The 66,591-nt window shown below is 53.7% G+C and overlaps 6 protein-coding genes across 12 annotated transcripts in view; 2 read left to right on the top strand and 4 right to left on the bottom strand.

Annotated features, from left to right (window-relative positions):
• Nucleotides 1-1,861, top strand: part of DDA1 (DET1 and DDB1 associated 1) — a 10,057-nt gene extending 8,196 nt beyond the window's left edge. For both annotated transcript variants that reach the window (XM_086408550.1, XM_086408549.1), the window contains 2 exons: nt 124-185; nt 1,162-1,861. In XM_086408550.1, coding sequence (XP_086264676.1) covers nt 124-185; nt 1,162-1,272 — 173 coding nt within the window. In that variant the 3' untranslated portion in view covers nt 1,273-1,861. The remainder of the gene's footprint in view (nt 1-123; nt 186-1,161) is intronic.
• A 1,960-nt stretch (nt 1,862-3,821) lies between these two features.
• Nucleotides 3,822-14,705, bottom strand: ANO8 (anoctamin 8). Of its 3 annotated transcripts, XM_086408537.1 has the most exons (19): nt 14,390-14,659; nt 13,508-13,618; nt 13,271-13,403; nt 12,950-13,088; nt 12,773-12,869; nt 12,022-12,138; nt 11,806-11,933; nt 11,547-11,708; nt 10,921-11,073; nt 10,690-10,816; nt 10,511-10,566; nt 10,175-10,249; nt 9,845-9,976; nt 8,629-9,447; nt 7,983-8,174; nt 7,745-7,876; nt 7,551-7,661; nt 5,348-6,017; nt 3,822-4,514 (listed from the first exon to the last, which is right to left on the bottom strand). In XM_086408537.1, exons 1-19 carry the CDS (start codon nt 14,493-14,495, stop codon nt 4,135-4,137), a joined length of 3,840 nt encoding a protein of 1,279 aa, XP_086264663.1. In that variant the 5' UTR covers nt 14,496-14,659; the 3' UTR covers nt 3,822-4,134. The 3 variants fall into 3 exon arrangements, with proteins under 3 accessions (XP_086264663.1, XP_086264661.1, XP_086264662.1); XM_086408535.1 differs by lacking the exon at nt 9,845-9,976 and having other exon boundaries at nt 14,390-14,705; XM_086408536.1 differs by lacking the exons at nt 9,845-9,976; nt 12,950-13,088; nt 13,508-13,618; nt 14,390-14,659 and having other exon boundaries at nt 12,773-12,949; nt 13,271-13,406.
• An 86-nt stretch (nt 14,706-14,791) lies between these two features.
• On the top strand, nt 14,792-21,477 carry GTPBP3 (GTP binding protein 3, mitochondrial). 4 transcript variants are annotated; one of them, XM_086408542.1, is made up of 10 exons: nt 14,792-14,924; nt 17,196-17,867; nt 17,987-18,319; nt 18,620-18,873; nt 18,985-19,071; nt 19,160-19,362; nt 19,529-19,835; nt 19,996-20,161; nt 20,387-20,665; nt 20,842-21,477. In XM_086408542.1, exons 3-10 carry the CDS (start codon nt 18,024-18,026, stop codon nt 21,062-21,064), a joined length of 1,815 nt encoding a protein of 604 aa, XP_086264668.1. In that variant the 5' UTR covers nt 14,792-14,924; nt 17,196-17,867; nt 17,987-18,023; the 3' UTR covers nt 21,065-21,477. The 4 variants fall into 4 exon arrangements, 3 of the variants coding, with proteins under 3 accessions (XP_086264668.1, XP_086264669.1, XP_086264670.1); XR_015166521.1 differs by lacking the exons at nt 14,792-14,924; nt 17,196-17,867 and having other exon boundaries at nt 18,211-18,319; nt 19,529-19,601; nt 19,692-19,835; nt 20,485-20,665; XM_086408543.1 differs by lacking the exons at nt 14,792-14,924; nt 17,196-17,867 and having other exon boundaries at nt 18,211-18,319; nt 19,529-19,601; nt 19,692-19,835.
• Nucleotides 21,478-27,318: 5,841 nt separating this feature from the next.
• Nucleotides 27,319-46,258, bottom strand: PLVAP (plasmalemma vesicle associated protein). The gene is made up of 6 exons (XM_086413591.1): nt 45,800-46,258; nt 36,124-36,220; nt 35,292-36,004; nt 33,319-33,379; nt 33,106-33,187; nt 27,319-27,981 (listed from the first exon to the last, which is right to left on the bottom strand). The coding sequence occupies exons 1-6, from the start codon at nt 46,166-46,168 to the stop codon at nt 27,975-27,977; spliced, it is 1,329 nt and encodes a 442-aa protein (XP_086269717.1). The 5' UTR covers nt 46,169-46,258; the 3' UTR covers nt 27,319-27,974.
• Nucleotides 46,259-50,547: 4,289 nt separating this feature from the next.
• Nucleotides 50,548-56,955, bottom strand: CCDC194 (coiled-coil domain containing 194). The gene is made up of 4 exons (XM_086408533.1): nt 56,476-56,955; nt 54,882-54,978; nt 54,361-54,493; nt 50,548-53,902 (listed from the first exon to the last, which is right to left on the bottom strand). Exons 1-4 carry the CDS (start codon nt 56,815-56,817, stop codon nt 53,752-53,754), a joined length of 723 nt encoding a protein of 240 aa, XP_086264659.1. The 5' UTR covers nt 56,818-56,955; the 3' UTR covers nt 50,548-53,751.
• Nucleotides 56,956-60,599: 3,644 nt separating this feature from the next.
• LOC147368147 (bone marrow stromal antigen 2-like) lies at nt 60,600-63,936 on the bottom strand. Its single transcript, XM_086408534.1, has 5 exons — nt 63,027-63,936; nt 62,036-62,090; nt 61,720-61,780; nt 61,328-61,446; nt 60,600-60,936 (listed from the first exon to the last, which is right to left on the bottom strand). The coding sequence occupies exons 1-4, from the start codon at nt 63,315-63,317 to the stop codon at nt 61,347-61,349; spliced, it is 507 nt and encodes a 168-aa protein (XP_086264660.1). The 5' UTR covers nt 63,318-63,936; the 3' UTR covers nt 60,600-60,936; nt 61,328-61,346.
• Nucleotides 63,937-66,591: the final 2,655 nt, after the last annotated feature.

Here is a 66,591-nt window from a genome sequence, read left to right as displayed (position 1 = left end):
CTGGGTTGGGCGTGTGACTTGAGTCCCAGAGAGTCCACCCAGACAGTCCAGAGGCCATGTAAGGGAAGGCGGTGCCAGCTGGGGTGGCCAGCTTCTCCCTACAGCTTTGTCTTTCCTCCTCAGTCATCGTGACAGAGAAAACAAACATTCTTTTGCGCTACCTACATCAGCAATGGGACAAAAAGGTAAAGCGCGTGGGGGTGGGTGCTGGGCCTCGGGGAGGGACGCAGTGCCCAACGGGGGCTGAGTTGGGGAAGAGCGCTGGTGGCTAGGGGACTGAGTGTTCAGGTTGGGCCGCGCGGGCTGGGTAGGAGTTTGCCAGATGATCCAGGAGAGGGAAGAATGCTCTAGAGGAGAGAAGGGCTGTTCCGAGGCCATGGGGCTCTGGTGCCTGGGGACAGGCAGGGGCTTGGTAAGCTGTGCTGAGAGGCCTGGCTCCCCAGAGGGTGTGGGGAGCACGGCCCCGGTGGCAGGTGGACGTGGGTGCTGTTACTTAATCTTCATTCAATGATGAAAGGCTCACGTGATTAAGAAATTCAGGCCCCACTGGGGTGTGTAGCTGAGGTGAAAAGTCATCTTCCCCACAAAGGGCCATCTTTCGGACAGGATTTTTTTTGCTGTCTTGAAAATCTGCCTGTGTAGTTTTGCCACATGGTCAGGTGGTCTTATTTCCTCTAATGCTGACCACTGGACAGTGACCTGCTCTGGGCTAGGTTGACGGGGACCCCATGATGCAGTGACTGCTCGGAACACCCCAGCCCCCGGGCTCCACAAGCCTTGCTCCGCACAAGCGAGGGAAGGAACTTTTCCCAAGTCAGCACACTTTCCCTTTCTATGGCAATTCGGGGGCCTCCCCAGGCGGCTCTTGAGTGCCCTTCACCCTCCGGCACAGCAGGTGGCATCTCTGTCTGAGAAATGGGCCACGTGGGGGTTCACTGAGACGTCGTGGTGACTCCATGATGCGCCTGTCATAGGCTGGGGTCCCCAGTGGCTCGGCAGGGCAGGTTCAGGGGACAGAAGGGTCTGCCCGGCCAGGGGCCCTGGATCAGCCCAGGCCCAGCTCAGGGAGGCACTGGAGCCCTGGAGCTGCAGAAGCAGCCTCAGACTTTAGGCACTCCCCCATGGGGAAGCTCACGGCCGCTCTGCTCCCCTGCCCCCCAGAATGCCGCCAAGAAGAGAGACCAGGAGCAAGTGGAGCTAGAGGGCGAGAGCTCGGCGCCGCCCCGCAAGGTCGCGCGGACCGACAGCCCGGACATGCACGAGGACACTTAAGACTCACGCCCCCCTCAGGCGCCTCCCATCTTGTCTGCTCCTTGCCCACCTGCCTTGTGTAAGCGACCCCGCCCCACCCCTTCGCCGGCCCGCCCATACCCCTTCCACACCACTTCCAACCTCATAGGAGCCAATGTATTTATTTTCCTTGAGTTTTTATTTATGCTGTAAAACGCACCAAGCGATGGTTACAGGGGACGCCAGACCCAGTAGTGTGATGTTGGTAGACGCTTTAAAACAAAAACAAAAACGTTGTTACTCACCTCCCCCTGTCCCCTCCCCTTCCTCCTCTTGCCCCCCAGTTCTCCTCTGGAAAACTGGAGCGTGTCTACAAGGGTCCAGAGCCGGGACCCCACTGCGGCCGGCCGGCAAGGGTGGGGGCCCTTCTCCCAGCGCCCACCTCCCGGTCCGGGCCTTAAAGACTTTGCCTTGTCTCGAGTTCCACCGGGACCTATTCTGTGCCCAGACCTTGCTCTGAGCTCGAGTAAGGGGGAGAAGTCAGCCCTTCTGGATCTTTCTCTTAAGTCATTTTATCATGGACTAGTGCGTGCTCCGTGTCCACCCCAATAAAAGGATCTTTCCTACCCGACCTTGCGTCTTTGCTCGGCGTGCCTCGGCACCAGAGGACAGAGTCCCTGAGAGTCGTCCCATCGTCACCAAGAGGAGCCAAGAGGGGCCTCCAGACACTGGGGCCCCAGAACCAGCTGGATCCTCTGTTGGGCCTGCGTGGCCATCTTGCTCAGAGTCAAGACCTGCCTGGACCCTCCCCTCGGCCTCACCCGCATCACAGTGTCCCCAAGGACCAGGACACCCTCCCCCATCCCCGCCGGAAGAACGGTCCATGCTGCCAAGGATGGAGCTGTGGTGGGCTCCATGCCCAGGACATCAGCGAGCAGGGCAACATGCCCACCCACCATCGTGGAAACAGGTGGCCTGGCCTCCCGCCTTGGCTCAGAAGGCGGCGTGTGGAGCGCCAAGGAAAGCCCAACCCCAGTGCCCTCGGGCAGCAGATTCCTTGGCCAGTCCTGGCCACCAGCTGGGCTGGGTTTGGGGCTGACCCCAGGGAGGTAGGGGGCATTCGGGCTCCAGGCAGAAGGTTCAAGGCCCTGAGCACCAGGGCACAGGGCCAGGGGAATGCCACTTCTAGCCCCCTCCCTTGAACGGGAGCCAGAGTGTTGGAGCTGATTGCTGGAGTGGTGGTGAGGGGTCGGGCTGTGGAGTGAGGGAGACAGCAGGCTGCAGGGGTTGCCTGTCCCAGGGTATCACCATGGAGATGGCAGCCTGAGTCAGACTGCTTGGTCCTGGGCCACCAGGGGTCTGCTGGGTGGAAGGTTCTAGGCTCAGCTGCCCAGCGGTGGGGCCCAGCTCTGGGTGTCTCTGCAGCAGTGTTCAGTTCTTCAGCAGTGGTCATAAAGCAGGTGCTTAGGAAAGGCAGGTTTGACCGTGGTCATGCCAGGGAGGGCCAAGTCCCTGGAGGCTCTCAGACCAGCTTGGAATCGCTAGTCTCAGGGGTTGGCCTGGCCCTGGGGAGGCGCGTGGTGTCACCAGCTGTTGGTGACTGAGTAGATGGCAGGAGTTCAGCTTCAAAGGCCACGGGGCCTGGGCAGGTCTTGTCCTTCAGCCTGTCCTTCCCCAAGGCTCACCCACACCTCCCTGGCCCCAGGGGGCTGGGTGCCATCTCCTGCCTGCGCTGTCCATGGTGTGGGTGGGGTCCCATGGCCTCTCCATGGTCTCCTCAGCTTAGGCCCCTCAGCTAGCCTCCACCCACTCCTCCTGCCTTTGGGGCCCTCCTTACTCTGCTCCCCGCAAACACCACACTCTGCCTTCCCACACCTCGTGCCTTTGCACAGGCTGCTCTCCTGCCTCTAGTGAACCCTGATGTCTTTTCTATGGCCTCCCAAAGTGCCCCTGCCTCACGCTGGCTCCACCAGCCCTGGGGCAGGGACTTTCTGACTCTGAGCCTCTGGATGTGGACCCCCTGAGGCTGGGAGAGGCCACGCCCATTCCTGATCACTCAGTGAAGGGTCCTGGCCACGGTGACAGCGGTGTGACAGCGGTCACACAGCAGGGCCGTGCCAGCCCTTCCGCGATGCTGCCCCCGAACACACCGTCCCCATAACATGGAGACTCAGGCACCAGGTGCCTTCAGATGCCCACACCCCGAGCGCCCCCTGTGGCCCTTGACTTCTCAGATGTCAGCCTGGGAGGCAGATCTGCCAGAAAGGGTGGCCTTGTACGACTGAGGCTGGCTCAGGACCCACACCTACGGCCTGACCTGCTGATTCCTGTCAGCACTTTTTGAGATTTCTTCCTTTGTCTAGGAGGCTGAAGATGGGGCCTGAGGCTCTGCAGCTTCTCCCAGGGGGACCCCTAGGCCTGGATTTCTGGAGTTTTCCATACGTTTGGCCTGGAGACCCAGTTCTTAGGCATTCCCCAAGGGTCTCAGGACAGAAGGGGAACCCACTCTGGGCCTACCAGTCCCCCAAAGAGCTGGCCCCAACCTTGTCATAAGGCCCCGGAAGTCCCCTTTCAGCAGCTCCGCCTTTGGGCACTGTTGAAATATACTTTTTATTGCATTTCTGCCGTTTTACAAAAATATGACAAAATAAATTAAAAACAAATAAATAATCGCCTATTCTGGGTGTGTTTTCTGTTGTTTTTGGGGGGTTTCTTTTTGTTTCCCCCTATCCTGGTCGAAAAGAAAACGGCAGATAGAGGGGCCCCAGGCCCCCGGCCCTGCCCCAGGAGGGGGCAGCCAATACTGGGGTACATCGGGCCCGGCCCAAGTGTTTTCTGGGTGGCGGCCGCCGCCCCGTCTGTGATTGATATTGCATATGAAAACAGGAAGGCAGGCGGGCGGAGCTAATGCCAGCCGCTGGGCCAGCACACGGCCTGAGGACTGGGACTGGAGCTGGGGCTGGGCGAGGGCGCGGGGGGCTGGGGGGGCACGGAGGTGGGAGGCGGCAGCGGCGGCGGGAGGCTGTAGAAGCTGGCATCCCCCGGCAGGGGCTGGGGGACAGGCGGGGGCCCGGCGAGAGCGCAGGGCGGGCAGTCAGTGGCAGCAGGGGCCTGGCGGGGAGCGGCGCCCTCGCCCCCGCAGCCCCACGGCCCATCCCACTGCCAGCAGCCCGCGGGGGGCGTCGGGGGCCGAGGCATTGGTGTTGGCGGCGGTGGCGGCAGCGCAGGGCTCCGGCTGCGGCGGGTGCGGAGGGCCGGGGCGCCAACGGGGGCCAGCGCTGTCCCTGCGGAGGCGAGAGGGGCCGTTCCGGGGAGATGCCGTCCCCGGCGCTGGGGACCCTGCCCGCGCTCCCTCTGGGCTTTCAGGCACATGGAGGGCCTTATTGCTTCTGATCAGTGACAAGGGGTGGGCTTCTTCGGATGCATCCCCGGCCTCTGGGCACTGGGCCCCTCCCCTTCACGGAGAGAGGGAAGTCTGAGGAAGTCCCGCTGACTTCCGACCTAAGTCCCTGGTGCTACAGCTGCCACCTCTTGGGCTCCCTGGGATGGGTCGCTGGACCCCGGGCATGAATGAGGTGGGAGGGGGGGCAGTGAGGCCTGTGACTCTGCTCCGCGGACACAGGGCTGCAGCCCTGAACTCCCCTAGTGGGCAGCCTGAGCCCCACCTCCAAGGAAGGCCTCCAGGAACAGCTTGGGCTGCAGGACGGGGGCTTGCATAGAGGCCTGGGGGTTCCGGTCCCCCAGAGTGAGCTGGGTGTGGGGTCTCATGGGGGCAGGAAAGGCTAGGCCAGGTGGTGAAGGGGGCTCCCTCATCTCTCCTGGCACCAGAGCATGGCAGGCGGGCACCCTGGGAAGGGATCTGGGGGACAAGGGACTTTGGCATCCCTCCCCCGGGGATGAGGAGGGTCAGGCACAGGGCTCCAGGCTCTCAAGGACCCGGAAAGACTGAGTAGGCTTTGATCAACAGGCTCCATGTACCACACACCCAGGTCCCCAACTGGTACTAGGAGACCGAGCCTCCCCTGTCCGCTTCAGCCCCTCTGCCCACGCCTGGACACCCCACCCCTACCCCCAAAGCCCAGCCCAGAGTCCCCACCCCCGAGTTAAAGCTTGTGACCTGAGCTTTCCTCTTCGGGCCGGGGTGTGTCCGGCTCCTCAGCTGCAGCCTCGTCCGCCAGCCCACTCCGCTGGGCTCGGCAACCGCCACCGCCGAGGGTCCCATCCTGCCGGGCCTGCCCGCCCGCCCCGTTGGACCCGGCCTCCGCCCGGGCCCCACCGAAGGGGAAAAGTTTGCCGGCGTGGAAGGCCTTGGGTGGAGAGTGGCTACGCTCTGGGTCCCGCCGGGTCTCAGGTGACTTGAGGAATTTGAAGCTAAGGAAGGCTGGCAGGCGGGTGTCGCTGCCAGTGGGCGACTGGGCAGGGGTTGGCCGGGTGGTGAGGTTGGCCCCTGTGCCGGCCGGCGAGGAGGACGAGGCCCCAGACGACAGGAACTTGCCCTGCAGCGGGATGATCTGCTTCAGCTTCATGACGTTGTTAGGTGCCAGCAGGGACCCCGGGCGCTTGGGTCGCTCCGGCCCGTGGCCACCTGCCCCACTGCCCTTGGCCTTGGCCGAGGTTTTCTCCGGGGCAGCAGGGTCCAACCCAGAGCCCTCAGCTCGCGCCTCCTCTCTGCCACTGGCGTCGCGCTCCCTCCGGGCATGGTGCTCGGCGTGGCGCTGCCGTTCCTCCTCCTCCCGCCTACGCCGCTGCTGCTGCTGGTAGCGGTGCTGGGCCTGGCGCTCGTGTCTCTGAGGGCAGAATGGAGCCATTACGGGCACTGGGAGGAGTGAGTGTGTGAGCAGCTGCCCACCCAGGCCCAGGCCCACGCTAGGGCTCTCCTGCAGAAGTGGGGAGAGATCCACACACTTCTTGGGTTCCAGCTGCATCCCTGGACCCACCCCAGGGCTCTCAGAGAACTGAGAAGAGAGCAAGCATTTACTGGCCACCAATTCTGTCCCCGGTCTCATGCCAGACGCTGTCTTAGAAATTGGGAGAGTTAAAACAAATATTGGGCCTCAGCAGTTCCCTGCTTTCTGGAGAACTGGGGAGAGACAGAGCTGTGACTGTCCAGTGGCCAGTAGCCACACACGGCATTGTTAATTAAAAAAAAAAAATTATTATTTTTGGGCCCCGCCACATGACTTGCAGGTATCTCAGTTCTCAGACCAGAGACTGAACCTGGGCCATGGCAGTGAATCCTAATCGCTAGACCAGCAGGGGACTCCCATGGTTTTGTCACTTTAAATAACTGAAATAAGGTAATTCCCTGGCAGTCCAGTGGTTAGGATTCTGTGCTCTCACCGCAGAGGGCCCGGCTTTGATGCCTGGTTGGGGAACTAAGATCCCATAAGCCACGAAGCATAGCCAATAAACAAACAACCAGGTAACTGAAGTAAAAGCTCGGTTTCTCAGTAGCACCAGGTCCCATTGCAAGCGCTCATTGGTCATCTGTAGTAACCGGCTACATGGGCAACCCAGAAGAGAACATTTCCATCACTATTTTTGGGGCTTTCCAGGTGGCGCAGCAGTAAACAATCTGCCTGTCAATGCAGGAGACTTCTCATAAGAGACTTGGGTTCGATCCCTGGGTTGGGAAGATCCCCTGGAGAAGGGAATGGCTACCCACTCTAGTATTCTTGCCTGGAGAATTCAATGAACAGAGGAGCTTTGTGGGCCCCAGCCCATGGTGTCACAAAGAGTTGGACACTGAGCAGCTGAGCACACACACATGGGGGGCTCCACTGGCTGGTGGCGATGAGCTCCCTGGCCCGCTCTGCAGCTTTCTGGGGAACGTGGCACAGGCTGGGCTTCTAGAAAGCATCGGCTGTGTCCCTGACCCCACACAGAACAATGCCCGGCACGCTGGCAGATGACAGTTCCTAAGTGCTGGCCTGGTGCGGGATGCCACCAGGACCCCAGAAGGGACCAGGTCCTTTTGAAATGCTAATTATTACCCTAGGCTTCCCTGGTGACTCAGATGGTGAAGAATCCGCCTGCAATGTAGGAGACCTGGGTTTGATCCCTGGGTCGGGAAGATCCCCTGGAGGAGGGCATGGCAACCCACTCCAGTATTCTTGCCTGGAGAATCTCATGGACAGAGGAGCCTGGTGGGCTACAGTCCATGGGGTCACCAAGAATCGGATACGACTAAGCAACAAACACTAACTGCACATCTACCCTCCTAAGGATGTGACTGCCCAGCCAGGTGACGCGTAGAGGCGACGCGGGGAGAAGCCCCTCGGAGCAGAGATGTAAAGCATGCCGGGCCCTGGCCCACGTACCTTGAAGGCCTCCCGGCGCTGGTACTCCAGCTTGGCCATCTCCTCGGCCACCCAGCCCGGGATGTCGGGGATGGCCACATGGATGAGGTACTTGAGGAGCAGAGCGAAGTGCTGAGGCGACAGAGGAGGAGGCTGCAGGCACGGGGACACCCCCCAACCACCGCCTGGGTCCCCCACCCGGCCACCGGTCCCACCTCGAGCACCACCACGGACACGATGGCTGCCTCGGGACTGAGCCAAGGGAAGAGGCGCTGCAGCTGCCCACACTGGCCAATTAGATAGCAATTGACCACGATTGCCAGGACGCCCATGACCTCCATCACCTTCTGCGGGGGTAGGGGGGACAAGGGGCTCAGGTGGGGTCTGGCCAGCCCCCCCAGCACCCGCTCCACCTCTGGGCATCCTGGCTCAGAGCCCTTGGCCCTTCCCCACCTGCCACTGGCCAATGCTTTCCACCCGCTGCCCAAAGGGCCGCTGCAGCCCCGTGCACAGCTTGAGGGCGTCACTGCGGATCTCAATGAGGTTGTTGATGAGGGCACAGAGGGCAGCCAGGGGGAAGGCAGACGAGAAAAGCACGACATAGCCAAACTGCACGAACATCTCCTGGTAGTCCTGGAATGTGTCCTGTGGGCAGGCACGCAGTGGGTGGGCCTAGGCTCTCCCCCAACTCAGGACACCTCTTCCCTCAGCCCACCTTCCTCTCATCAAGCCCGCCTCCCTCAGATTATCCTTCATGGACCCAAGCTCAGCAAGGTTAGCAAGTTTCTGACCACATAAGGGTGAGCCGCTCAGTTGTGTCCAACTCTTTGCAGTCCCATGGACTGTAGCCATGGGATTCCCTAGGCAAGAAGACTGGAGTGGGTTGCCATGCCCTCCTCCAGGGGATCTTCCTGATCCAGGGATTGAACCCGTCTCCTGCATCGCAGGCAGATTTTTTACCGTCTGAGCCACCAGGAAGGCCCTGATCACATAAAGGGGCCCATCATTCCTTCCTGTCGCTCCCACCCCACCTCCACCGTCAGACCGTGTGCACAGCCCGGCCGACGGCCCTGCCCCCACCCTCAGGTGCCCTCCTCACCTCGTATTTCTTCATGCAGCTCTCGAGCTCCGCCTGGGTGAGCTGAGATGAGTGTTCCTCCTCGGGTGGGTCGATCCAAGACGACCGGTTCTGCCGCCGCTGCTTCCGGGCTGAGTCGCCTGAGCCTGGCTCTGGATCCGGGCCCCCATCCGGCCCCTGGTCTCGGCCCTCGCCTCCAGCCCGGCGGAGCAGGACAGCCGGGGGAGTCTCCCGTTCGGGGCTGCTGGGAGCCCCCTCAGCCTCATCGTCCTCCTCGGCCAGTGTGAACACGCCCGGTTCCAGCCCCTTCTCCACCATGGTGGGGCTCCCCTCCTCCAGGAGGGCCTCCTGGCTTGGGCCCGGCCGACGCCGCCCAGCCCCCCGCTCGGCAAAGCTGACCTTCTTCAGTCGGAGCCCGCAGTCCAGGAGGCCGCCCTCCTCGCCTTCCTCGTCCTCATCCTCCTCCTCTTCGTCCTCCTCCTCCTCCTCTTCATCCTCCTCCTCTCTGCCCCCCCGGGGCCCGTCCCCCACCTCTCCTCCTTCCCCCGCCGGCCGCCGCTCCACCGCGGCCTCCTCTTCCTCCTCAGGTGCCCCGCAGCCCCCGCTGAGACACCTGCGGCCCCCACCACTGCTGCTGCCACCACCACCCTCTTCAGCCGGGGGTTCGAGGTGGCGGCGTGCGGGGCGCCGGAGGCTCAGAAGGCCAAGCAGGGCACGGGCCAGCTCCCAGGCCGCCCGCAGGCCAAGCTCTCCTCGGCCCAGCCGCCGATACAGGTGGGGCTGCAGAACCTCTCGAACATTCTGGAGGAACTGGCGGGTGATCAGCAGTGTGGCCAGCATCTGAGGGTAGGAAGGGGGTGGAGAGCGGCCTCGTGGGGGGCGGGCGGGGCCCTGGGCACTGGGACAGGCTGTGGGCACCCACCATCCCAAAGCACACATCCAGCCACAGCCTGAGCCCAGTCTGGATGTCCCCGGGCACAGAGGCAACCCCAAGCCACAGCTGGGCGGGCCACAGCGCTTCTAGCTGATCACCTGGGAAGGCCATGGCTTCCCATCATGCCACACCTCCCGGATCTCGGCTGGTGCCCAGGGCCTCCAGGGGCTCTTGACACCTGCACGCAGTCAGTGGAGCCCCATCCCTTCAGAGCATGCACCCTCGGCTAGGCGTGAGGCCCCCGGCACAGCCACACTGACCACCCTGGCAAGGCCCCGAGGGCTCGCCACCACCTGCCCGTACTTTGGCCCAGGCCTCAAGAAGGAGGCCCTGGAGGGAGAGGAGGAGCAGGCGGAACCGCAGGGCCACGAGCGGGACCAGCACCGCCCAAAGCTGCCGCTCGAGGCTCTGGGACAGGGACAGGACGATCAGGAGCTGTGGAGGGACCGACGGACAGGTGGACAGACAGATGGGGGGGGCATGACAGGCAGAGAGAGAACACACAGACAAATGGACAGAGAGGAGAGAAGGATGGAGGAGGAAGGGAGGGGCTGGAGAGCCCTTGGACCCCTTGGGCCGGTCTGGCCCCACAGCCAGCTGCCGTGGGGGCACTGCTTTAGGCCAGGCTCTCACCTCTTTCAGGCGTTCCATGTCCTTGAGGTAGAAGCCGATGTAGAAGAGGCTCAGGTATGAGTTGACGAACTGGAACTGTGCGAAGCAGGCAGGGGGGTGGTCACCCTGCCATGTCTGTCCCAAGGAACCCCCATGTGTCCCCTGTAGAACCCCTGCCTGGGGACTTCCCTGGTGGTCCAGTAGCTAGGACTTTGTGCTCCCAACGCAGGGGGCCTCAGTTCGATCCCTGGTCAGGGAACTAGATCACATGTGCCACAACTAAGACCCGGTGCAGCCAAATAAATAAATACTTAAAAAAATAAAAGAAGCCCTGCCGGCTTGCTGGCCACCACTCACCAGGACGACCTTGATGATGAGGTGCTTCTCATAGGCACTCTCCAGCCGATAGTTCTCTGGGGGCCAAGGAGACGAGTGAGAGTGTAGCCCAGGCCGTCATGGGCAGGAGGGACCCCAGAAGGCAGTGGGGCCCTTCCTGCTGGGGGCTGAGCAATGGGACCTCTGCTCACAGGGCATACCCATGTCGTTGAGCCAGACAGCCAGCTTCTTATAGCCCTCGGCACTTGCGCTGACCAGCAGGGCCAGCATGACTTTCGGCAGGAAGCGGGCAAGACGGGGCAGCCCCTTCACGCTCAGCACCAGCTCCTGCAGGAACAAAGGGGTTCAGAGGTTACCCCGGTCGCTGGGCTCGGCTCGGGGCCCACCTGAACAGGTTGGGGCCGAGGCCAGGGCTAGGAACTGGAGGTCACCTGGAGCTGGAAGCAGCCGAGCATGAGCAGGAACACGCAGGCTAGGCAGGTGAGGCACAAGGGAAGACTCACGAGCATCTGGAAGAGCAGCCGCTTCCAGGGCGGGTAGTAGAACTCCTCGGCCTGAGTCACGGGGCTGATGCGCCGCACGCCCTGGCAGAGGGTGGGGGCATGGCCCAACACAAGATCAGAGGGGCTGCCTCTGTCCCACACCCTTCCCAACCCTTCAAACTCCATGTCTATGATGCTTTGCTATCATGGTTTGTTGTAGTTCAGTTGCTAAGCCGTGTCTGACTTTGTGACCCCATGGACTGCGGCACGCCAGGCTTCTCAGTCCTTCACCTTCTCCTGGAGTTTGCTCAAACTCATGTCCATAAGGTGATGCCATCCAGCCATCTCATCCTTGCTATCAGGGTGTGTCCACTTAATGCACCCTCCCTAGTCTCTCAAATCCAACTTTCCACACCTCTCCCTTCGGGCATGCAGATCCCTTCACTTGGCAAACCTTCTCAGAAGCTGCAGCCCTACTTCACCTCCCACTTTGTTCTTGTAATGCACTTGCTCAGTATGTTTTCTCTTTTTTACCCCATTCTCGAAGTCCCTAAACTCAGACTGCCCCAACTGACCCTGAACTGGGGTCGTGGCTCCTCCACAGCTTCCCCGGGTGAGTCCAGTGTTCCCCACTTGTAGGCCAGCTCAGCCCCCCTCCGTTTCCACTCCTCCAAGAACAGCGTTGACCAGACCACGTTGAAGAGGGCAAAGACCACGCAGGATACATCCCGGCTTGTCTGAGGGTGACAGAGGAGGGCTGCAGTGTTGGCTGGCCCAGTCCAGGGAGGAAGTTGTCTGAGGTGTTCCACCCCCTGTCCAGTCCACACCCGGCACCTGATCAGCCTCTGTGAATGTGTACAGGACTGAGCCGAAGACCGCTGGGTACACCATTGCCGATGTGTAGAAACCCAGCCAGGCAAAGTACATGGCAATCTTCACACCAAAGTAGTCACAGATCTCATCTGCCGGGGACGAGGAGGGGGCGGTGCCAGTCAGCCCTGCCTGCCTCCTCGGACCCCCACCAACCCCCCACTCCAGCCAGGACCACACCTAGAGGCTGGTTTTCACACACAGCCTGCACCCATGACTTCATGAGACGGTTCAGGATGCGCTGCTCGTGGACTGGGAACACCTGCTGGATGATCCCGCGGGCCGCCAGTTCAGGGACTGTTGGGGAACAAGAATGGGTGACCCCACCCGTCTGCCTGTTCAGTCCTCCTCGGCTGAAACCCAACTTATAACTTTTTGCCTGCTCTTAAACTAGCAAACGCTTTTCCCAGGAGAAGAGTTCTGGGTGAAAGGAACATCATTCCTCAAAATCTGGGAGGTGCAGGGGCAGGTGGGGAAGGGTGCTCGAAACCTGGGAGGTGCGATCCCAGTGGGGAAACCCGTTTTTAAACAGAGCTGCTTGGTTTCAGCTCATTCCTCCAAACGTCTGAAGAATGGTGCAAAGCTGGCATTAGAAGGTTAACTTGCAGCGGCTGGTTTCCTGGGGGATACTGAGGCCCAGAGCTCACCACACAATGTGTGGAGTGCTGTCCATGGTCCTGCCCCAACCTTATCGCAGACCCAGAAAAGGGTTTCTCCTGGACCTGCCTCCAAGGAGACAAGCCCCACCCCTTGCTAAGGCCACACCCTTCAGCTTATTGATTGATCTCCAGGCCCCGCCCCACTCTTCGGGAGACTCTGATTGGTTTCATCTAGGCCCCGCCTTCCTAACCCTCCTACGTTGACAGCAGTCCTCTAAGAGCCCCAGCCAACTCCCCACATATGATTGGAAGCTTGGGACCACCTCACTCACTGATTGGCTGGTCCTCCAGAAAGCGCACATTGTGTAGTGCCTCGCCCTGCTTGGCACGAAGGTTCTGCAGCCAGAAGCGGATGATGCTCTGGCGCTCCTGCAGGGGACAGGGCGTGAGCACAGGGAGCAGCCGCCCACGGGCTAGGAATGTGCGCTGGGGGCCAGAGCCGGCCGCACCTGGGAGGTGAAGAAGCGCAGCTCACTCTCCACATTCTCGTAGATGAAGTCCTCCTCGCAGGAGAAGCCGCGGGTGCCCCCGCCAAACTCGGCCTTCACTGCTTTGCGCAGACCCAGCTCGTCGGCCCCTCTGAGTAGGCTGCGGGAAGGGCAGGGGAGGTGGGATCACGGGGAGACCCTGGCTCACCATCCTGGAACTAGGGATGGTGTACCTGGTGGACGTCTGGGACAAATGCAGGGTGGCTGGACCTCGCAGTTGGCGCTTGGAAGGGCGGGGAGCTGAGTAGCAGGGTCAGCGAGAGGCCAGGGACAGGGACTCGCCTCTCATATGTGGCAGTGACGAAGAAGGCGTACGCGCGTGTGTGGCGGTGGTGGCGGACTTGCACGATGAGCTCGGGGATGCCCACGCGGATGTGGTTCAGCAGCCATAGCAGCGTGTGGTCATCGGTCGTATCTGCCAAGGGGCACAGGGACCAATGGCTCTTGCCAGGAGTGACAGGGGAGCCCGGCTCGGGGGAATTCAGTGTAGGCCCTGGGCGGGTGAGCACAGACAAGTACCTGGGAAGGTCATCAACACGTCACAGTTTTCCGTGGGCACCGTCTTCATCCACGCTTTGTGGGACACCAGATACCGACCTACCTGCAGGAGCCGCTTCCCAAAAAGCTTATCTGGGGAGCAGGCAGCGCAGGCTGGGGTCAGGTCATTCTCAGATGGCCTAGCCTCCAGTCTTAGTCCCTCCAACCCTTGCCTCTGATCACACATTCGCCAGGGCTCCTTGGCACTCAGCTTGGCATTCAAGGCCCTGTGAGCTCTGGTCTTGGCTTGTTTCCTTCCCTCCACGTCCTTGTACCAGCCAGGCCCTTCTCCAGGAATGCCCTTCCCCCAGGTCCTCCCTTACAAATCTTACTCATTCTTGAGGCCCAGCTCCGCCTCCGAAACCACAATCGATGGGGTGCTCACTAACAGCTCTGAGCACCTCAGTACATTATGTCAGCGTCTCCTCATAGCTGGGTGCGGCTCTTACCCCCATTTCACAGGCGAGGAAACTGAGACCCAGAGCATTTAAGTTACCCAAGGTCACAGAGCCCAGCAGGGATTTGAACCCAAGACCGTATGATTCTGTATCCTCTGTGGAGAGGCGCTCCTCTGTGGAGCAGCGTATCACTGCTCAGCAGCGATCGAGTAGCCCAAGGGGTGACTGGGCTCAGTCCCGCACCGGGGCTCTAGGAGGGGCGTGTCCATATCTTTGCGCTGGGACCCCACACCCGCTGCACCGTTCCAGCCGCGCTCGCCCGGCCGCAGCCGCAGTGCCAGGAAGAGCCGGTGCCTCGACTGGACTCCAGGCCCGGGACGGCTGACTCCAATATCCCTCCCCGTAGACCTGCCGCGAACACCCCAAGCACCTGCAACCCTGTCAGATCCAGGCGCTGCACACGTACCCAGAACTCCGGACGCCGGGGCTGCAGGCTCGCCCTCCGGCGGGGGCCTCTTGCCACGCTCGCCCTCCAGGGACGTGCCCCCAGCGCCGGAGGTGGCTTCCGCCATTGCGAGGGCAGGTCAGGTCAGGGGCTGCGGGCGGCCCAGGCGCCTTGGGGCCGCGGTCTCATGGGGCCGGTGCTGCCACCGAGCGCGCCTGAGGAGGAGACAAAGGCCGCGCCCGCCCGCGCCGGCCGCCGTCCCCGCGTGCCCGAGCGCTGCTTCTCGTCCCCGCCCGCGCGGAACCTCGATTCTCCTTCCCGGCCCCGCGCGCGTCGTTCTCTGGTTCTCGACTCCGCCCGTGATGTTTTCCGAGTTTCGTTCTCGCCCGCCCACCTCGTTCTCTGGTGTTCGTCCCCGCCCGCGCCGAATTTTCATTCTTCTCCCTTTCCCCGCCCGAGTTGGTGCCCGGTCTCGACACCGCCCGCCCTGGGCCTGGATTCTCTGCCTTAAAGCCTTAGTTTCCCCGTCGGTTTGGAATCTGAGATGGTCTTGCGGGTAGGTTGTGTGGGTGGGGTTGGGGGGAGCGGGTGGTGAGCCTGATCGCGGGAGATTCTCGGTAGCAATAACTCCAACCACCACAGGGAGAGTGAGAATAAGTGTATCATGTCTTAGTACATGCTGGATGTGTAACACCATCTTTGTTACCTAGGACACTCTTCAAGCCCTCTTTGTCCAGTGAACTGCTGCACCCTTCAGGATGTAACGTCCTCAGAGAGGACCCGATAGAGTTCCCAAATTTCAGTTCAGTTCAGTCGTGCCGGCTCTGCGACCCCACGGACGCCAGGCCTCTCTGTCAATCACCAACTCCCGGAGTTTATTCAAACTCGTGTCCATTGAGTCGGTGATGCCATCCAACCATTTCATCCTCTGTCATCCCCTTCTCCTCCCACCTTCAATCTTTCCCAGCCTCAGGGTCTTTTCAAATGAGTCAGCTCTTCGAATCAAGTGGCCAAAGTATCAGAGTTTCAGCTTCAACGAATATTCAGGACTGATTTCCTTTAGGATGGACTGGTTGGATCTCCTTGCAGTCCAAGGGACTCTCAAGAGTCTTCAACACCACAGTTCAGAAGCATCAATTCTTTGGCGTTCAGCTTTCTTTATAGTCCAATTCTCACATCCATACATGACTACTGCAAAAAACCATAGCCTTGACTAGATGGACCTTTGTTGACAAAGTAATGTCTCTGTTTTTTAATATGCTGTCTAGGTTGGTCATAACTTTCCTTCCAAGGAGTAAGTGTCTTTTAATTTCATGGCTGCAGTCAACCATCTGCAGTGATTTTGGAGCCCCCCAAAATAAAGTCTGACACTGTTTCCACTGTTTCTCCATCTATTTGCCATGAATTGATGGGACTGGATGCCATGATCTTTGTTTTCTGAATGTTGAGCTTTAAGCCAACTTTTTCACTCTTCTCTTTCACTTTCATCAAGAGGCTCTTTAGTTCTTCACTTTCTGCCATAAGGCTGGTGTCATCTGCATATCTGAGGTTATTCATATTTCTCCTGGCAGTCTTGATTCCAGCTTGTGCTTTATCCAGCCTAGCGTCTCTCATGATGTACTTTGCATATAAGTTAAATAAGCAGGGTGACAATATACAGCCTAGATGTACTCCTTTTCCTATTTGGAACAAGTCTGTGGTTCCATGTCCAGTTCTAACTGTTACTTCCCGACCTGCATATAGATTTCTCAAGAGGCAGGTCAGGTAGTCTGGTATTCCCATCTCTTTCAGAATTTTCCACAGTTTATTGTGATCCACACAGTCAAAGGCTTTGGCATAGTCAACAAAGCAGAAATAGATGTTTTTCTGGAACTCTCTTGCTTTTTCGATGATCCAGCGGATGTTGGCAATTTGATCTCTGGTTCCTCTGCCTTTTCCAAGTTTAGCAAATAAAAATACAGTTCTCCTAGTTAAATGTGAATTTCAGATAAATGAATAAATTTTTAGTATATCCCCAATATTACATGCTTCCCGGGTCGCTCAGTCAGTAAAGAATCTGCCTGCAGTGCAGGAGACCCGGGTTCAATCCCTGGGTCTTGAAGATCCCCTGGAAAAGGGCATAGCAACGCACTCCAGTATTCTTGCCTGGAGAATCCCCATGGACAGAGGAGTCTAGAGGGCTACAGTCCATGGAGTTGCAAAGAATCGGATATGACTGAGCAGCTAACACACATACACACACACACACACACAAATATTGCATGGGTCCTAATTATACTGACAGAATAATCCTTGTTCATCTGAAATTTACATTTAATTGGGGGCCCTGTATTTTCTCTGTTGTCTGACCCCCTGACCATCCTCTGTAGCCTCTTCCATTGGACTGATAGATCAGCGAGGGCAGGGGCCCAGACTGATTCTTCGTGGTTACACGGTAGTCATTTGATGTATACTTTTGACAGATGGAACAGCTTGGAGACAGCGAACGTCATCATTCACTCCTCTTCTACAAATGAAAAGAAAGTGTTTTTTTAACTTTTTATTTTGTAGTGGGGTATAATCAGTTAACAATGTTGTGATAGTTTCAGGTAAACAGCCAAGGGACTCCGCCAAACATATACATGTATCCTTTCGCCCCCAAACTCCCCTCCCATCCGGGGTGCCACACAACATTAAGCAGAGTTCCATGTACTATAGAGTAGGTCCTAGGTGGTTATCCATATTAAATACAGCAATGTGAACATGTCCATCCCAAACTCCCTGACAAATGAAAAAACTGAACAGAGCGAGGCGTGGAGCTAACCATTAGAACTGTACTCTGTTCCAGTCTTCCCTAAGGATAGTCGCGCCACCCGCCCGCTCGTCCAAGAACCAGAGAATTCGCCGCTTGACAGTACCCCCGGAGACCCCGCCTATCCAGTGCCTGGAATTCCACCATCAGCGCTTTATTTCGCCGGCCGGAGCTGTCCCGGGTTAACCTGAAAATAATCTCCCCTTTCTGGCTTTCAGGGAGCCAGAGACAGACGGGACACACAACTCCGCACGAGGAGACCGGGGCCAGAGTAGCCCAGAGAGGAGAGAGGACTGTGCTGGGGATCCTAGGGAGGCTTCCTAGCGGAGGGGACCTTGGAGCTAGGCACTGAGGCTCTTTGTCAAGGGAAGGGTGTCTGAGGCAGAAGGACGGCGGGAGGGAAAGCTGGGGAGGGGCGAGAAACTGTAGACTTCTGAGAAAAGGAGAAGTCTTCCCAGAAATTTGGAATAGATTTCCCCAGGGCCAGGGCGTAGGTTCCCCGGAACTCATCCCTCCAGGCCACCGAGATGCTCTTGAAAATGAAAGGCACTCAGTCCTGTCCGACTCTTTGCGACCCCATGAACTGCAGCCCACCAGGCTCCTCTGTCCTTGGGATTCTCCAGGCAAGAATACTAGAGTGGATGGCCACTTCCTTCTCCATGGGATCTTCCCGACCCAGGGATCGAACATGGGTCTCCTGCATTTCAGGTAGATTCTTTACTGTCTGAGCTATCAGGGAAGCCCCCGAGATGCTCTTGCTTCGACTCAAACCCTCGCCTTCCTATAATTTCCATTGCCCTGTGCCACTCCTCATTTCCGGTGTCTAGGAACCTGGTCCCTCTAGGATCCTAAAAATTCTGTCTAATGTTGCTGGAGGAACACCATTTCACTGCACCGCAGCGTGCGAGCCCTCGGCTTCTTTCCCTGTCATTAGCCAGTAGAAGCGAAGATCTTCAGTGGATGGGCGGTACGTTTTCTACGGGGCCCAATGATAATCGAGAATTGTTGAGCACTTTACCAGTCACGCCGCGGAGTGGGCGGAACCTCCTTCGAGGACTTGCAGACCCCCGCGGCAGGGTGGGCAGGCGGGGAGCTGATTGTGAATCCATGTGGCGGGGGCTGTGGACCCTGGTATCCCGGGCTGCACGTGGGCCTCACAGGTGGGGTGATCTGGGCAAGGGCTGTGACAGCGTAGGGTGTTGCTCGGGCCCCAAACCCTCTCCCTGGGATCTGGGGGCCCGGTTCCCTGCGGCAGGACCACCTTTCGCTTTCGTCCAAGCCCCACCCCCTGCCGCAGAGCCCACCGCAATCCAGTCTTCTTCTGGCCTCAGAACTTCCGATCAGTCCATCCCCTAGCCACAAAACTTCCACTTGGGGGATCACGCGACCATCGAGCCATCTATCCACCTGCCACTCTGGCGTCAGAGCTTCTCAGATGCACTGACTCTCCTCCTCTCCAGTCCCAGACTGTGCACGCGCCAGGGCAGTGGTTACCGGGCCCCCGGTTCCGGAGCCACTATCTTCGCTCTGAGCTCTGGCCAAGGCCGCTGCGGCATCGCGGTGATCCGAACCAGCGGCCCTGCCAGCGGCCACGCCCTCCAGAGCCTCACGGCGCCGCGGGACTTACCCCCGGCCCGCAAAGCCTGCCTGCGCCTGCTCAGTGACCCCCGTTCTGGGGAGCCTTTGGACCGCGCGCTGGTGCTTTGGTTTCCAGGTACGGGACTTTCAGATCCGAAACCTCAAGTAGCTCCTGTGACCCAACTTCCTCCTTCCAGGCGGTGGCCCAGGCTGTATCCTGCTGACACCCATCTCTTCAACATACTAGGTCCCCAAAGTTTTACCGGTGAGGATTGCGCGGAGTTCCACGTGCATGGAGGGCCGGCCGTGGTGAGTGGTGTCCTGCAGGCCCTGGGTAAGTCTGCAGCCTTGGGTTTGAGGTATTGCTACGCCGGTGACCTGGGTACGGGCCAGGGGCCTCAGGATCTTGAACCTTCCCGCAGGCAGTGTGCCAGGGCTGAGGCCAGCGGAAGCAGGCGAGTTCACCAGGAGGGCGTTCGCCCACGGGAAGCTGAGCCTGACGGAGGTGGAGGGGCTGGCAGACCTGATCCATGCAGAAACCGAGGCGCAGCGGCGACAGGCCCTGAGGCAGCTCGATGGGGAGCTAGGTGACCTCTGTCGCGGCTGGGCCGAGACCCTCACTAAAGCAAGTACACTCATACCTTGCCGCAGAGACACTACCTAACCTTTTCCTGTGTTAGAGTTTCCTGTCTATGAGCCTCCAATCTGGTCCCTTAAGGTCAGGCTGGACCCGGGCACCCACTCGGGGCGAGTTTCTGTATGACCACACTACCCACCTCTCCCTCCCTCAGGCTCTGGCCCATGTAGAGGCCTATATCGATTTTAGTGAGGATGACAACCTGGAGGAAGGCGTCCTGGATCAAGGTGGGTCCCCCTGGGGGTGGGAGGTGGAGACATCTGGCATCCAGCCCCCCCAGGTCCTCTTACTCTCTCTCTCCTTTCCTCCATCCACAGCTGATAGTGAGGTGCGGAAGCTGGAGGTGGCGCTGGGCGTACATCTTCGAGATGCCAGGCGCGGGCAGAGGCTCCGCTCAGGGGCGCACGTGGTGGTTGCGGGACCTCCCAACGCCGGCAAAAGCAGCCTGGTGAACCTGCTCAGTGCGTGGGCAGGGGGCGGGGCTGGGAGCTAAGCTGCTGAGCTTTCTGGGGTAGGGAAGGGGCCTGGGAGGTTGAAAACTGTCCGTCCCGGGGGTGGAACCTAAGGGAGGGACCCTCTCATCACCACACCCGCTTCCTCTGAGCCCACCCCCACCCCCAGGCCGGAAGCCTGTGTCCATCGTGTCCCCGGAGCCGGGGACCACCCGAGATGTTCTGGAGACCCCCGTGGACCTGGCCGGGTTCCCAGCGCTGCTGAGCGACACTGCGGGGTTGCGGGAAGGCGTGGGGCCTGTGGAGCAGGAGGGCATGCGGCGTGCCCAAAAAAGGTGGGCAGGAGGGAGGTAGGAGGGGGAAACGCGGGCCCTTTGCTGTTTCTACCAGTTGCATTTCTCTTTCATTAGTCCTTAATGAGGAGAGATTACTAAACCCCGTTAGGTGGGGCCTCAGTTCTTTGGGGAGGGCAGCTTTTGGGTTTGGCCTTTACTCCGTCCCTGCCGAATGCTCTTCAATGCGCAGCTCTGGGATCCATGCTCCATTTTCCCGCCTCCCAGGCTGGAGCAGGCTGACCTCATTCTGGCCGTGTTGGATGCTTCTGACCTGGCCTCTCCGGCCAGCTGCAACTTCCTGGACACCGTTGTCATCCCGGCAGGAGCCAGGAACCCCAATGGGAGCCGCCAGCGCCTTCTGCTTGTGCTGAATAAATCAGACCTGCTGCCCGCTGGGCGCTCAGACCTCCATCCTGACCTCCCCTCCCACCTGTTGCTGTCTTGCCTGACGGGTGAGGGGCTGGACGGCCTCCTAGAAGCACTGAAGAAGGAGCTGGCTGCACTGTGAGCCCCCTTGCCCACTGGGCAACCTCGCTCTGTCCAAGTTTGGGGGCTAAGCCACTGGCTTTGGGCACAGCTGGCCCTGCCAGCTCAGTTTCTGTATCTAAAAACGGGGTACGATTGTTCCCCTTCCCCCCACTTTGAATGCCGAGAGAGACCTTATCCTTTGTCCCTTCCAGGTGTGGGGACCCGTCCACAGGCCCACTTCTGACACGGTCGAGGCACCAACACCACCTCCGGGGCTGCCTGGATGCCCTTGGTCAGTACAAGCAGGCAAAAGACTTAGCCCTGGCAGCCGAGGCACTTCGGGTAGCCCGAGGGCATCTGAGTCATCTCACTGGTGGAGGGGGCACTGAGGAAATTCTGGATATCATCTTCCGGGACTTCTGCGTGGGCAAGTGAGGGGACAGCGGAAGCTCAGACCCAGGCTGGAGGAGCACCCGGAAGCCTTGGGGTATCTGGGAACAGCTTAGGCCAAGGGGGGGACCTTGACCGCAAACTACAAAGCCTCTGTTGCTGGTAGTGACTGAGCGGCAGCCGGCCAGATTTCGGGGGTTTGGCGTTGAGTGGGGCTGAAGGGAGGTCCTTTTGGGCCCATGATGCTGGGGGAGGAGGAGTAGAGGATCAAGACGGAGGTTGAAAGGTCTCAGAGGTTTTTGTTTTATAGTTTTTAATTTATTTTGCAAATACCAAAGGAAGGTAAAAAACAGGTGATCCAGAAATATTTGAACACCCTCTCCTTGGTGATTGTATCCTACCAGAACTTTCTGTATATGTTTGCATATTTGTGCCTATAAAATATATTTTGTCTTGTATTTTGTACACAAATTGGTGTTTATTGCTCTGCAAACTGTCCTTCCCCAACACTCACCACCACCACCACCACCCTGCACCACAGAGCGTGCAGGATCTTAATTCCCCAACCAGGGATTGAACCAGTGCCCCCCTGCAGTGGAAGCTGGGAATCTTAACCACTGGACTGCCAGGAAAGTCCCAAGCTGTCATTCCTTTTGTGGTATTAATCTTGAAACTTTGCTGCTTTTCTGCTCAAATTGACTTGCAAAATCCCTTCTTCCTTTCCAAGCTTAGTCATCCACTCAGTGGATATTTATCAAGTCCCTACGATGTGTTAGAATCGCACCCATCATTTGAGTGCATCTTCGTAACAGCACAATGCAGCGGTTATGTCGTCATAGTTTTACAGATGAGGAAACTGAGGTTCAGAGAAGTATTTAGTTGCTGAAGCCCCCAGGGGATTTGCACATAAGGTTAGATTTCAGTTTGAGTTCACTGGGGGCCTTCTGGGTGACAGACTGAGTGCAGGGGGCTGGAAACAGAGGGGAGTAAGTAGGCATTGCTCCTGCTCCTGTTTGTTTTTTTTTAATTTTCAGTTGTTCTTAGTCTTCATTGCGATGCATGGGCTTTCTCTAGTTGCGGAGCATGGGCTCCAGAGTGTGCTGGCTTCAGTAGCTGTGGTGGGCGGGCTTAGTTGTCCCCGGGATGTGGGATCTTAGTGCCTGGACCAGGGATCGAACCTTCATCCCCTGCGTTGGAAGGGGGATTCTTAACCACTGGAATGCCAGGGAAGTCCACACTCCTGCCCTTATTAAAGAAGAGACACAGCTCCTTTTGGTGAGGTCGGATGCTTGCTTGCTCAGTCCCTTAGTCGTGTCCAACACTTTGCAACCAATGGACTGTAGCCCTCCAGGCTCCTCTGTCCATGGGATGATCCCAGCAAGAAAACTGGAGTGGGTTGCCATTGCCTCCATCAGGGGATCTTCCCAACCTAGGGATCAAACCCACGTCTCCTCCAACTCTTGCGTCAGCAGGCAGATTCTTTATCACCGAGTCACCTGGGAAACCTGAGTTCTGAAGGCTGCTGTGCAAACGTATGATAAGGAGACCTGACCTGGTCAGGGATGGATGTGAGGGTAGATATGGAATTTACTCTGACATCTGAAAGGTGAGAAGAAGACGGAAGAGGCCAGCAAGAACATCCCAGGCAGAGGGCAGGGCATGTGCAAAGGCCCTGAGGTGGGAACATCACAGTGTGTTTGAGGGGCAGCGAGGTGGCCAGTGAGGCTGGAAGTAGAATGAGTGAGTGCTAGAAGGGAGAAAGAAATCCCGGAGAGGAGAGCCTGATAGTGAAGCCTTTGATTATGGGGACTTATGGGGGATCTGAGCTTCCCTGATAGATCAGTTGATAAAGAATCCGCCTACAGTGCAGGAGACCTGGGTTCAATCCCTGGGTTGGGAAGATCCCCTGGAGAAGGGAACAGCTACCCACTCCAGTATTCTGGCCTGTAGAATTCCATAGACTATATAGTCCATGGTTGGGGGACTATAGTCCAAGGACGAGGCGGTTTGTGGTCACAAAGAGTTGGATACGACTGAGTGACTTTCACTTATGGGGGATCTGCTGTTGAGGCAGTGGCAGCCCACTCCAGTACTCTTGCCTGGAAAATCCCATGGATGGAGGAGCCTAGTAGGCTGCAGTCCATGGGGTTGCTAAGAGTCAGACACGACTGAACGACTTCACTTTCATTTTTCACTTTCATGCATTGGAGAAGGAAATGGCAACCCACTCCAGTGTTCTTGCCTGGAGAATCCCAGGGACGGGGGAGCCTGGTGGGCTGCCGTCTATGGGGTCACACAGAGTCGGACGCGACTGAAGCGACTTAGCAGCTTAGCAGCAGCTGTTGAGGTGATGAAGCAGCAGAGGGCGCTTTGCCCTAACAAAAAAAGTGCCTGACACTCCAGTGACGTTCCGGCCCCCTAAGGTCTCAGGGATCCAGGCTTCCACGACCCACCTGATGGAATATGAATAGTTAACTCCCCTTTTGCCAGAGGTGGAAATGGAGTCTCAAATAGGGTCAAGCTCTTTTCCAGAATCAGAAAAAAATCTCCACCTCCAGTAGTTGAAGATACAAACTCTCAGATTTCAAGGGACACAGGAGCAGAGGCTGGGAAGTTTCCAGGGCCCATCACGCAACTATAGGGACTCTCTGACTCCATTTCATCATGGCTTCATTGCAATATGTCACTTTCTGTTGATTTGTTTGTTTGACAGCTGGGGTCCCCCCTGAATGGGGGGCTCCTGGAAGGGAAGGGTCACCCCAGTTCAGTCCGTGGATATTACTATTAGGTCCATTTTGCAGAAAGACAAGAAGCAGCAATGTAGGTGTAGAGAGGGTGGGTGCCCAGATGTCCTTTGCTTGGGGAGGGTCTGGAGGGCTCCCACCAGGGAGGAGTGGGGTCCGGGTGGGGAGAAAGATGCTCTTGGGAAAGGATGCCTCGGCCCCGCCCACTTACCCTGTCCCTGGCACATCACGGACTGAGGTCCTTGGCTACAGTCCCTTTTTTCCAAGAAGGGGGAGGTGGTTTGTGGGAAGCAGGCATGGGGGTTATTTATAGAGGTCACAGGAAATCCCCAAAGAGTCAGAACCTCACCCAGTGGCTGGACCACAGGATCAAGGAGGGGGGTCTGCCAATTGCTCCCTGACTAGGACTCAACCCCCACCTGGTTCTCAGGGCAGGGCGGGGCCCGCATAGGGCCTCAGCCTGGAGAAGTCAGAGCTCCAGGATCAGGACTGGAAAGAGGGAGGGATGGTGTAGGGGAAGTACCCCGAAGGAACAAGAACTCTGGGGCATCCAGAGGGGCTGCCAGGGGGAGCGATCTCTAGGGCGGGGCCTTGGGGAATTGGCAGGCGAGAACAAAGCCTTCTAGTCTGAGGGCACAATACAGATTAAAAGTCACTGAGTCTTCGGTCAAAGAGTCAAATGTCTGGAACAGCTGCACTGGCTGTGGGGAGGAAGGCACAAGAGAGCTGAGGATTAGGCCTTATTCCCAGGGCACTAAGGAGCCAGGGAGGGTGTGAGTGGGAGAGACACATGGTCAGATCCTGGGATGAATGGATCCCTCTGGACCAGCACGTAGGCTACAAAGGAGGCAGAGGCTGAGGCCCAGGTGTTGGAGGACTGACCTGGTACTGTGCTGTGCTGTGCTTAGTCCCTCAGTCGTGTCCGACACTTTGCGACCCCATGAACTATAGCCCACCGAGCTGGTTGGAAGATTGATATCCTGGGATGCTCTGAATGGGAGAGACCAACCAAGAGTCAAAGACCTGCATCCATGGGTCCAGAGAGTTTAGGATGATGATTTTTTTTTTAATTTATTTATTTAATTGGAGGATAATTACTTTACAATATTGTGATGTTTTTTGCCATGCATCAACATGAATCGGCCACAGGTATACGTGTGTCCCCCTCATCCTGAATCCCCCTCCCTCATGTTATTATTATTATATTCATTTCTAGGTGAGTAAATGGAGGCTGAGATCAACTGAGCCAAAATTTGAATGCAGGAATGTCGGGGTTTGGAACCCAAACTCAGAACTGGCTGCTGTCAGCATCCTCCCCAGGACTCCTTACTCCTGGCTGCTCAGGCAGTAGGCTCAGGGTCAGGGACGTCCCAGCTTCCTTGGGGCCTCCAGACTGGCCCGTCTGGGCGGCTGGGCCTGGCTGACCCTCCTGCCCTTGCTTGGCGGGGCCCCAGCCGAGTGTTTCCTGCAGCGGCCTGTCTCTCGCCCGGGTTTCCGTATCCAGGAAATATCGCTCCTTTGTCCCTCCTGACTAGCTTGCCCTAAGCGTGGCATTGCCAGCTCTGGCTCCTCGTGATTCATCTCCTCCCTGTCAAGGTCCCAGGGGATGGGCTGGGCTGGGGGGACAGACAAGCTGAGACTCTAGATGACAATTTTTAGGCTGTTCTCCGCCCGATGACCATTTGCTTTGTTTCCTGGAGTTTTTGCTTCTCAGGGACAAAGTGCTAGGAATGGGGTTGCAGAATCAAAGGATTTGTATGTCTTCACTTTCCACGCCCCCTCACCCCCGACCATGCTCCACAGTTTGTGGGATCTTAGTTCCCTGATTAGGAATTGAACCTGGACTCTTGGCAGTGAAACCAAGGAGTCCTAACCACTGGACTGCCTGGGAATTCCCTGTCTTCACTTTTATTAAATATCATTAAACTTATTTCCAAAAGGGCCCTGATGAGATGGGCATTTCTACCAGTCCTGTAGAAAAAATGCCCTTTTTTCTACATCTTCACAAGCAGTAGGGATTATGGCTTTTTATCCTTTTCCTTCCCCCACCCTAGTCTAATTGGTATGATATGATTTCCCTGGGTCCCTCTAATGTGCAAAATTTCCCTGGCTTCCTACTTATTTAGTGATCAGTGAGTTGAAGTGCTCCCAAACTGGACACTGATGCCCTTTCTAACATCTACCTTCCCATCAAAAATCCCCTCAAAAAACAAATGCCTGGGACTTTTGTGAAATTGTTCTGCAATAAGGAGTTTCTGCAAAACAGGCTACAGTTCCTCAGTAATTATCTGTACCTGGGGAAATCTTTGCAAACCTACCAAAAACAAAAGCTACAGGTAGACAATCTGCTTTTTCAGAAACCGATTTGTATTATTTAAGAAACTGCCTTAGAAATGTGTTTATTTACTTCTGACTGCACCGGGTCTTTGTCGCTACGCATGGCTTTCTCGAGTTAGGCAAGCGGGGGCTGCTCTGTAGTTGCAGTGACTTCTCTTGTGGCGGAGCACGTGTTCTACGGCACTCGGGCTCAGTAGCGGTGGCACACAGGCTTAGTTGCTCCACAGCATGTGGGATCTTCCCGGACCAGGGATCGAACCTGTGTCCCTTGCCTTGGCAGGAAGATTCTTAACCACTGGGCCACCAAAGTCCAAGAAACTGCTTTTTAAATATAGTTATGTATGTGTATAGCTGAAATCACTGTGCTGTACACCTGAAACTTTCACATTATAAATCAACTGTGTGTGTTATGTGTTCAGTTGCTCAATCATGTCCAGCTCTTTGCGACCCCATGGATGCAAGGGCTTCTCTGTCCATAGGATTCTGCTGGCAAGAATACCAGAGTGGGTTGCCATTTCCTCCTCCAGAGAATCTTCCCTACCCAGGGATCAAATCCACGTCTTCTGCATTGCAGGCGATTCTTTACTGCTGAGCCACCAGGAGAAGCCCCAGTCAACTATACTACAATAAAAAATGAAAAAGAAACTGCTTTTTCAATTTCTGTTTAAAAAAAAAATTTTTTTTAATCTGCTATTTTAAAGAAGCACTAAATTCATATTATTGCTGTCATAATGGGGGGCTTTGTAGGCATTTCATATAACCCTTATTGATTATATGATTTTGCCATTTCTCTTCACATATAGAGATGCCTCAAGCTTCCCCGTTGGCTCCGTGGTAAAGAATCTGCCTGCAAAGCAAGAGCTGCAGGAGATGTGGGTTTGATCCCTGGGTCAGGAAGATCCCCTGGAGGAGGGCCTGGCAACCCTCTCCAGTATTCTTGCCTGGAGAATCCCAAGGACAGAGGAGCCTGGTGTGGGCTACAGTCCATGGGGTCGCAAAGAGTCGGACACCACTGAAGTGACTTAGCATGCAAACGCACATGGAGATGCCCGCGTCTTGAGGGAAGCTGGCGTCTACCCATGTTTGTTCCAAGTTGAAGGGTCTTCTGTTCTGGGGATGCTGGGGATGGGGTTTTGCGACTTTCATCGTATTCCTAGTTCTTTGGCCACTCAGAGCCTGTTGGTGGCTTTTCAAAGCAGAAATCACGACTCAGGAGACTTTGAAGGGTTTCGATAACATTTATTTAGTGCTACTAACATTTATACAGGCCACAGGCAGGACTGGGTGTAGGGGAAGAAAGGGTGAAGGGGCAGCCCCCTCTCGGGCTCTGAGGGGGCCCCAAGATCAGAGACATTCCCTCTCTAGGGCAGGCCTAGAAACTCTCAGGGGAGGACGAAGGTGAATGTCTTCCTGTTCTCACTTCCTCAGACCTGGAGCACTACAATGCTCTAAACAAGTGGGATACGGTGGGTGCCTTGGCCTGGGTGCACGAAGGGGTGTGACTTTGGGCAAGGGCTAGGCAGAAAGTGCACGTGTGATGCCGCCATGTATCTCTGTGATGTCATCGCCTTGTCTCTGTGTGATGTCACCAAGCTGTCCATGTGATGTCAGTGCATCTGTGACGTCATCACGGTGTCTAGGCGTGAGGGATTGTGTGGTGTGGGTGTGAGTCTGTGTGAGAGTATCAGGGCGTGCAGGGAGGGTGTGGGTAAGGGTGAGCAGAGGACGCTGGCCCGGGGCGCCCACTTTGGTGTGTGTGTGTGGGAGGTCATCTGACGCCACCCTGGCTGTGTCCCACGCTGCGGGCGTCTCGCTGCACCTGGTCTCCAGACAGGTGAGTCGGGCCACCCTCAGTCAGCGGGCCTGGAGCCTCCTCAGCCACTGGAGCAGGAAGGAGATGAGAATACAGTAGTCGGTCAGGCAGAGAACAGGACAAACCTTGCCTGGGCCTGCCTCTTACTCTGGGCCCCTTCTTGCTCCCAAGAACCCTAGGGGTCTTCCTGGTGTCAACCACAAATTGGCACTTGCCGTGGGCACTGCCATCTACCTCTGCAAGGATTAAATCATGTGCTACTGCAGCTGCTGACCTCCAACACCCCCTGAGGGAGCTCGGAGGAGAAAGCAGAAATGAGGCACTCTGTGCTCCAGGAAGCTGGCAGGATGGGCCTTTAATAGTTATATATTCTCAGGAGCTAATTTTATGAGCCCGATTCTTATATCTCCTCATATCTAGAAAAGCACTAAAATCCTTCATGGTGGCAACTGTTTCTCATGACGAGCAGAAGCTTTCTGCAAAAAGTATATGTGCTTGATCTCATGTACTCCCCTTTTGCCAAAATCACATATACACCGTCTTTTCCCTATCTCTTTGGAGCCGTTGCTCAGAGTTATCTGAGCTTCTGTCTCCTGGGCTGCAGCCCTCACATGGCCCCAAATAAAACTTAATTTGCATTTCACATTGTACATTTTTTTTAGTTGACACCAGTATCAACCTCCCCTTAGATTTCGTTTTGTTGAACTTCTGTGGAACTGAGGTATGTGCCTGTCCATTATACAGCTGAAGAGACTGAGGTTCAGAGAGGCCACCTCCAGGTTTCTGCTGCAGTCTGTCTGGCTCTCCCCTTTGCTCCCTAAGGCCCTGGGATCCTGGAAGTTTGTCCAAAGCCCCTGCCGCCCCAGTCCGCCCTCCAACCCCGACCCCCGACTCCCGACTCCCCAGGCAGGGCCTTAGTTTCCCTCTTTTGTCCATACAGAACTGACCTAGAGCCAGCCCCTCACCCATTCCCAGGAAGGTTCTTCTAATGAGCCTGCCCCTTTACACAGGATTCCCTGGTTCCTCTGCACCCTCAGGACAAAGACAGCTCTTTTTAAAGCCAAATCTTCTATATCTGGGATTCAAGGCTCCACCCACTCCGCCCCCCACTTCCAGACCTCCCCACTGGGGAATCAAAACCTGTCCAAGCATCGCCCAAATTCTCAGAGCCATCCCTTCAACTCTGCCCCTCCGCCTTGCCTCTGCAGGAGCCGTCCCACTGTCTGGAATGCCCTTCCCCCATCTTGGCCTGGCAAAGGTTCTCGTGAGGGGTCAGAGGTTGACGCGGAGGCTGTTTCCTGATGGGGGAGGTGGGGGCCTCAGCCAAGTCCTGCTTCCGCTGGCCCTCTCCCTTCCTTCCCCAGCTCTTCCCTGGGGCCCCCACAGCCTCACGTTCGTAGATTCCACACCCCCCGCCCCCGCCACCCCCACCCCCGTCCCATAACCAGCTCCAGCCTCTGTCCTTCACCAGGATCCACTGGCTTCGAGCCAACCCCAACAGAGATCAGACATCTTTAACCATTCCTGCCCACCAGCCTGCAAGGGAGGGTCGTCCCTGGCCAATTTCCAAGCCCCACTGCTCACCTGGACTGGGGCTGTCGCCCTCATACCTGGTCCCAGGTCCTTGCCTTCACCCCGCAGAACAGCAATCAGAAAGAGCCTGTGCACACCTGAGCCGGGTCATGCCCTCTGCTGTTCACAGCCCCTCGCAGGGCTCCCAAAGTCCTCACCACTGCCCCAAGGCCCTGCCTGATCTGTCCTGCCAGCTCCCTGACCTCACCTCCTCCCACTCCCCTCTCCTCACTCCACTCTAGCCACACCTAACTCCTCATTCAAACTCACCAGGCATGGATGGTCCTTCCTCAGGACCTTTGCACAGGCTGCCCCACTGCCTGGGGCACCCTGCAGGGAATCCCCTCCTGGCTCCTCCCTCACTTTCAGTTCTCTGCTCCAGTATCACTCCTCAGTGAAGCCTGCCCTGGCCCCTGGTGGAAAATCCCAACCTCGTCAAGCTCCCTCATCCCTTTTCTGTCTCACTCATTACCAAGGGGCCCTGTCATAGCTCATTCATCTGGTTTGTTATCCGTCTCCCCGACTAGACTGGCAGTCATACAGGGCGTGGGAATTTGAATATCTATGCCTTTTTCTTCCCTGTGTCCTTGGCACCCAATAGCTGCTCAAGAAATATGGGTTGAACAATAAAATGAATCATCATAGTGATGGTAGTGAACTTGAATTGACACTTGCTGTCTGCCTGGCTCACTGTCAAGGCTGAAGTTCCATCTTCAACCCTCCACTCTGTGACTTTTTCCATCTTCAACCACAGAGCCCCTAAACCAACATTTACTTAATATTTGTCTTCATGTCCATTGTGGGTTTTTTTAATTATATAAATTGATCTCCAAAGGAAGCTCAGTCTTACTAAGTAGAGGAAAGCTGGAACATTTGGCTTCTCTGGTGGCTCAGATGGTAAAGAATCTGCTTGCAATTTAGGAGACCCAGGTTCGAGCCCTGGGTCAGGAAGATCCCCTGGAGAAGGGAATGGCAACCCACTCCAGTATTCTTACCTGGAGAATTTCATGGACAGAGGAGCCTGGTGGGCTACAGTCTATGCGGTCGCAAAAGCCGTCAGACACAACTGAGCAACTAACACTTTCAGTACTCTTTGCCACTATTAGAAAACCACATAACAATGTTCACTTAAGAAGCATGACCTAGTTGTCAAGCCCAGCCATGGCAGAGGCCTGGATGTTCCCTCCCTCTCTAGCACAGGCAAGCTGCAAGGATCTGGGATGCATGGGGGTGATTTAGCAACAGCAGATTTTCTGGAGCCCCAGAAGGAAAAAGAGTGGAAAAGCAATCAACAGTCTCCATCATGGGATGGGTGATTTGAAGCCTGCCTCGAATCTACCTCCCTATTGGGTGCCTGTAAAATTCAGATGTTACAACTCAGTCATTCACAGCTTGTCCAGTGAGTAACTGGACGAACTGGGACTCAAACCCAGAGCTGAAGACCCCAGCCTGCCTGTCCCTGGCCCCTCTCTCAGAGGGAGGCAAATCAAGCCGGAGCCCATGGGCCAGAGGCTCTTCCTGCGATCCTGCAGAGAGAAGCAGGAGGGGCCAGGCTTAAGCACACATTGTTTCCTCGAAGGGGAGGGGGTGGGGTGCGTCACTTGGGGTAAACAATGTCAAGAGCTTCCCCATTCTCAGCTGGGACCCAGACACGCTTGGACGGTGAGCCTGGCTCCAACCCTGAGTTGCTGACGCATGACCCCAGGCTGATCACTTCCCTGGGGCCTCAGTTCCCTCCTCTGAGAAATGGGGATAATAATAGAACCTCCTTCCTTGCCATGATGGCTTCAGGCCAAGATGCAGAAAGGAAAGCTCTGTTTGTTCAAAAAGCAGGCTCAAACTCTAGTCAAAGAGTGAGGGGACCTGTTCCGCAAGGGGGGTGAGCTCCCCGTCAGGGGCAGTATGTAAGAAGACACAGTGAAGATGGAGCTGGGTGCGGAGAACTCTGGAGAGTCAGTGACAGACTTTTGGAAGCCCTTTGGATCCTATGGGCTTTGTTTAGCACCCTGGGGCTGAAACAGATCTAGCTTGACGATAGCCACATGGCAAAACCTTGGACAGCACAGGCTGTGGGGTCAGAGGGATCTGAAAAAAATCCCACACACTCCTCTGAACCTCAGGTCATAAACTGCAAATGGAAAGCCAATCCTTGACTCCTAGGTCAGCAGTGTGGTCCTGAAAGGGGGGTGTAGCAGCAACCTTGGTGGGACCACAGGGTGTTCTAGGGGCCACGGCCTGAGTCACCTTCCCCATGACGCACAGGCTGTTGTCCAAAGGATGACTGGGCTCTGGGAGGAGGTGACGGGGTCAAAGGCATGGAGCTATGACCTGATCACGTGCCAGCACCCTTGATGCTCCCCACGGAGGCTCTGGGTCCCTTGTTCTAGCCAGTAGTGGACAGCACTTTATAGCTGGCAAAGCATTTTCATGCCCTTAATCTCAGTGTGCATGCTCAGTTGCTCAGTCATGTCCGACTCTTTTGTGACCCCACGAACTATAGTCAGCCAGGCTCCTCTGTCCATGGAATTTTCCAGACAAGAATACTGGACTGGGTTACCATTTCCTACTCCAGGGGATCTTCCTGACCCAGAGACAAAACCCCTATCTCTTGCATCTCTTGGCAGGCGGGTTCTTTACCACTGTAACACCTGGAAAGATGATTTCAGAGACCCTCACCCCCCAACATTTTTGTAGAGTGAGAAAGTGTGGCTCAGAAGGGTAGAGTGAGGGGGCCAGGGTCACCCTCAGACACTGCTCTCCCTCATACCCTTCCTGGGCTACGTTCACTTCTGCTACCCTCATCTGGCCACAGGGCCTTTGCCGCAGCAGTTCTTGCCACCTGCAGGGACTGTTCCCCCTTGGCGTCACCCAGGTTGCCTCCTGTTCGCCTTCCAGCTCAAAGATCCCTTCCTCACAGAGGCTCTCCCTTGCCTGTCTGGAGTCTGATCACCTAGGTTCACGTCCCAGCTCTGGCTGTGTTACCTGGGGCATGACACACCCCCCCTCCATGCCTCATTTGCTTCCTCCAGAATGTGGGGGTAACTGTAGCTCACCCACGGGTTAGGATTCTAAAGCTTAAATGAGTTAAATGGGCAGAGTGCTTAGGACTACGCCAAGATTACAGTAAGCACCCAATCACGGCGGGGTTTTGGTCACTCTTCTTATCCTGCCTCCTTCATTGTCTCTCTGGCCCAATATTCAGAGACTTTCATGAATGAATGTGTCTTGGTCACAGCTCTGACCCTGGGCCCAGCATGAAGTGTTAGTCACTCAGTCGTGTCCAACTCTTTGCAACCCCATAGACTGTAGCCGCCCAGGCTCCTCTGTCCATGGGATTCTCCAGGCAAGAATACTGGAGTGGGTTGCCATTCCCTTCTCCAAGGGATCTTCCCGACCCAGGAATTGAACCTGAGTCTCCCGCATTGCAGGCAGATTCTTTACCATCTGAGCCACCAGGGAAGCCAAATGTGCCAGCACAGGGCCTGGTATACAGCAAGTGCTCAATTAAGGAAACAAAAAGTGCGATATGAGCTCCCCTCCCCCCCCCACCCCAGTCCCGTACCCAGCCTTGCTCATACCCTGAGACTGCACCATCAGCCTGAGACAGCCCAGAGCCTCACCTGGCTGAGACCAAGACGTTGCTGGCAGGGGCCCGCTGGGAATCCAGGATCCTTCTCTTGAATTCCTCCAGGCTAGCTGGGTCTGCCAAAAGAGGGAGGGGTCAGGCCTAACTGGGTGCCTTAGTAGCCCTGCCTCCAGGGCCAGGGATGGGCTGGCAACCCGGGATACAAGGTGGAATCCGCCCCCCATCTTGGCCCTGCCCTGCCACTCACCGATAGGTGGAGGGTTGGGGACGGGGACTGCAGGTCTTGGCCCAGGAATCGTCAACTGCGACTGTGGGAAGAAGAGTGAAGGGAGGCTGGTGGAGGCCAGTGCCCCCAAACACGAGTCCTAGGGAGTTTCCTGCCTTTCTACACCCTTAGTGACCTGAGGTCCTTCCAGGGCAGAGAAACCGACAGATACCCATGGAAGAAGGACACGCAGGATGATGGATACATAATCACCTGCAGCCATCTGCCCTGAAATGACTGGGAGCTCCCCAGAGACCCCATTCTGCAGGGGTCCTGCCTCAGTCTCCACTACAGCCTCAGTGCCGCCCTGACTCTGACCCGTGGCCCCAGCTGAGCCTAGCCGGCCAATCCCATCCCAGACCGAAGCTGACCCGCTCTGCAGACCACCGGGACTTCCGCCCTCAAGGCCATCAAACAGCCCTAAAGGAGCTCCTCCAAACCTGAGATCCAACCAGTCCTGAACTCAGTTACCTAAAGTTGGGTCCTAACTTGAAAACAGGACCTCCCTTAGAATCAAATCCAATCTCAATGACAGATCTGATATATTACTTTACGTCTAACTCTGACCATAACCCATCCCCTAGACCCAGCTGCTATGAAAAATCTACTCCACAACTTCATTCCCTGAGCCCCAGCCCTGTATTCCCCTATGACCACCCATAAATACTTTCCCAATACCACACTCAACCCCAACTCAACCTTTGACCTCAGCCTCAACCTGAGTTAGAATTCTAACCAACCTCAGCCCAAGATCAATAGTCACCCAGCTTCTACACTAGACCCAACACTGACCCTCACTGGAACCCTGGTATATCCCTGCTCTAACTCAGGATCACCTAATCCTTCCCTTCAAATATATCCCAACGCCAACCCAACTTGGCCCCAACCAACCACCCTAAACTCAACTTAGTCTCAACTCCTAACCCATGGTCAATTCCAACCCCAATCTTAATGCCCACAAAGTGCTGAATCTACCCTTAGCCCCAAACTTCTAATCATCCCTAGCCCCACCAACCACCTATAGCAACCTAAACCTCAACTCCAGCCTTAACTCAATGCAATCCCAAAACCACTGAAATTTACTTGACCTAGATACAATGACCACTCTGCATGCAACCTCTGACCCAACTTTTAACCTTTCCTCACAATCCACCTTCCAAACTCAATCTAATTCTAAGACTAATGAAATTCTACTTGAAACCCTTACCTTAACGGAAATCAACTCTAGACACAGGAGTCACCAATAATTCACCTTGATCCAAGTTTACACAAGTTTAGCATCCACATCAAGCCTTTCCTGTGACCTGCCTTAACCCTCATGCTAACCCCAGTGTCACTCCCAATCCTTAATCCAGCACCCTCTGATCCTTCAACTCAACTCAAATCCATCCCGACCCTGACCCCAACACTGAATGAGTCCCTAATTCTAACCCTAAGCCAATTTTGAGGCCCACCGCCTTCCTAAACTCCCCAATCTTTATCTCTTTCTTAATATCATTTCCAATCCAAACTGCACCACAGTCCTAATGCCAATAAAATCCTGTGTCAATACATGATTATAATCCTAAAGCCATTCTAGACTCATGGGCACCCATGTTTGATCCCAGCCTCAAGTCTAAATCCACCCTCAATGTCTCAACTCACCCCAGTCCCAAAGGAATCACAGTTTTAGATTCACCCCTCACTCAACCCTGGACCTGATGGACACCCTACCTCCGACTCCAGTCTTAACCCATCCCCTTTCTCAGTGCTGATACACTTTCTAAGCTCTGCCTCAATCCTAACATCAGTGAAACTCTGAAGCGAGTCCTAACAAACTCAATCTACACTGGGAAGCCAACCTCTAAAAGAAGTTAAAAAAAAAGCCAAGTTCAAACCCAGGTTCAACATCACCATCAACTTGGCCTCCAGACCCATCCCTCCAATGCAACCAGAATCTAGGGCCCCCTACCCACCTTCGCCTTGATACAGGTGTCCAGGGCTGAGTTGCTGACTGCCAACTGCAACTTGAGGTGCTCAGTCTCACGCTTCTTCTCTTCCAGCTCCTTGACCAGCCTGTCCCGTTCCTTCTGCAGTGCCACCTTCTCCTCCAGGGCCAGCTGGGTCTGGCGGGCACATTCTGCTTGGAGCTTGACAGCCTGGGCCTGCGCCTCCTTCTCCACCTTCTCCTTGGCCTCCTGACTGGCGCGTAGGCTCTGCTCGACCTCCAGTTTCTGGCGCTGGAGTTTCTCGTTCTCGAGGGTCACGCTGTCGATGCCAGCCCGCAAACTCCGGGCCAGCTCTTCCACCTTGGAGGTCATGATGGAGGGCAGGCTGTCGCAGGCTCTCTGGATGGAAGGCAGTTCCGAGCCGAGGGGATGGTACAAGTTGAAGCTCAGGGTACTGAGGGTGCGCGGGATGATGGAGTCCCTCCAGAGGTTTCGCAGATCCGTCTCAAACTTGTTCCTGTCCAGGGGGATGCAGAAGGCCTGCACCTTCCGCAGCCGGTCCTCAGCCAGCTGCCGTTCCTGCTGCTGCTGGTCTCGGGTTTTGCCGCACTCGGCCAGCTGTTCCTCTGCCACTCGCTTGCCCACCGTTAGACCGTCCTTGTCTTTGGTACATACCAACTTCTCCTTTGCCAGCTCCACCTCCAGTGTCTTGGCTTTCTGGGTCAGCGTGAGGGCCAAAGCTAGGGGTATAGGACCAGAAGACTCAGGAAGGTTGGGAGCTGCCAAGAGACTGGCCGGGGAATCTTGCCACCTTGCTCTCCACGGCCCATAACCCCGACTCCAGCCCTCACCCACTCACCATCGCAGCTCTTGTTAGCTTCCTTGAGGTGTTCTTGGCACTGCTTCTCACTCAGGATGATGGCGGCCATGTATCGCTGGTTGTTCATGTAAATCACCTGCCAGAATGGGACGCAAGACAGAACTCAGTGTCCAGCACGTGGGGCCCCTGCCCCCAGGTCCGCCCAGACCGCTGGGACGGGGCACCCAGGTCTGTCAATAAGGTGGTCTGTGTTGGCACAGTTCACAAGGGCAATAGCTTCTTCACAGGGGATGCTGGTCTGATCTTCAAAAGTTGTTACAAGTATAGACAGTGGAATACTACTCAGTCATAAAAAAGAATGACATTTTGCCATAAGTTCCAACACAGATGGACTCGAGGGGCATCTGTGACAAAGATCAACACTGTACAGTATCACCGATAGGCAGAATCTAAAAAATACGACAAACTAGTGAATATAACAGAACAAAAGCAGACTCACAGATGCAGAGAGCAGACTAGTGGTTACCAGTGGGAAGAAGGAAGAGGGAAGGGCCAATATCAGAGTTGGAAATTTTTTTTAAAATGGGTTATTATGGGATTATATGAAATCATGTGTGTGAAACTTTTGAAAATTGTAAAACATTATAGAATTTAAAGAACCTCTCATTCAAAAAAAAAAAAAGGTTAAAAAAACAAATCCCACCCTTTCCCCTAGGCATTCTAGTCAACTAGGAAAAAAAAAAAAGTTTTGTGATTAATACTATTTGGCAATTAAAAGTTTTATATACTGATGCATTTTACAACCTGGAGCAATCTTGAAAACATTTACAGCCAATCAAAAATAGACGTTTAAGGGCTTCCCTGGTGGCTCAGTGGTAAAGAATTCGGCTGCCAGTGCAGGGGAGATGGGTTCAATCCCTGGAAGACCCCAAATGCCAAGGGGTCTGATCTTGGCCTGCATGCCACAACCACTGAAGCCTGCATGCCCAGAGCCTGCGCTCTGCAACAAGGGAAGGCACTGCAGTGAGAAGCCCATGCACTGCACCCAGAGACCGCCTGCGTGCAGCACCAAAACCCAGCACAGCCATAAAGTGAATAAATAAATATCTTAAAAAAAAAAAAAAAGATGTTCAACATGGATGCTAGTATGGGCTGGATTGTGTCCCCTACCCCAGATTTCCATGTCAAAGTCGTAATCCTCAGGACCTCAGAATGTAAATTTTTTTGCAGACAGGATCTTGAAAGAGGTGGTTAAATTAAGATGAGGTCATTAGGGTAGGCCTTTATCCACAATGACTGTAGTTCCTACAAGAGGAAATCTGGACGCCCAGACATGCACGGAAGTGACATGAAGACACAGGGAGAAGGCAGCCGTCTGCAAGCCGGGGAGAGAGGCACGCAACGGCTCCTTCAACAGCTCCTTCCCCGATGGTCCTGTGTGTTAGTCACTTTAGTCGTGTCCGACTCTTTGTGACCCTATGACCTGTAGCCCACCAGGCTCTTCTGTGCATGGAATTCTCCAGGCAAGAATACTGGAGCGGGTTGCCATGCCCTTCTCCAGGGGATCTTCCCAATCCAGGGATTGAACCTAGGTCTCCCTCATTGCAGGCAGATTCTTTACCTTTTGAGCTACTTGGGAAGTCTTCAGATCAGATCAGATCAGTCGCTCAGTCGTGTCCGACTCTTTGTGACCCCATGAATCGCAGCACGCCAGGCTTCCCTGTCCATCACCAACTCCTGGAGTTCACCCAGACTCACATCCATCGAGTCAGTGATGCCATCCAGCCATCTCATCCTCTGTCGTCCCCTTCTCCTCCTGCCCCCAATCCCTCCCAGCATCAGAGTCTTTTCCAATGAGTCAACTCTTCGCATGAGGTGGCCAAAGTACTGGAGTTTCAGCTTTAGCATCATTCCTTCCAAAGAAATCCCAGGGCTGATCTCCTTCAGAATGGACTGGTTGGATCTCCTTGCAGTCCAAGGGACTCTCAAGAGTTTTCTCCAACACCACAGTTCAAAGGCATCAATTCTTGAGTGCTCAGCCTTCTTCACAGTCCAACTCTCACATCCATACATGACCACAGGAAAAACCATAGCCTTGACTAGACGAACCTTTGTTGGCAAAGTAATGTCTCTGCTTTTGAATATGCTATCTAGGTTGGTCAAAACTTTCCTTCCAAGGAGTAAGCATCTTTTAATCTCATGGCTGCAGTCACCATCTGTAGTGATCTTGGAGCCCAGAAAAATAAAGTCTGACACTGTTTCCACTGTTCCCCCATCTATTTCCCATGAAGTGATGGGACCAGATGCCATGATCATCGTTTTCTGAATGTTGAGCTTTAAGCCAACTTTTTCACTCTCCACTTTCACTTTCATTAAGAGGCTTTTTAGTTCCTCTTCACTTTCTGCCATAAGGGTGGTGTCATCTGCATATCTGAGGTTATTGATATTTCTCCCAGCAATCTTGATTCCAGCTTGTGTTTCTTCTAGGCCAGCGTTTTTCATAACGTACTCTGCATATAAGTTAAATAAACAGGGTGACAATATACAGCCTTGACGAACTCCTTTTCCTATTTGGAACCAGTCTGTTGTTCCATGGCCAGTTCTAACCGTTGCTTCCTGACCTGCATACAATTTCTCAAGAGGCAGGTCAGGTGCTCTGGTATTCCCATCTCTTTCAGAATTTCCCACAGTTTATTGTGATCCACACAGTCAAAGGCTTTGACATAGTCAATAAAGCAGAAATAGATGTTTTTCTGGAACTCTCTTGCTTTTTCCATGATCCAGCGGATGTTCATGTTTCCATGATCTCTGGTTCCTCTGCCTTTTCTAAAACCAGCTTGAACATCAGGAAGTTCACGGTTCACATATTGCTGAAGCCTGGCTTGGAGAATTTTGAGCATTACTTTACTAGCGTGTGAGATGAGTGCAATTGGGCGGTGGCCGGGAAGACCAACCCCACGTCCAGGAAGCCGTGGCTGCGCGGGCGCAGAAGGGCCTGGAGGAGCTATCCCACGTTGAAGGTCAGGAGGGGCGGCGGTGAGGAGATACCCCTCGTCCAAGGTAGGGAGCAATGGCTGCGCTTTGCTGGAGCAGCCGTGAAGAGATACCCCACGCCCAAGGCAGGAGAAACCCAAGTAAGACGGTAGGTGTTCCAAGAGGGCATCAGAGGGCAGACACACTGAAAACATACTCACAGAAAACTAGTCAATCCAATCACACTAGGACCACAGCCTTGTCTAACTCAATGAAACTAAGCCATGCCCGTGGGGCAACCCAAGATGGGCGGGTCATGGTGGAGAGATCTGACAGAATGGGAAGTCCTAGAAGGAAACAATTCTGCCTACATCTTGATCCTCCGCTTTGTGAAAATAAATTTCTGTTATTTAAGCCACCTGATTTGTGGTTCTTCGTTAGGATGGTCCTAGCAAACTAATACAGGAGACAAGATTATTTCATGGGAAAGATGATTCTTTTCAATAAATGGTGCCGGCACAACTGGACGGTCACATACTAAGAAATAAATTTGGACCCTAACTCACACCATATACAAAAATTAGCTCAAAACACGTCGAAGACCTAAATGTAAGGGCATAAACTAAAAAATTCCATAGAAGAAAACTTAGGTGTTAACTCTGCACGAGTTTGAATTTGGCAGTGCTTTCTTTCCTTTTCTTTTTAAAAAATATTTATTCATTTGGCTGTGCCGGGTCTTAGTTGCATCATGTGGGATCATGTGGGTTTTTTCAGTAGCAGCATGTGGGATCTAGTTCCCCTACTAGGGATTGAACCCAGGCCCCCTGCACTGGGAGCTTGGAGTCTTAGCCACTGGACCACGAGGGAAGTCCCAGCAATGTTTTCTTAGGTATGATACTAAAAGCACAAACAGCCAAAGACAAAACAGCTAAATAGGACTTCACCAAGATTAAAAACTTTCGTGCCTCAGGGGACAACATCAAGAAAGGGGGAAAAAACTCATAGATGGGAAAAATACTTGCAAATCATGTGTCTGATGATGAGACTACTAAACAGAATATATAAAAGCAAACTGTTTAGAAATTAATAATAAAGAGCAAACCAATTGCAAAACAGACCAAGCATCTGAATAGACATTGTTCAGGAGAAGACATAAACAAAATGTCAACCAACACATCAACAAATATTCATCATCTTTAGACAGCAGGAAATGCAAATAAAAACCATGATAAGATATCACCTCAGAATGATATAGAGTGGCCATAAATAAAACAAAAAAGAAGGGACAAGTGTTAGTGTGGATGTGGAGAAACAGAATTCTCAGTCAGTATTGGTGGAACTGTACAAATAATGGAGCCACAGTGGAAAAGAGTCTGGCAGTTTTCCAAAAAGCTAAACATAGAATTACACTGCTGTTGTTCAGTCACTTAGTTCTGTCTGACTTTTTGCAACCCCATGGACTGTAGCATGCCAGGCTTTCCTGTCCTTCACCATCTCCCGGAGTTTGCTCAAACTCATGTCCATTGAGTCAGTGACGCCATCCGACCATCTTGTCCTCTATTGTTCCCTTCTCCTCCTGCCTTCAGCCTTTCTCAGCATCAGGGTCTTTTCCAATGAATTGGCTCTTTGCATCAGGTGGTCAAAGTATTGAGGCTTCAGCTTCAGCACCAGTTCATCTAACGAATAATCAGGGTTGATTTCCTTTAGGATGGACTGGTTGGCTCTCCTTGCAGTCCAAGGGACTCTCAAGAGTCTTCTCCAACACCACAGTTCAAAATCATCAGTTCTTCAGTGCTCAGCCTTCTTTATGGTCCAATGCTCACATCCATACATGACTACTGGAAAAACCATAGCTTTGACTATACAGATCTTTGTTGGCAAAGTAATATCTCTGCCTTTTAATACTTACTCTAGGTTTGTCACAGCTTTTTCTCCAAAAAACAAGCGTCTTTTAACTTCATGGCTGCAGTTACCAACTGCAGTGATTCTGGAGCCCAAGAAAATAAAGTCTGTCACTGTTTCCATTGTTTCTCCATCTATTTTCCATAGAATTACACTGCTGCTGCTGCTGCTAAGTCGCTTCAGTCGTGTCCAACTCTGTGCGACCCCATAGACGGCAGCCCACCAGGCTCCCCCGTCCCTGGGATTCTCCAGGCAAGAACACTGGAGTGGGTTGCCATTTCCTTCTCCAATGATGAAAGTGAAAAGTGAAAGGAAAGTCGCTCAGTCGTGTCTGACTCTTAGCGACCCCATGGACTGCAGCCCACCAGGCTCCTCTGTCCATGGGATTTTCCAGGCAAAAGTACTGGAGTGGGGTGACCCAACAATTCTAGGTCTAGATATATACACCTGAGAGCAATGGGAGTCTATGTTCAGACAGAAACTTGTACACAAATATTCACAGCAGCAGTAGACACAGTATCCGTAAGGTAGAAAGAACTCAAGTGTTTCATCAACAGATGAATGGATAAAACGCGACCCAGCCACCCAGTGGAATGTTATTCTGCCACAAAAAAGGAACGAAACGCTGACACACGTGGTAACATGGATGAACGTTGAAAACATCACGCTGAGTGTGAGAAGTCGGACACAAAAGGTTATATAGTGCCCGACTCTATTTGAATGAAATATCCGGAATAAGTAAATCCATAGAAACAGAAAGCAGATTTGCAGCTGCTGGGGGCGGGGGAGGGAAGTGACTGCTGATACACTTTCTTTTGGGGGTAATGAAATGTTCTAAATCAAACTGTACCGATGGTTACCCAACTCCGTGAGTGTACTAAAAATCATTGTTATGTACATTTTTTTCTTTCATCTACATTTTTTTTGGTTCTGTACACTTTAAATGGGTCAACTGTATGGCTTGTGCATTACATTTTAAGTTTACAACGTTTTATAAATAACTTTTCTTTATAAACAAAGGGTGTGCCTTTCAAACTTTGAAACAGAAGCCTCTGTAGAAATATAACAAGAAAAGGTAGGAGAGGGGTGAAGAAGGTTTGCTTTTCTCTCGCTTTTTGTCCTTCCTCCTTTCGGAAGCTGACCCTGTGCTAATGACCTGGGGATGGGGGAGAACAAAAGTAGCTCTGGGGGTACTGCCCTCGTGGGCCAGTGGCTAAGATTCCCCCCTCCCAGTGCAGGGGGCCAAGGCTTGTTCCCTGGTCAGGCAACTAGATCCCACATGCCACAGCTAAAGATCATGCAGGCCACAATGAAGACAGAAGATGCCGTGTGCCACAGCTAAGACTCCACGCGGCCAAATGAATTAATTAATTTAAAAAAGAAAAAAGGGCTCTGGAAGTGCTGTTTTCAAAAGCTTTAACTACAGAAAGGGAAGATCTAAGGGTGTAAGTTGGATCCAAAGATGAAGTAAGAAAGAGGTTTTCTTCCAGCTGAAGGAAGTGGCTCCCCAAAATACAAAAGTTCTGTTTCTGTACAGGTTCCCAGATGCCAAGATGATGAGAAGAAAAACATGTACTTAGAAATAATGCAATCTGATGGAGAAGGAAATGACAACCCACTCCAGTATCTTGCCTGGGAAACCTCATGGACAGAGGGGTCTGGCGGGCTACAGTCCATGGGGTTGCAAAGAGTCAGGCTCGACTTAGTGACTAAAAAACAATGGCAAACACAGTCTGAAAATACAAAAAAAGCGCCTTCTCTTGTTGGGGAGTGTTGAGGTACATCTTTCTGAAGCAAGTCAGGAGTCCCTCCCTCACTTTCTAGCAGCTGCCCTGAACTAAGAGGAAAAGAACTCACCGATTAGTAAACAAGTATAAACAATCTGAAGCATTTTCTAGAATATTTGTTAGGACATAAAGCCGGGAAGCGCTTAAAGACACAGGAGCCAGAATGCAGGATACCTAGTGACCTATTTCAGAATAATTTGACCATCAAAAAGATTATCACATACTGTATAGCACTGGGAGCTATATTTAATATCCTATAATAAACTACAATGGAAAAAAATAGGAAAAAGAATATGTTACTATATACATATGTGTAACTGAATCACTTTGCTGTACAATAGATATTAACACAACATGTAAATGAACTGTACTTCAATAAAATAAGATTTTTAAAAAATATTATTACAAATTCCAAATACAGAAAATTCTGGGAACTTCTCTGGTTGTCCAGTGGCTAAGACCCGCTACCATCAGACACATGGGGCTGCTGTGGCGAGGGTGGAGGCTCTTCCCCAGCATTAGCCCTGACTTTCTGGGGATCCTTGGAGAAAATCCTGAGGGGTTCCAGGCCAGAAGAATTTGTCAATTTAAAGGGGAAAAAAGCTATGATTTTCAAATTTCAAAGTTGTAAAGATCCAGATTCTTAGATTTCTAATATTCTACGATGGGGGCATCTGGGATTCAAAGATGTGTAAGTCTATAACTTTATGATAAAAAAATAAACCAACAAAAAAAAGGAACTTCCCTGGTGGCCCAGAGGCTAAGACGCCACACTTCCACTGCAAGGGGTACAGATTCAGTCCCTGGTTAGGGAACTAGGACCCCTGGGCTCGTGCTCAGTCGGGTCCGACTCTGTGACCCTGTGGACTGTAGCCGCCCAGGCTCCTCTGTCCATGGGATTCTCCAGACAAGAATACCGAAGTGGGTTGCCATGCCCTCCTCCAGGGGATCTCCTCCACCCGGGGATCAAACCTGCATTTCTTGCATTGCGGGTGGATTCTTCACCACTGAGCCACCTGGGAAGCCCCAAGATCCCTGTGCAGTGGGACCAAAACAGAACAAAAAAGGAAAGCAGAAAAAGAAAAAAACAAAACTATAAAACTTTACGATCCTGCGATCCCTAACAGTTCCTGGACCGGAAGGCCATCTGTGTCCTGAAAGATCCAAACGAGCCAATTCCCCTGGAACGAAGAAGATGGAGGGGGCTGCCCTGGCCGGGGGGGCTCTTGGGCGGGTACATGGTCCTGCCCTGAGGTCTGAGGAGGGCCTAGCCTCATGAAGGGTTCTGAGGGGGGACTCACCCCATTCTGGGGGTCTGAGGGGGACCTTCCCTGCCCTGGGGCATGAGAGGGGGGAGACACCGCCTTGACTGGGCAGTTTCATGGGGGTGGGGCACGCACATCCTTCCTGCCCAGGGGCAGGGACTGGGTAGTTTGAAGTCCCAGAAAAGACGTTTTCTTCCCATTTGGGGCTGTCCCCTGCCCCATACAGCCCAGAGACCTCCTGTGGGGGAAAGCGAGGCTGTTCCCTCACCCCCCACCAAATGTCCCTTCCCCTGCTCACCCCAGCTCTCACCCCGTTCCAGCCAAAGCCTGAGGAGGCGTCCTTATACCCAGCTGGACCTCCCCAGAGGAGCTGCGTGTGAGAGAGACCCCAGGGGATCTTGTTGAGTGAGTTTGACAGGAGCTGAGGGTGTGAAATGGGTGACAGTCTCCACAAGACCCAGGGGTAACTGTTTCTGCTCACCTGCCTTTCCCTTCACCAGGGGATGGTCCCAACCCAGGGATCGAACCCAAGTCTCCCTCATTGCAGGCAGATTCTTTACCGGCTGAGCCACAAGGGAAATGCCGTTTCTGCTCCCCTGCCTCCCAAAAACCACTTCCTCTCTTCAGTTCAGTTCAGTCCAGTCGCTCAGACTCTTTGCAACCCCATAGACTGCAGCACGTCAGGCCTCCCTGTCCATCACCACCTCCCCGAGCTTAATCAAACTCATGTCCACTGAGTGGGTGATGCCATCCCACCATCTCATCCTCTGTCGTCCCCTTCTCCTCCTGCCTTCAATCTTTCCCAGCATCAGGGTCTTTTCCAGTGAGTCAGTTCTTCACATCAGGTGGCCATTTCCCCTCTGCAAAAGGGTTTTAAAGCTTCTCCCTACCTCCCGGCCTTCAGTGACAAAATAACATTTCCAAAGGAGACATCCAGCCTCAGGCAGACCTGGGCCATTCATACTAATTATGAAGAACTCAACTCTCTGTGTGGTTTATTAAGTCAGCTCTTATTTGCAGCTAGTGTGTGCTGGCACCTTCTGGGTGCCGTATACATATTAAGTATGTATTTAGCATCTATGTCTGGTAACAGACCGGATGCCCAGTTCAACTTGAATTCCAGACAGACCACAAATCATTTTTTTTCAGTCTAAGTATGTCCCAAATACTCTGCAAAAAGATCAAACCAGTCAATCCTAAAGGAAATCAGCTCTGAGTATTCATGGGAAAGGTTGATGCTGAAGCTCCTCCAGTACTTTGGCCACCTGATGCCAAGAGCCAACTCATTGGAAAAGACCCCTATGAGGGAGTCTTGGATTTGATCCCTGGGTTGGGACGATCCCCTGGTGAAGGGAAAGGCAGGTGAGCAGAAACAGTTACCCCTGGGTCTTGTGGAGACTGTCACCCATTTCACACCCTCAGCTCCTGTCAAACTCACTGGGAAAGATTGACGGGAAAAGGAGAAGGGGGCCGCAGAGGATGAGATGGTTAGATAACGTCGCCGACTGAAGGGACATGAGTTTGAGGAAACTCCGGGAGATAGTGAAGGACAGAGGAGCCTGGTGTGCTGCAGTCTATGGGGTTGCAGTCAGACACGACTTAGTGACAGAACAACAGCAGCAAAGTCCCAAATATTGCATGAGATACAGGAACAAAATACGCATCACTTCTCTACATGGGCTTGTCCTCCAAAATGTCCCCGTCTTCACGGATGAGGAAAGCGAAGCTCAGAGAGGTGAGGTGACCAGCCCAGGGTCCCCAGGGTGAGCGTCTAGCCTGCGGTCTTACCCGATCGGCCTGGCACTGGCGGAAGCTGGCGTTGATTCGGTCCAAGTCTCGGCGGGCGCTGAGCATCATCTGGTTGATCGCCTCCTTGGCGCGGGCAGTGAGGTTGAGCTCCTTGGTCAGGTTGGCCTGGGAAGCCGTGAGCCCCACCACCTGGCCGTACAGGCCGTCGGCCCGGCGCTCGGTGGCCTGCAGGTTGGACTCGGTACTCACGTGCACGTTGCCGTAGACCATGAAGAGGACGAGGCCAAGGATGATGAGGAATTGGATGAGCGAGACGAAGAGGAAAAAGTAGCGCAGATAGTACCAGCAGCCCCTGGAGCTGCTCCCAGCCCGTGAGTAGGGGCTCCCGTGCTCCATCGCCAAGCCCATCTCCTCCCAGCGTCTGCCCCGTGTACTAGCGCTGCTTGGCTGGCTGGCCTGCTCAGGGTGGTGGCCGCTGCCCCTTCTAGACCTCGCCACGGCGGGGGGGAGGGGGAAGTGTTTATATTACTCCTCTTAATACTTCCTCTGCCTGGCTCCTTCCTGGCCAGGAGGAAACGGGGGCTGTGGGTTATCACAACACTCCCACCCCGGGCTGTGAAGGGAAGGGGGGAGGGCACCAAGGCACGTCTGGCCTCTCTGATTAACTACGGGTGGGGCACCGGCTGGAGTGGCCAGGCATCCTTGGTCTTACTGAGCCTCAGTTTCCCCTTCTGCCCTTGCTCTGTACCCAGAGCTGTTCTCAGCTGTGTATGACGTCTTTTCAACACCCCCCTTGTGTGGAAGACACAGACATGCAGGGAGGAGAAAGGACTGTTTTGGGGGGTGGGCGTCGGGTCTCCCTCTGGCCATTCACAGAGCTGGCCTTAACTCCCCTTGGAGAGGGCTGGCTACAGATGTATGCCCACCTCAAGGGACAGTGCTGTTACAGGAGCTAAATTGTGCAGAGCGCGTTGCCAGGGGCCAGGCATACACAGCACTCAGTAATTGGCGCACATCACCGAGGGCTGATCCGTGGACGGCGGTGGCGGGGGCTCCCCAGGCTGTCATCCCGCCATCCTACATGCCTGGCTCATGTAGGCACTTAGTAAGTGCAAGCAGCAGTGAACTTGGGGCCAGTGTGCGTGCCCATGATGGGCTTCTCACGTCGGAGTCTCAGTTTTCCCTTCTGCATGGTGCCAGGCCCCAGGGTGGGGGAGGGGGCTGGGAGAAAAGATTTGCCAGTTGCTATTACCACTACCACTTTCTGTTTGAAACCTCATTTTCGAGCTCTGTGAGATGGTGAATGGGAAGCACAAGATAGTGGGGGTCAAACTTCACTGTGGGAAGGGATTCAGGGACCAAGGAGCAAAGGATTCTGGGTATGCCCTCCTGCCCACTCCCGCCCCACCAAACAGGCACTCTAGGTAAGCCTCCTCTGTAGGTGACACCAGAACCCTTCCCCAAGAGGAGCGTTGAGAAGTCTTCAGTCTTGGGAAAACAGAGTGGGACACAGACCCTAGCCCCATGGGGTCAAGGCTGATAGCAGGGAGGGGCAGGAGCCAAAGGGAATGAGGCAAGGAGATAGAAAGGGGGCTGGAACATGGGTGGGCAACGATAACGCAGTTGCTGTCCGCTGCCTGTGTGGGGGCATAGCAGGGCGAGAGTGGTGGCATGGGGAAACATCCCGCTATCAGCCAGGGGAACAGGGTGGCAGAGCTGTTGAGGGGGAGGGATCCTCCAGGGTGATGTTCATCAAGGAGGCAGGAGTTGGGTGGGGAAGGAAGAAGTCCCAGTGGTGGGCAGGAAACCCCTGTCTGACCCTGGCCTTTGCAGCTACCCATTGATTCCTGATTCCGGACCCTCCTCAGCCACTACTGGGAGGGAAGAGAGTTGGGGGCTGCAAGTGATGCCCAACCAGCTCTTTCTCTAGGTTGGACAGGCCCACCCAGAATCCCCTGGAGCTGGTGGGAGGAGGAGATCGCCCCTCTTCATTAACGAGGGCCATGCGGGCACAGGGACTCCATGGTCTTGCTGTAGGCCTCCGGAGTTACGTTCCGGCTGTGCCACCTACTGCTGCGTGACCTGGGACAAGTGACTTCTCCCCCTGCGAGCCTCAGCTTTCTCCTGACAGTCAGCAGTGAAACACTGGTCTCAGTGCCTGGCACACAGTCAGCCTTAATAAACAGCTGTGTTTTTCAAAGGTGGGGCTGGATCATGGGTAGCCTCTGATGTTGGGCTGAGGAGCTGAGATGCAATGGTGGGCACTGCTCCAGGTGCTGTTGCCCTGGTCCTATGGGATCACCGGGGGCAAGGGGGCATGACAGGGGGAGAGCCTGAGTGACAAGGGTCCAGTTGAGAGCTCAGGCATGGCGACAGTGCCCGGAGATGTTACAGTCTTGGTGTGAACTTAAGATCCTGGCTATTCTTCATCTTATGTGGAAGATGTTGCACGTAAGCATGTATGAATACTGTATCTGTTGTCAAGAGAAAAAGATAAGCAACCATAAACTCCCAGAAAACTGAAAAGCCACTCTAGAACTGACAGTACCGATGTGCTACAATTTTGAGCAATTGTCACAGTCTAAGAACAAAAGTTTGAAATCTACACACAAATGTCTTTTGGGTCAAGCTCAAAAATAACACTCTTTCTGGCAATTTGGTCTCACAACTTAGATTTGTAATGTTTCTTTTTCAGTAAGTTTTTTTTTTCCTACAATAACTTTTTTTTTTAAGTTGGATTTTTTTTTTTAATGGAAACGGTAATGATGAAACTTCTTTTTGCTCAACATTATGACTTTTGAGACTGAGGATTCCTTTGACCACTGTTTAGGTTTTCAGCACATATATTTTACTATCATGATAATTATCAAGGGGAACTTAGAATATTTCTAAATTTTTTTGTTTCAATGAACAGAATAAGATTTGAAGTCAAATCTCCACAAGTGAAATTGCTGGGTGCTGAAGCAATAACATCTTATATTTTGACAGCTGTTATCAATTTGTCCTCCAAAAAGGTTGTTTCCATTGACACCCTTGCCAGCAGTGTCTAAAATTTCTAAAAACAGACTCTTTTGAACACTTTCTGCCTGCATTCCTGACCAGAAAATTCCAGAGGGGGGAGGTGAGTAACTGGTCCTTGAATTCACATGAGGTCAAATACATCAAATGATGGGAGAATTTGGTTTTTTCCTGAAAACCATTTGTCATAGTCACAGGAAATTTTGTGTACGAATCTCTCTGAATTCCCTTGAGGGGTCATCATAAAACCCAACACCAATTAAAAATTTTTTTTTTCTAAATCAAAAACAATCCATTTGGTTTCATTTGATTGTTTGGTCAGAGATGGGAAAACTGTCATGAGGAAGTCAATTCCATGTCACTCTGAAGACTGAACACTGATGTTCTCAAGGAGACACAAGGTTTTTTAAAAACTCTCATGGAGCTTCAGGAAGGTTCAGGAGGAAGTGATAATCCTGGTGAAGAAAAATTTCAGCAAAGTTCAGAAAACCCTCCACATTTTTGCCAACGTCTTCGGGTTTTGTTTAACTGCAAAGGAAATGAAGTTTGCGACTTTGGGTGTTGACAGAGGAGGCAAAGAGAGCCCTTTGGAGGGGAAGAGCCTGTCCTCTTTGGGCCTTCTGGTTGAACAACTGGGACTGTTGTTACAAGATCAAGTTGCTGCTGTCCCCCAGTGCCCTCCACCCAGGTTTTCCCTTTTCATCCTCGCCCCCGGCCCTCACCCCGCCCCACTGACTCCTGTTGCTGCAGCCAGAGAGGGATCCCAGGGTCACCATTAACAGGGAGGCCAGGACAGGGACCTGAGAGACGGGACAAGGTGGAGACACAGAGAAAAGACTCAGAGACAGAGAGATGGAGACTTTGAGTGGTAATTAGACAGGTGGAGACAGGGAAACAGAACGGAGCAAGGGCAGGCGGTGGGGCACCGGCCCTGTGGAGTGGGAGGGATATGAGGTCTGGGAGGCAGGGCAGCTGGGGGATTCTTAGTCCTGGTCTGGGATTGGGGTCTGTTCTCTCCCAGCTGCCCCCAGTCCTCATCCACTCCCTGTCCTTTGGCCTCCCCAGGGGATCCACAGCTTCCAGCCTCCCACCTCCCTCTTTTCTCCCAGACACCAGATTTGATGGGTCCCTTTCTGCTCACACACATCCCATGGCTCTCCGTTTCCCTGGAGCTGATTTTCAGTGATCTGACAGTTATGACCAAGGTGAAGTTAGCAGAATAAGTGAATAATAACGATAATATTTTAGGTTTCGGATACAGCGCTGAGTCCAACCCTTTGTGTAGATCAGCCCTGGACCCCACAGCTGCACAGTGAAGGGTCTTAAATCCCTGGGGCCGCAGACAAGGCGAGGCCAGTGTCAAGACCTAGCTGACTCCAGAAGGAGAAGCTGTTTCCTGCTCATTTCTGGATTTACGCCAGAGTTGGAGGGGAGGGCAGGGGGCAGAGGCGGAGGGTGGGTTGAGGGGGAGCGCGTCTCAGACCCATCCTTCCAGCCTCACAAGGTCTGGGCCCTCAGCCAGCAACTAGGTCTGAAGACTGGGGCGACCCCTGGTGGTCGGTAGCGGAACAAAACTCTTAAGACTCATTCCTCTCCTCAACCTCACCTCCTCCTTTGGCGCGAGAGATGGGGTCCAATTCTCCCTCTAGGTGGATCCTTTCCCAGTAAAGGCCCTTAAAGCCACCACCAAGGTGGGCGGGAGTGGGAGATTATGAGCAGAACTGCCTGAGGTGGGGATCAGAGTTTCAAGGGCTTCTAACACCAGCCTCTTAGATTTTTCAAGACGAATTTTAATTATTTTTAAAGGCAACACATGCATATGAGTTTTAAAACGCAAACTTTACAAAAAGAAGGGGACAACAGAGGATGAGACGGTTGGATGGCATCACCGACTCGATGGACTTGAGTTTGAGCAAGCTCCGGGATTGGTGATGGACAGGGAAGCCTGGTGTGCTGCAGCCCATAGGGTCACAGAGAGTCAGACACGACTGAGCAACTGAACTGAACTAATACAAAGGAACATGAGGCTTCCTCCCCGCACTGATCCCTAGATCCCTGATTCCTTTTCCAGGGGCCACTGCTGTATCTAGGGTTTCCTTTAGAGATATCTGGACAAGTTTCCCCCAGTTTCAATTTTTCAAAGATGTACACAGACTATAATGCTTCTGCGTATTACATTACTGTGTCTCAATGAAGGTCAGTTTTGGCCTTTTTAACAGTTGCACAGTGGGAATTCCCTGCAGGTCCAGTGATTAGAGCTCTGTGCTTTCCCTGCTGAGGGCTCGCGTTCAATTCCTGATGGGGGAACTAAGATCTGTAAGTAGGGCAACTTGCTGCTAAGTCGTTTCAGTCGTGTCCGACTCTGTGTGACCCCATGGACTGCAGCCTACCAGGTTCCTCCGTCCATGGGATTTTCCAGGCAATAGTACTGGAGTGGGCTGCCACTGCCCCAAACAAAACAATCCCCACCCCCCGCTGCCCCAGTCCATACGAACCAGTTGAACAGCATTCCGTGGTGTGGATGTATGCACACTCATTTAAACAGACTCCAGTTGGTGGACACTGAGGTTGTTTCCAATTTTTTGCAATTACCAAGAATGTGGTAATAATGTCTTCATTTCTCCTCTCCTCCACGCTTACTTTAAAAAAGTAAACTGTTTATTTGGAATGTTTTGTTTTGTTTTTTGGAATGTTTTAAATTTACAGAAAATTTGCAGAGATAATACCGTCTCTGAATAGCCCTCACACAGCTTCTTCTATCATTAACATCTTATATACCATAGTTCATTCGTCAAAATTAAGAAATTAATCTTAGTATATTACAATGAACTGAACTCTAGACTTTATTTGATTTCTTTACTAAATGTTTTTCTGTTCCAATATCCAAAGCCAGGACTCTCCACTGCATGCAGTCCATTATTTTGCATGCGTTTAAATATAGTTGTTGGGAATTTCCTGGCAGTCCAGTGGTTTGGACTCCAAACTTTTACTTCTGAGGGTTACTTCCCTAACCCTGGTCAGGGAAATAGGATTCTTCAGGCTGTGTGGCCAAAAAAAGTGAAAAGTGAATAAAGTACTCTGTTGGGTTCTTAGTATCCAAGACTATAATTAAAAAATGACTGTAGATTAAATTTTTCTTAATAAAAAATATGGCTGCAGGGAAACTGCTTGAAGAAGAACTAATGGGTCAAACACTCTTTTAATTTTGAGAGATTCTAGAAAATGGCCCTCCCAAGTAGTCATACCAACAAGCTGTTTCACCAGTACTGTGTATATTCACAAACTTTTGCTTTTATTTTTATCCTTGCCAAACCAGTGGGCAGAAAGTGGTACCGTGTCATCGTTTCAGTTGGCATTTCTTCTCTAGCAGTGAGACTGGGCACCTTTTTCTGCATGCTTCTTTGAACTGGTTGCCCATATTCTTTGCTTGTTTTCTATCCAGTTATTTTTAAAATTGTATTTATTTGGCTGCGCCAGGTCTCAGTTGCAGCATGCAGGATCTTCACTGTGGCACAGGAACTCTTAGTTGATGTTTGTGGGATCTAGTTCCCCAGCCAGGGTCAAATCCAGGCTCCCTCCATTGGGAGCCCCGAGTCTTAGCCATTGGATCACCAGGGAAGTCCCTCTACTGAATTATTTTTTGAAAATTTAATTTAGAAGAGATTCTTACATAATAAGCAAAGTAGTTTATTCCTGGATATGAAAAACTATGTCAATGGATCTTTCTTTTCTTCCAAACGATTTTCTACCTCGTTGTTTTGGATATAGGAAAGTTTCCGTTAATTCTCTTGGGTTTTCTATATATAGTCATACCACCAGAAGATAATATTAAGTTGAATTGTTTTTGAGGCATTCCTGCCAAAAATGTCAACCTCAAATTAATCATGAGGAAACCACAAAAACCCAAACTCAGACACCACAGAATGACTGGCCTGGGGCTTTGAAAAAAATGCCAACCAATGTCATGAAAGGCAAAGACAGATTGAGAAATGTTCCAGATTAACACGATGTGTAAATCAGGATAATCTTTTGTTACAGAGGACATTATCAAAATAGTTGGCAAAATCTGATTACAGTCTGGAGATTAGAACCTAAGTGTCCACTGACAGATGAATAGATAAAGAAGATGTAATATATATATATACACACACAATTTATATATACACAGAATGGAATATTAATAATAGTCTCATAAAAAAGAAATCTTGCCATTTGCAACAACATGGATGGATCTAGAGGGTGTTATGTTAACTGCAGTAAGTCAGATAAAGAGAAATACTGTATAATCTCACATGAAATTGTTGCTATTTTGATGACCTTTTCAGAATGCTTTTCATTTGATCCGTTAGCATGGCAAATTTTATTAACAGAGTTCCTTCCCAATACTGATTTATCTTTGCATCTCAGGCCTATGTTCCTTTGCTATGGTGTATCTTTCAAATGATTACTTGGTTCTCTTCTAAAACTTCATTTGGGAGCTTTGTACCCTCACAGTGAGAGGGGTGTGGAGTTTTCCTATCGTGCCATTTTTGCTAGGTTTTGGTGTCAAGGATATGCTGGCTCTCACCATTCCAATCACTCATTTTACAGACACGGTAAACTGAGGACCAGAGAGGAGAAGCGACCCCTTCAGGTCACTTCCAGATCAGGGCTGGACCCTGAGTCCTCATGTCCGAGGGATGAGGGCAACACTGGCCTTGTCCTTAGAGGGGACCTAAGTCCCGGCTCTGCACTATCTCACCTTGAGACCCAATGGACCTCAGTATTCCCGTCTGTAGATAGGCACTAGATAGTCAGAAAGACAAGGTCGTGTCTTCTTTCAGCAGTTTCAGGGTTGCTTCTGGGTCAAAAGCTGAGCGTGGATGGGTGTCGACTGAGCATCTCATCCAGCTTGGGCACCTCTCTGAGTGTCCCTGCAGGGCTCCCAGGGTCTGTCCTCCTGGTCTCGAGCCCCCATCCAGCTGGGGGCCGACTCACCCTCGTGCGCGCCGCGTAGGTCGCCTGCAGCCCCCGGAAGTTCCTGGGCGAGAGCGCGAGCGGGGGCTGGGCCGGGGTCGGGACCCGCCGCGGGTCCGGGGGTGTGAAACTCTGCGCTGGGCGCTCGTCTGGGCTTCCAGGGCTTTACTGCCGGGAAGGGGGTAGAGGGGCCGTCGGCACCAGGACACCTATCCCCAGAGACCCTCCGGGATTCATCTATTCTTCCTGGTATTCCAATCCCCAAAGATTCCAGGCTTCAGGATCCCCCATCCCTTCTCCCCCGGTCTTTTCCAGGACCGGTCCTCCGGGACTCCCAGTTTTTTCCACGGAAGCTCCGCCTCCAGGCCCCCGATCCCTCCCTTGATACTTTTCATTGCAACGTTCACCTTCACTCCCCGCTCCCCTCGGAGCCCCCATATACGCCCGACCCCAGGGACCCATGCCTCAAGAGTGCCAACCCCAATGTGGGCATTCTCGCCCCATAGAGCCCGCCGCTAGGTTCTCACACTCAGACCTTCATCTAGATCCTCTCCCAAGGCCCTGCCCACACGACCAGCCCCGCCCCTCCCCGAGCCCTGGACCCTTCCCTCCCACCCTTCACTCACATGTGATCGCGCAGCGCCGCCTCCCGGGCTGCGCAGGCTTCGCCCTCCGCCTCGGCCGTACGTGCACGCCGCTGCGCCTCGTCCAGTTGCTGCGCAGATTTAGCGGCCGCGGCCTCCCAGCGCGCCAGGGCTTCTGCGGACGCAAGACGCGAGATCAGGATGGAGCCCGGGCTCCTACTCCGCACACATCAACTCCGAGTTTATAGTCTGCATACTGTCTATGTGGTTTGTTGTATTGGAATTAAATTTGTGTGCTGTTTGCATGACCTTTACATGTTATTTGCATAGCTTTTCAGAGGTTTACATGTCTTTGGGGAGTCTCTACATGGCGTGTGCATATTTTGTTGCGTTTGCATTGTTCTGTGACATTTGCCTGACCTTTGCATATTATGTGCATTTCTTTCACAAGTTTTCACGTTGCTTTGCTTTACGTTTACACCCGTCTGTGTCTTTTGCCTAGCTAGGAACCGTCTAGGCTCCTCCCATCTCTAGCATGCCCACCCCTTTGCATCCCAACACACCTGTGAGCGCCCCGTTCTCAGCCCCCATCTGGGTACCCTGTGCCTTGGCTTCTTCCATCTCAGTTTTCAGTGTCATCAGTTGGGTCTGAAGCCGACTCTGTGGAGTGGAGTAGAAATGAAGGGGGAAGGGAGAGAAAGTGAATGGGCTCTGCCCTTTCTAGGGGAGACGAGAACACCCTGTTGTTCCTTGAGCTTTATTTGGAATGAGAACACCCTGGTGTTCCTTGAGCTTTATTTGGAATGTCGTTTGGAGTCCTGTAGTTGTAAAACACAGAAGTGGCCTCTGAAGTCTGGGGTGAAAGGTGCCTGCCTGCAAGGAGATCTTTGCCCAGGTCCACTGACCCCTGGGGCATCCCAGGTGGCTCAATGATAAAAGAATCTGCCTGCAGTGTAGGAGACTCAGAACACGCAAGTTCGATCCCTGGGTGGGGAAGATCCCCTGGAGGAGGAAATGGCAAGCCACTCCAGTGTTCTTGCCTGAAAAATCCGTAGAGGAGCCTGGTGGGCTACAGTCCGTGGGGTCGCAGAGTCGGACATGACTGAGGGACTGAGCACACTGACCCCGCTCCAGGCCAACTGGATATAGAAAGGTTTAGTTCTGCCGACCGGCTCGGGTTCCAATCCTAGCTATATCTAGATTCCTGGGACTGGGGTTTCAGACCAGCACAAGCCAATATGGTGGTTGATGATTGAGTTTCTAGGGTATCGGTCACTTCTGTAGGACATTCTGCAAAGCAACTGGCTTGGTCTCCTCTGAGACTCTTTCATGGGGGCTGGGGGAGAACCATAATTTGAATCCAGGGCAGGCTGCTCTTAATTTCAGCTGCCCCAGGCCCTTCCCTTAGGCAGGCTGGAAAGGCATAGGGATTAATTTTCAAAAGGCATGAATTTTCCAGAATTCGTATGCTGCCCAACCTCTGCTGGGCCCAGTACACAGAGGTACACAGTAGTTACTCAGTAAATGTGAGTGGTTGGGACTTTGAGGATGGTTCTTCTGCGAGGCCCAGGGTTGAGAAAGAGTTAAGAAAGGGTTAAGAAAGAGTTCGAAGTGGGTAGCAAGAGGAGAAGGGAGGACCTGGCTGGTACCTCCTCTGAGAGGCCAACTTTAGCTTCCTAATTACAGGTGACACGAATGTCCCTCTCTCAAAATAGGGCTGCTGGACACTGACTGGGGGGTGGTTGTTGAGTGGGTACTTAGGGGGAGGGTTAGCACAGGGCCTCCCCAGCGGGGCTCAGGGGTCTGGGGTAGCCTCCACCAGCAAATAGCAGAGGACAGTGGAGCCTTCTTTTTATTTTTTTAAAGTTCATTTATGTCGTATTTTTTTTCAACTGGACTATAATTGCCTTACAGCGTTGTTAGTTTCTGGTGTACAACGAAGTGAATGAGCTGTGTTAGTGGAACCTTCTTGGGCAGAAGGTAGACACAAGGGGGAATTGGCCCTGTAGGAACTGGAAGGAATGGTGCTGTTCTCATTTTCCTCCCTCAGTTGAAGAACGGGGGAAACCAAGGCACCGAGGGAGAAGGTTGGGTGTGTGTGCGCACCCTCTCCCCCTCATTTTTGGGGTTCCCCAGCCCTCCAGCCTGCCCACCTACCTGGCGGCCCTCACAGGCCCTTAGGGCCTCCTCCAGCTCCCGGCGGACACGCTCGGCCTGCTTCAGCCGCTTCGTCAGGGCCTCCTCGAGTCGGGCAGCCTCTGCCAGTCGGCGCCGAAGTTCCTCGACTTCGGGTCCGGGGTCTCCAGGCGGCGCCGTGGTGTTGGCGGCCGGCTCTGGGCAGCGGGGCCTCCGGGAGGCCGAGGAGGCCAGATTCCAGGCCAGAAGGGCTGCTCCGGCAGCAACCGCTGCCAGGAAGACTGCGGCCCCGCACAGGGCGAACACCCGCCAGGCGCGCCCCGGCTCGGGCTCCGGCCCGGGCTCGGCCATGCCGCTGTCCATAGCTCTGGCCCCAGACGGCCACGAGCATTTAATTGGCACCTTGGGCAGCCAGGGACACCCACGGTTCCGCCCCTCCTGGCGGTGGTTTCGAGTTTATTGGGAGGGGCTGGACCCACGCCAAAGGCCAGCCCAAGCTACCGGAGTCGAGGACAAGGCTGGGGATCCCGGGCTCCAGTCTTGTTTCTGCATCCCATGTGACCCGCTAAGCCTCAGTTTCCTCCTCTGTAAACTGGGGATGACAGTAGCTCCTGCCTTGTAGGGCTCTGTAGGAATCACCTGAGCATATCTGCGCAAAGCCCCCCTTTGCACCAGGGGCCCTTGGCAAGGGTCTGGGGGTATACTGTCCCCCATTCTGTTCATGGAGAGACCAAGCCTAGAAGATGGGAGGCTGTTCGAAACAACTGAGGTCGGCCTGGCTCGGGCGGCCGCACTTTTTTGTGACTGGATGTGCGGGCCAGAGTGCAGACCCAAGGGTAGATGCGTCCCATCTCCTTGCCCGTTCTCCACTAAGCCACCAGGGGGCGACCTTACAACGTGCATCAGAGCCAGGCGCGTCTACACCGTTGCCCTGACTTGCCGGAGTCAAATCCTCCTCTTCCCTCTCTACCCTCTTTCATTTCCATTTCCCCTTCTCCACCCTACTCCCCGCTTTTCCTCCTCCTCCATCCTTCCCCACTCCCCATCCTCCCCCTCTCCTTTCTCCTTCCCCGGCGAGGCCCCCAGCAGGTCTTCAGTGTCATCCCCGCCCCCTCTAGCCCTGCTGGGTGCTGTTCCGGCCAGCGCATTCCTATCCCGGGGTTGCCGGCCGGACTTTCCTCCCTCTTTGCTCAGCTAACTTCCTTACCAGTTACTTCCCTGTCCACCAGTGTGTCTCTTCTTCTCCCTTCCCCACTAACTCTGACCCCTTTTGATCTCTCAGCTCTGCTGTCATTTTACTGTGTTTGATTCCTGACTGCCTCTCCCATCAGACTGGGGTATGTGTGTGTATGTGTGTGTCTGACTCTGCGACCCCCATGGACTGTAGCCCACCAGGCTCCTCTGTCCATGGGATTCGCCAGGCAAGAATCCTGGAGTGGGTTGCCACTCCTCCAGGGAATCTTCCCAACCCAGGGATCAAACCCGCATCTCATGTCTCATGTATGGCAGGTGGATTCTCTACCGCTGAGCCACTGGGGCATCAGACTGGGCAAGCCCTGAAAAAGTAAAGCCTTCGCCTGCCTTGTTCCCACTGCCACCGCGTGGGCTTGGCACACAGTAGCTGTGCAGTAAATGTGAGCTGAGTGAACACTAAGAACAAGAATCCGTGTTCCTCCTGACAGCCCTCCCCCTCCACGGCGCCCCCGCCCATTCCACAGGAAGAAAACAGAGCCCAAAGAGGCCAAGTCTCAGGCCAGGGACACAGAGCAGCTACAAGTCGCTCCCACATTCCTGCTGTAGCTGGAATCCCTCCCCATCCTGCAGGCCCTGCAGCACCCCTCAGGCCTGGTTTCCAACTCCTGGCTGGGTCACAGTCAGACAGGGAAGAGGGACATTTTCAGGAAGGAGAGAAGTTTATACCCCGGCCACTGGGTAGGAGTTTGGGGGAAGAAATTGAGCAGGTCAAACCCATGACATCAGGCAAAACTGCCTTCTCATCTGTGAAACAGTACACATAGAGTAGGGGGAGGGGCAGTGCTGTTTTGGGACTTTCCAGTAGCCCAAGCTGGGAGCGGGGGTGGCGGATGTTGGGTGGAAGTGGCAAAGACTGAAGTCATGTTTTAAGGGCTTCCTGGCAATCAAGAGAACCTGCTAGAAGCAGAGGGCCCTGATGCTGCGAAAGATTGAGGGCAGGAGGAGAAGGGGGTGACAGAGGATGAGATGGTGGGATGGCATCACCGACTCAACGGACATGAGTTTGAGCAAACTCCGAGAGATGGTGAAGGACCGGGAAGGCTGGCGTGCTGCAGTCCATGGGGTTGCAAAGAGTCGGACACGACTGAACGACTGAACACCACTGCCTGAGCAGCTGAGAAACCCTGAGCAAGTCCAGTTACTTCTCTGGACATCAGTTTCCTCATCTGTTAGATGGGGCTGCTGATGGGGGGTAAAATGCCTCAGTCATTGGCAAGGGACTCCACAGGAGCGCCTACTGAGCCCTCCTGTGAGCTGGGGGCACAGAAGTGATGGAGACCTGAGCCTCACATTCTAGAGCTGAGATTCTCACTGGAATTGAATCTGTGCCCCCAGGGGAGATTTGGTAATGTCTAGAGGCCTTCTGTTGTTGTCACAACCTGGCAGTAAGGTGCTACGGGCATCTGGTAGCAAAGGATGGTACTCAGCATCCCACAGTGCACGGGGCAGCCCCACCACAGAGAACGGTCCAGCCCAGATGGTGAGAGTTGAGAGGCCGAGAAACCCTGCTCTAGAACTTCAGAGTGAGGAGCAGGAGCTCCGAGCAGAGGGCAGAGACTGGCCGAGGCTGTGAGGCAGGAAGGAACTTGACGAATCAATATACAGAGAAAAGGTCGGGGTGGGTGGAACAGGAGGAAGTTAGGGGACGGGGGTGTTGTCAGGGGGGTCTGTGGCAGGGATGGGGTTTGGGGACACTGGGAAGACAGTAGGAGCCGTGGAAGGGGAGTCTAAGACCATCTGGGTTGGGGCCCATGGGACCAGAGGGCAGTGCAGAATCCTGGGCCAACACAAGCAGCCTGCCCCTAGTGCTACGCACAAAAAGTTGCCTGGACAATAGTTGGCATTCCAGGAAAACTTGGAGGAAGGAAGATAACCGGGGAGGAAGGAAATAGGGGCCATGGGAGGGTCAAGGAAGTGGGTTAAATGGTCTATGAGACAGAACCCCTCAACTTTGAGCCCCTCCCAAGTTTTGGGTTTTTTTTTCTTTCTTTCTTTCTCTTTTGGTAGTGCCATGTGGCTTGCAGGATCTCAGTTCTCCAATCAGGGATTGAATCTGGGCCATGGCAGTGAAATCCTGGAATCCTAACTACTAAGCTACCAGGGAACTCCCCATACCTAATCTTCAATTTTGAGAAGCAGAGAGGCTCTCTGGGGGAGGGGTTCCCAGAGCTGGGTACTACAGGATGAATAAGACTTTGGGGACGGAGGTGGCGGGGCAATGTGACACAGGTCTGTCCCATGTCTGCACATCGAGGTTTAAGTCCCAGCCCTGTACTTTCTACTGGAAGGGACTGGGAATCAGAACAAAGTGCTCCTCATCACAGCCACAGTTTCCTCATGGAACCACTGGATCAGAAGATCCAGCCAGGAGATGAGAGCAGAAACCTGCAGGCAAGGAGCATTGATGAGGGTGTAGGTCCCTGGTAGCTCAGTTGGTAAAGAATCCGCCTGCAATGCAGGAGACCCTGGTTCAATTCCTGGGTCAGGAAGATCCCCTGGAGAAGAGATAGGCTACCCACTCCAGTATTCTTGGGCTTCCCTTGTGGCTCAGGTGGTAAAGAATCTGCCCGCAATGCAGGAGACCTACTTTGGAAGCCTGGGTTTGGAAGATCTGGAGAAGGGAAACACTACCCACTCCAGTATTCTGGCCTGGAGAATTCCATGGACTATAGGGGTCACAAAGAGTTGGACATGACTGAGCGACTTTCTCTCTCACTTTCAGAGGAGAAGAGGGCTGGGGGAGGGGCAGTGGGGTGATGCCTGCCAGCACCCCAGAAATCCCAAGGAACATTCTAGAGCACAGAGGCTGAGTTGGATGTCAATGGGTGTCCACCCTTGCTCACAGGGCAGGTCCCAGGTGCTTGGGGGTGACACGATAACACTCCAAAAACTTGAGAGTACAATTTTTCCCCCCAAAGGGCTGTTTACTTTTTGCAGCCAAATGACGCCAGAAGAAAGTGACTTTCTAGATGTCAGCAGAAGCTGTCAGCAAGAAGCAGGTGCCCTACGCCTCACCCCTGAGCCCTCCCCAACTCTAGGGCAGACTTGGGCAACCCCCTACTTCTCCAGGAAAGACATCCCTCCAGAGCCGACCCATTTGGACCCCTTAGGTTACCCCATGCCCCCACCCCCACAACCGTGTTGCCATGTGGTCCCCTCAGAACTGGCCGAGTCAGGAAGCCTCACACAGGGAAGCAGACAGGGAGCCAGACCAGTCCAGGTTATGGCCTAAAAAACATCAAAATAGGGACTCAGGTACTTCCCTGGCTGGTAAAGCCTTTGCACTTCCAGTGCTGGGGTTGCGCGTTCGATCCCTGGTCTGGGAATTAAGATCCCGCATGTCATGCAGAGCGACCAAAAACCAAAAATTAAAATAAATTAAAAAAATTTTTTAAAAGAAAAAACAAAATACGGGCTCAGAGGCGGACAGAACACAGGCCCCGCCCCAAGCCCCGCCCCCAACAGGACCTCCCTACTCACTGAGGGCTCCCTCCCTCTCCAAGATCCTTCTCCGTGTCCAGCCCTCCGCCCCACAGACAGGCCACCTCCCCAGACCCTGACCCAGACCAGCTCCCGGCCCCTCCGAGCTTTCTTCTCCCAGGAGCTGCCCAATCCTTACCGGCCGGCTTTCTGGGATCTCATGTCAGCAGAGCGTTGAGGACCAAGACCGCGATCACAACGAATAGGAAGCTCGAGCAGCTGGACGCGTTGTTTTTGGAGCAGGTCTCACTCTGTCTTCTGGAGTAGAGATCAGGGCCACTCAGGCAGCTGCCGGGCCCGCTCGGGCCGCTCAAAGCTTCTCCCCTAAGAACCTGCACTCCTTCCCGACAAATCGCTGGGGAGAAGAGTGAGCAGCGCCCCCCGCCCCCAGTGGCTGTGTGACAGATGGGACGAGGCTGGGACTTAAACTTGGTCGCCTGAGCATCGAGGTTTTTTGCCCCGTGCCCAGGGGGTCGGGAGCTGGGTGAAAGGGGCGTGCCCCGGGGTGGGGGTGGGGGGCTCCTCTCAGACCTTAGTCGCTCCACCTCGGCTAACGCGTCCTTCAGATTTTGGTTCAGTATCTTCAACTTTCCTGGTTGAGGGGTGGGGTACAGAATCAGGGGCAGGTCGACACGGTGACCACACCCACTCACCTGACCCCCACCCAGGACATGACTCTTCAGGCCCTCATCCAGTCCCTGCTGGGAAATCTGGAGCCCCCCCCACCTCCCCAACTCCACCCCTCCCTGTCTCTGGACCCCAGCCCTGGGACCCTCCCTCCCTACTTCTTTTCAACACCTGATCCCCACCGCCCCCCACCGTGGAACCCTGGCTGTGTTTTTCTCACCCTGAAACTCTGCCACCTGGGCCTGCTCCTTCTTCAGAGACTCCCTCAGGGTCACCTGGGTCAGAGGGGAGGGTCAGAACATGGACTCCTGTCCCTGGGCGCTGGACCCCTCCCTAGGCCCTCGGATCAGAGGAGCTCAAATCCACACCCCCTTCATTTCCCCGCCAACTCTCTCCCTGCACCTCGGTCTCCCACCGTGAAGAAATGGCACAACCTCCCACCCTCCTCGGGCCACCCATAAGAGCGTGATCCTCAAAGTGTGAGTTTTGAGGTCCCCGCCCCCGCAAGAGAATTTGGAGGTTTCCTATGCCCTAGAAGAAGTTTCCAGATCCACTGGGGTATTGCACACAAAAAAATTTTTTAATATTTATTTGAAAAAAATTTTTATTTGGTTGGGCTGAGTATTAGTTGCAACATGCTAGATCTTTAATTGCTGCAAGGGATCTAGTTCCATGACCAGGGATCAAACCCATGTCCCCTGTATTGGGGGTACAAAGTCTTAGTCACTGGATCACCAGGGAAGTCGCTAAAGAACATTAAGAGGTCCTCCTAAAACCAGAAAATGGGGCAGGGTGCAGGTAGGGGAAGATTTCAGAGACCAACTTAGATGTCCCTGAGAGTTTCAAGGTCCTCCATGTTAGAACAGAAGTGAAAATTTCAAAGGCTCTCAGGATGCAGTGGAAGGAGCTGGGGAGGTCCTCTTCCCAGTCCCTAAAGAAGATTTCTGCTCCCCAAGATTGGCCCAAGGGGAGTTTCTAGGTCCCCCCATCCAAGCGCCAGAGTTTAGAGAGCCTTGATACCCTACAGGGATACTGACACCCATAATGGGAGTTTTAAGGCTCCCCACACCAGCAACTCAGGGAGAGTCAGAGGTCCCCAAAGCCTGGTGGAGACATCCAGGGGGCAGTCTCAAAGTCCCTCTGGATCTCCACAAAGACCCTGGGAGAGCCTCTCAAGGACCTGGGCCTGTCTAGGGGCTGCAGTGGCTTACCATAGTATGGTTGCAGGTGGCAGCTTCGGCTTCCTTCTTATGTGAGAATTCCTGGGCCTGGGTTAGCTGGCGCTGCACGTGTTGGTTGACCTCCTGACACTCCTTCTGTGCTTGGAGGCCATCCACGCAGGCCTTGCTGTTGGCAATGACAGCGAAGTAGATCATGGGCACAAGCAGCCCCACCGCCACCAGGAGCAGCAGGACCCCCACCCACAGCGTTTTTTTGTCTATGGGCATCACGAGCTCACTTATGTCCTCCTCGGTGTCTGTGGGCACTGGTCTGTAGTGCATAGAAGTAGTAGCATCCTGAACTGCTGGAACCCCTATGGGCTAGGACTGCCCCCTGATTAGCATAATAGTGGTGCCGACCAATGAGAAGCTCCAGGAGGATCCTCTGAGTTGGCGGTACTCGAAAGGAGCCTGTGCAGGCAGGGGGCAGTCAGGCTTGCAGTTTAGGTTTCAGTTTCCTATTTCCTTTCCCCGGGGAAAAACGTTGGGTTGGTTTTGCCAAATTCTGGCCTTGGGGCTTTCTGGGTTGGATGCTGGCCAGTGAGATCCTGCGAGAGGGGAGTGGGGCTCCCGGGGAGACCCCATGTCAAGTCCTAGCCCTTCTCCTCCATGTTTCTGAGGGTGACCATTGCAGTTACTGAGCGGCCGGTGCACGCCAGCTCTGTGTTCTGTACCACAAAACGGAAGAGGCAGAGGGCTTTTTGGGGGGACCATGTCCCCAACTGGGAGAAATGAAGGCTGAGACGTGAGTGGTGACTGGGGCGGTGTTGTGTGTGACTGAGGAGACAGGGTTGTGAATTGAGGAATCTCCTGGTGACCTTGAGGGGTTTACTTAGCGTCTCTGTCCCCTGCCGAGCGGACCATCAGGAGCCATGGAAGGTGTCAGAGGACCGACCAGAGCCTGCAGGGAGAGGAGAGAAGCGCTGGACCTCAAATACTACTCAGACTGCAGTTGTCCTACATGGCCACCAGGGGACGCACCAGGCAACAAACAACCACCAGGCCCTTGTCCTGGCTCCAGGCAGGAACTTGCTGTTTCTGCCAGCATCTGCCTCTACCACCCCGGGACTCCACAAAAAACCCTCTGAACTGTAACCGAACATTACCCTAAGTGGCCTTCCCAGGGCAGACTCCTCCCCCATATCTTCTGTTTTAGATCCTTTATGAAGTATGGAGATAATAGTATCTAATACCCGTTCCTGAGTTGTTTTCACAGGTGGGAAAATGCCACCCCCCTTCCTGCCACCCAATCCACACACACCAAACGGAAGATGTTAACCACATGAGGATCAGGACATGTAGCCCCCAGACCTACTGGTGGAAAAGGATCAGTCACTCAGAGAATCGTCCCATACCCTGGGCCCACTGGCCCCTCCCCTGGGCCTTGAAAATGCTTTTCAGAGACCTCTGGAGGGGTCAGGATTCACTGGGGGTATAAGCGACCGGCCTCCTTGCGGGGCCCTGCAATGAAGCTTCCTCTGCTGCAAACCCCACAATTTCTGTGTGTCTGTCCTCACTGTGTGCCAGGGTCACGGACTTCAGTTCACGGAAGCTCAGTTTCCTCGTCTGTAACGTGGGGCCATCACAGGAGCGGCCTTGTCAGGAGGGGCCAATGAGGACTTCTGAGTGAAGCGCTTTGCATCCAGTGGGCACTCAGTGCCCGTGTGGCTGGGCGTGTGACTCAGGGCAGACAGACTGGGGGGAAACGTGGAAATCAGGCCCAGGAGTGAGGAGTACATTTTGAGGAAAGCAGATCAGATCCATTTGGGACACTCAGAACCCAAAGGATCTGGGCGGGAGGTGTCTAGGGAGAGACCTCCAAAGGGGGTGGGACGCTGGAGTGACATTCCAGGGAACTCAGGCTGCACTGATCTCCCTTCCAAATGATCAAGGGAGCCAGATCTTCCTGCTGAAGACTGGCCTGATTACACACTTCCTGTTGCAGGGAGTGACTTCTGGAGGCAGCTGTGCACTTGTCCACTGGCTTCTTTCACCACAGCCCGACCACTACCCAGGTTCTGTAGGCTCAACCATTTGCAGGGTTTGCAGTCAGCTGGATCAGATGGTACGTGGGGCCAAAGCCAGGGATCCTGGTGTTCAGGATGACACCCCTCTGTCTAGTTACGCGGCTCACAGCAAAGACCCGCTTCCAGCAACTCAAGAGATGACTCTACACGCGGACATCACCAGATAGTCTATCTGAAATCAGATTATGTTCTTTGCCCCCAGAGATGGAGAAGCTCTATACAGTGAGCAAAAATAAGACCTGGAGCTGACTGTGGCTCAGATCATGACTCCTTCTTGCCAAATTCAGGCTTAAATTAAAGGAAGTAGTGGAAAACCACTAAGCCATTCAGGTATGACCTAAATCCAAAGCCTTACAGTGGAGGCGACAAATAGACTCACAGGGTTAGATCTGGTAGACAGAGCGCCTGAAGAACTATGGAGGGAGGTTTATAACACCATACAGGGGTCAGGGACCAAAGCCGTTCCGAAGCCAAACACATACCCGAAGGCAAAGTGGCTGTCTGTGCTTAGTGACTCAGGCGTGTCCGACTCTTTGCCACCCCATGGACTCTAGCCCACCAGGCAGCTCTGTCCATGGGGATTCTCCAGGCAAGAATACCGGAGTGGGTTGCCATGCCCTCCTCCAGGGGATCTTTACAACCCAGGGATTGAACCCAGGTCTCCTGCATTGCAGGCGGATTTTTACTGTCTGAGCCACCAGGGTTGTCTGAGGAAGCCTCACAAACAGTTGAGGAAAGAAGAAAAGTGAAAGGCAAGGGAGAAGGGAGAGAAACCCGACTCAAGGCAGAGTTTCAGAGAACAGCAAAGAGACATAAGAAGGCCTTTTTCAAGGAACAATGCAAAGGAATAGAGAAAAACAGTAGAGTGGGAAAGACTAGAGAGTTCTTCTAAAAAATTGGAGGTATCATGGGAACATTTCATGAGAAGACGAGCACAATAAGGACAGATACAGTAAGGAGCTAAGAGAAACAGAAATAATTAAGAAAAGGTGGCAAGAATACACAGAACAACTATAGAGGAAAGGTCTTTGTGACCTAGATAACCATAATGCTACGGTCACTCACCTAGAGCTGAACATCCTGGAGTGTGAAGTTAAGTGGGCCTTAGGAAGCATTGCTATAAACAAAGCTAGTGGAGGTGATGGAGTTCCAGCTGAGCTGTTTCAAATCCTAAAAGATGATGCTGTTAAAGTGCTGCTCTCAATATGTCAGCAGATTTGTAAAACTCAGATCCAGAAGAGGTCAGTTTTCATTCCAATCTCAAGGAAGGCAATGCCAAAGAATGTTCCAACTACCATACAATTGTGCTCATTTCACAAGCTAGCAAGGTTTGCTCAAAGTCCTTCAGGCTAGGCTTTAGCAGTACGGGAACCAAGAACATCCAAAATCTGAGGTGGGTTTCAAAAAGGCAGAGGAACCAGAGGTCAAATTGCCAACATTCTTTGGATTGTGGAGAAAGCAACGGAGTTCCAGAAAAAAATTTACTTTTGCTTCATTGACTGTGCTAAAGGCTTTGACTGTGTGGATCA

The sequence above is a fragment of the Bos grunniens genome, chromosome 7, assembly GCF_055505025.1.
Source record: "Bos grunniens cultivar Pamir isolate PY7600 chromosome 7, Bosgru_T2T1.0, whole genome shotgun sequence".
NCBI classification, from domain to species: Eukaryota; Metazoa; Chordata; class Mammalia; order Artiodactyla; family Bovidae; genus Bos; species Bos grunniens.
The sequence above is the reverse complement of the archived record's forward strand: the minus strand, read 5'-3'. Positions and strand labels throughout refer to the sequence as shown.

What these genes read in the sequence shown, in the direction of transcription:
- ANO8 (XM_086408537.1), bottom strand. Translation starts at nt 14,495, where the DNA reads ATGGCGGAAGCCACCTCCGGCGCTGGGGGCACGTCCCTGGAGGGCGAG. An exon ending in CCCGGCGTCCGGAGTTCTGG is followed by an intron (nt 13,619 to 14,389) that starts GTACGTGTGCAG and finishes CCTGCTCCCCAG; the next exon opens with ATAAGCTTTTTGGGAAGCGG. An exon ending in TGTCTGGCTCAACGACATGG is followed by an intron (nt 10,567 to 10,689) that starts GTATGCCCTGTG and finishes CTTGGCCCCCAG; the next exon opens with AGAACTATCGGCTGGAGAGT.
- GTPBP3 (XM_086408542.1), top strand. Translation starts at nt 18,024, where the DNA reads ATGTTGCTGGAGGAACACCATTTCACTGCACCGCAGCGTGCGAGCCCT. An exon ending in GCTGGTGCTTTGGTTTCCAG is followed by an intron (nt 18,874 to 18,984) that starts GTACGGGACTTT and finishes TCAACATACTAG; the next exon opens with GTCCCCAAAGTTTTACCGGT. An exon ending in CAGCCTGGTGAACCTGCTCA is followed by an intron (nt 19,836 to 19,995) that starts GTGCGTGGGCAG and finishes CCCCACCCCCAG; the next exon opens with GCCGGAAGCCTGTGTCCATC.
- PLVAP (XM_086413591.1), bottom strand. Translation starts at nt 46,168, where the DNA reads ATGGGCTTGGCGATGGAGCACGGGAGCCCCTACTCACGGGCTGGGAGC. An exon ending in AGCTAACAAGAGCTGCGATG is followed by an intron (nt 36,005 to 36,123) that starts GTGAGTGGGTGA and finishes CTATACCCCTAG; the next exon opens with CTTTGGCCCTCACGCTGACC. An exon ending in ACACCTGTATCAAGGCGAAG is followed by an intron (nt 33,380 to 35,291) that starts GTGGGTAGGGGG and finishes TTCTTCCCACAG; the next exon opens with TCGCAGTTGACGATTCCTGG.
- CCDC194 (XM_086408533.1), bottom strand. Translation starts at nt 56,817, where the DNA reads ATGGACAGCGGCATGGCCGAGCCCGGGCCGGAGCCCGAGCCGGGGCGC. An exon ending in GGGCCTGTGAGGGCCGCCAG is followed by an intron (nt 54,979 to 56,475) that starts GTAGGTGGGCAG and finishes TCCACTCCACAG; the next exon opens with AGTCGGCTTCAGACCCAACT. An exon ending in TGAGAACGGGGCGCTCACAG is followed by an intron (nt 54,494 to 54,881) that starts GTGTGTTGGGAT and finishes TTGCGTCCGCAG; the next exon opens with AAGCCCTGGCGCGCTGGGAG.
- LOC147368147 (XM_086408534.1), bottom strand. Translation starts at nt 63,317, where the DNA reads ATGCACTACAGACCAGTGCCCACAGACACCGAGGAGGACATAAGTGAG. An exon ending in CCAGGTGGCAGAGTTTCAGG is followed by an intron (nt 61,781 to 62,035) that starts GTGAGAAAAACA and finishes CCCCTCAACCAG; the next exon opens with GAAAGTTGAAGATACTGAAC. An exon ending in GCCGAGGTGGAGCGACTAAG is followed by an intron (nt 61,447 to 61,719) that starts GTCTGAGAGGAG and finishes TCTCTACTCCAG; the next exon opens with AAGACAGAGTGAGACCTGCT.